Source organism: Vipera berus, assembly GCF_964194415.1.
Source record: "Vipera berus genome assembly, chromosome: 9".
NCBI lineage: Eukaryota > Metazoa > Chordata > Lepidosauria > Squamata > Viperidae > Vipera > Vipera berus.
The window spans coordinates 512,622-575,401 of NC_138212.1; the positions used below are offsets into that span (position 1 = coordinate 512,622).

Sequence of the window (62,780 nt, forward strand, 5' to 3'; positions counted from 1 at the left end):
GCTTGCTTGACCTCAGCAGCGTCAAAGGCAGCCAGCCTCTCCAGTCCAGACTTCATTTGGCCCCTGTGATAAGAGCCATTTTTAAAACTCTTTTTCTTCCAAAAATCTGCCTCCCCTCCTAGGGAAGGGATTTCTGCTAAAGGGGCAGCCCCGTAGAAAGGAAGCAGCAATGTGTTGCCCACTCCTCCCCAGCCTGCAAGACCTCCGGGGTCTTCATCGCAGTATAGACGTGCCCACCGCTTGCAGCCTCCGGTGAAAAAAGACCTTTGGGCTGGTCAGCTGCCGGCAAGACTTCCTCGCTGCAGGTGAGATTCACTTGCAAGCTGCCTTCAGGCCTCTAGGACCCCCTGAGTTGGCTGTGGTTTTCAACCTAAAAGTTATTTTCCTCCTCTTAGGGCCTGGCATGTCTTTGCAAGCCCCCTCTCATTTAGCATTTATGGGGGGGGGCGTTCTCAGTCCTGGACCCAGAGGCTGGGTTGAAAAATGCCGAAGGGGGCTTTATGATTGGCATAAGAAGAGCGTCTTACTATGACTCAAGCTATTAGCTTCCCCCAATCCCTCCCCACTGGAGACCTGAGGGGCTTCCTACAAGGACTGTGGGGGGGGGAAGGTGTTAATTTGAGCCAGGGCACCATGCCACAAAGGGATCAGGAAGCCAAAGAGCAGAGCAGGAACAGGCCCATCCCTACCTCACCTTCAGGCTTCAGAGGAGCTAGGAGGGAGCCTGGCTGCTTCCCCCCCACCTCTTGCAGAGCTGGTCATATTTCACCATTCAGGCAGGCAGGGCTGTTTTGAAGGAAATGCGCTCCAAAGAAGTGGGGGCTTTTTCCTGAGCTTCCCAGATTGTAAACATCCCCCTGACCCCTCACCCGTTCGCTCCCTTCTGGCCCTGTCCTGGGGAAGCCTTTGGGAGGACAGGGAAAGGTTGGGGGGGCTTCCGTTCCCCAGGCACTGCCCTCTGGCCTGGGCACCTGTGCATCAGGGGTGGGTGAGCAGTGCCTGGGTCCTGCTCTTGCCCCCCCTCCCTGTTTCTCTTGCACAGCAGGAATTGTCTTGGTCCCCAAAAGAAGCGAGTGGCACTCTTGGGGGTTCCCGGGTGGGGAGGCACCAGGTGTGGAGAAGGGGGGAGGTGGGCTTGTGGCAGCTCAAAGGCCTCTGCAGAAACCAGCCCCTGCCTGGCTCAACCCAGTGAGTGGCTGGGCCCCAAGACCCACAGTGGCTGGATGGAGCAGGGCCCAGGGGGCTCTTTTCCCAAGGCCAGCAGCCCCATCCTCTTCCCCCCCCGCCCTCCTCCCAGCCTGCATCCGTTCTGGGATGTTTCCAGTAGGATCCAGGCTGCCAAAGAAGAGGACAGCCAAGCCCAGAGACAGGCTTGATGAGTTAAGTCCTTGTCGAAGTGGGAAGTGTCGGGAAGTGTTTTTCACGGTGTTTTTCTTCGGGGGAGGGAGGGGGGGCATTCCTGGAAGCCTCTTGCTCTTGCTGCTGCTGCTTTGCCTACGAAGCCGAGCCCCGCCGGCATGTTCCCTGGAGGCCGCTGGGCTGGCCGAGAGGCCGGCTATTCTTCAGCCATCAGGAAAGTTTACATCTTGCAGGATAAATGAGTGGCGTTTCCCGCTCTGTTTACAGCCAGGGATCGGCCACTGGACAGGTCAGGGCAGGATTGATAGGGACTCGGCGTGACTGCAGCCGGCCCTCGGGGGACACGGGGGACACTTTGTCTCTCGGCGCAGATCCGGAGGCCTGCAGGGAGGGGAGGTCAAGAGCTCGGACAGAGCCAGAGCGCGCCATTCCAAGGTGGGCCTGCCCTCCTCCCTCCGCCTGGATTGCAACACGCACACCCTCCGAAGCAGCCAACACCTGCAACAACACTTGGCTGATGACTATTTTAGGTCTTTAATTTTAAATTTTGTAGGCCATTCATCTAAGCATCTTACAATATATTAGACTCACCGCATTTAAAAATTCAAATAAAAATCCAAATACATAACGAAATAAGCACATTAATCAATAGAAGTAAAGAACTATACCAGCAGGCAAAGGAGTTAAGTGTCTTTATGCAGCATATACATTTTGAATTAAAATATATCAAAAAGCTTTAGAAAATAGACCAGCCTTTGCCCAAGGCCAAAAAGAAATTGTGAACATTTCTTCGTCATTCAAGGGCTGGCAGAAATAAAATGGGTGACAGCACAGCTATCAAGGAGAGGAAGAAGAGACCGCAACTTCTTATTGGAAGGGCCTGCTGTTCCCTCCTCCTGGGTTTAGTCTACAGACCTGGGGTCTCCTGGTGGTCTCGCATCCCAGTAGGAGGCCCAGCTTTCCATGGGATCTTTTCTAAGGTCAGCCTAGGTCCAAACATTAAAAGGGAAAACATACCAACAGCAATGGCTGTTAACTGGGGCACCAAGCCCCCAGCACGGTGGCCCAGGATCTGTCCGCCCCCGCCCCCGGTGCCCAGTTGAGTCCATTGGGCCAGCCCGAGGAAGGTGACGGTGGGGTCTCCTGCCTCTGAACTGGTGGGAAGGGAGGAGATGAAGCTGACGTGCTCATTTGTGATGGGGGCTAGAAGGGGTGGTGTGCTGCTGCTTTCTTCTCATGGGCCCCATTTCAGAGAGGATGGAGGAGGGGAGAAATGGGGGTGGGGGAGTTGCAGAAACCAAGTGCTCACCAGCTCGGCCAGGGTGAACAAGCCAATTCCAGGTCTGCTGCTCACTCGAGTGTTTCATCCCTGTATCCGTATGCAGATTTTTCCATATGGTATGGGATCTCCTGCTATAGGCAGGGGGTTGGACTAGAAGACCTCCAAGGTCCCTTCCAACCCTACCGCTCTACGTTCCATGTCAGGGCTCGCCAGACTTGGCAACTTTAAGACTTGTGGACTTGCACCGGTCATAAAGTTGCCAAGTCTGGAGAGCCCTGTGCTACGTACTCAGAGCCCCCGAGATCTGGAGGACCCCATGGGCTCCTTTCCTCTGGGCAAGGAAGGTGGCGCTTGGCATCCTAAGTCCCTCCCGCCAGCAGCTTCCCCACCCTGGCTTGAGGTGGTTCCAGGGCTGAATCAGAGTTGTGTTTCCTGGGTCTCTGGGCATTTTCCTCCTGAGCCACGGCTCCGTCTCCCAGGCTTGAGGGAAATATTCCTGGCTGAGCAGAGCATCAGGGTTTCGAATCCACCCGCTGGTTATAAGGGGGGGGCTCCCTCCGGGTGTCCCTTCTCCTGGTCTAAGAGGGGATGGATTTGCACCCCAGCCCCTTTTCTATCCCCCCTCCCTGGCAATCGCCCCCAAATCCAGCCTGCGTGGACCGGTGGCCTTTCACCACGCCCCCCCCAGGTGGCTCGAAGGGAGGCTGCTGCCCGTCCAGCTCTCGGCCGTCGTGTCCAGCAGGCAGCTGCGCTCCTCGCCGGGGTGAGCATCAAGCTGGCTTCTTTGGAAAGGGCCGGCTAGCCCTCCGGCCAAAACCTCAAGGCCGAGAATGTCCGGTTGGGGCTGAGCAAGGGTCCTCACAGCTGAGCTTCAGCCCCCTTCTCCCTCGGGCCCCTCCTCTGTCGCTGCAGCCGGGGGGGCCTCCGGCGCACCCGGGAGAGGCAGGCGAGCCCGAAGTGCGAGAGGCGGTGCAGCTGGAGGCGGACGCAGAAGACCTCGCTGGTGGGGATCTCGGAGAAGAAGGCCCGGTCTTGGCAGATGTCCGTCTCGGCCCCCGTCAGCTCCAGGCTCTCCAGCACCGCCAGGATGAGCTGCCGCTGGGCTTGGCTCTGCAGGCCCCGGATGTCCAGCAGGGCCGCCAGGTGCTTCTTTCTGGGGGGGGGGAAGAAGGGGACGGCTAGGAAGGGAACATGGCCGCCCCGGGGACGGTGGCTCGGCTGCATGGCTTCCCAAGGGACGGGGGCTTGCAGGGGACGCAGTTCCAGGTAATCCTCAACATATGACCACAATTGAGCCCAAAATTTTTGTTCAAAAGTGAGACATTTGTTAAGTGAGTTTTGGCCCACTTTACGACTTTTCTTGCCACGGTTGTTAAGTGAATGACTGCAGTTGATAAGCTAGTAACATGGTGGTTAAGTAAATCTGTCTTCCCCACTGGCTTTGCTGGTCAGAAGGTTGCAAAAGGGGATCATGTGACCCAGGGACACTGCAACCGTCATAAATGTGAGTCACTTGCCAAGCGTCCAAACTTTGATCACATGATCATGGGGATAATCACAGCAAAGGTCGTTAACTGTGAAAAACAGTCATAAATCACCTTTTGCAGGGCTCTTGTAACTAATCGTACTAAGTCAAGAACTCCCTCCGTGTGGCTGAAAATATTCGGCAGCTGAGGCGAAGGCAGGGGAAGGAAAAGGGCAGCAATTATGGTGAGGGGCTTTCCCCCACCGATCCACATCAGGCTGAGCGCCGCTGGCTGGGGGTGGAAAAGAAGGGAAAGGGGAGCCGTGGCCCCGAATGCACAGCCAGAAAGAGGCCCCTGGCGGGTTCAGAAGGCACCCGGCCCCTTTCAAGCCATCCCTGCTTGAAGAACAACGGGGGGGCGGGGGGAATAGTAAACCCCTCTCATGACCTAGGAGAAAACCTGCACACTCCCCCTGGGAGCCCAGGCTCCAGGTGTAGACGACCCCCCAGGACCCTCAGATGCCGGACAGGAGCCAATCCTGGAGGCGTCCGGTCTCTGGGCTTCCCAGGGGGGAGGGTAGTTTGGAAAGCTTTCGTGCCTGAGGACCGAGTTGGGGACACACACACCCCAGCCCAGGGTGAGAGAGCACAGGAGCCTCCCAGCTCCACTGTTCCGCGAAAGAGTTTATTTAAAGCCCTGCAGCTTCGGATGCTCGTTAACCTCAGGAAGCTGGCACGGGGCCACACAATCAGCCAGGGTGGGGAGGCAGAGGGGGCAGAGCAGCCGCCGCCATGGGGTTAACGGCTCCTGGGGGCTCTCAGCATCGGAGGTCTGTGGCACAGGGGGAGGGGAAGTTGCAGCTCCCAGCCCCCCAGCCCTTTAAGGGAGTCTGGCTTGGCCCGGGGGACCCCCTCCTTCTCAGAGGCTCCAGCCAAGCCTGATAGCATGGCTCCCCTGCCCTATTTTTAGGAGGGCCCCTCCGCTCCTCCAAGTCACCCAGCCAGGGCAGCTTACAAGGGGTGCTGGCATCCTGTGCTCGGAGAGGCAGGCACGCTCCCACAGTGGGTGAATCCCCCCTTTCCCAAGGGATGGCAACCGGCACGTCTTGGGCACTGAGGCGGCTGGTCAGTGGCCCTGGGCCAACAGCGCCTGCCAAAAGATTCTCCTGAAGACGTGCCAACGGACCCTTCGCGCCTCATGGGAGCTTCCGGGCACCCTGGCAGGGCCCGTGTGGCTCTTGTCCTGCTGCCAGCCCCGAATGGCAGTCTGGCAGGAAATGGCCACCAAACTCTGCTTCCTGTCTGAAGCTCGGCCACTTGTTTTGCTCTGCTGGACGGCTTCGTTCTCTCTCTCTTTTCTTTCAAGAAACAACAAATCCAGATAAAACAGGAAACGTCCGTCAGCCACACTTAACGGGCGATCTGTCGCCTCGAAACAATTCCTAAGGATGCAATCAGCAGGAAGATGGAAAGAAAAACAAGGGGGAGGCACGATAAAGCCCGGCTTTGCCCTCCTCGCGTGACCCCGTGTGACGCAGCCGGGCTGGTAGCCCAGCAGAGCCGAGTGGGCAGAGCGGGGAAGGGAAGGGTATTTATAACTCCCCAGCCGCCCGTCCTGGGAAGTGGAAGTGACTGTCCTGCTTCCAAGAAGTGGGTCCTTTGGGAGAAGGCAGAGGAGGACACCAACGGGAGAGCGTCATCTACCTGCCTCAGTTTCCCCCGCAGAGGTCAAAGGGTCCTCAAGGGAAGAGGGGCTGCCAAGTGACAAGGTCCTTGGAGCCAAGAGCAGATGGCCAGGGCTGTCCTGGGCAGAGAGCTCCGAGTTGCTTGGCGCGGCTTCTGCTCTCGGCAGAAGGAAAAAGATGGGCAAAGCAGTAGAAAACTACAAGAGGCTTGGGGAGGGGGGAGAGCAGGGCGCCTGAGTGGTCTACGAAAGCCCACGGGTTAGGGAGGAGGTGCTGGGCGTGGACCTGTCCTGGATCCCTAAATTCTTGTTCCTTAGAGAGACGTGGCCACCACTCTGTTACAATGGGTAGCAGGTCTCTGGGGAGGAAGGAAGGGGGTCCTCGCAGCAGCCCCACCCCAAAATGCCCCTTTGGGAGGAAGCCTCCCCTGAGGACTGTCCTCGGGGGCACGTGTCTCCCCTAAATGCCAATGCTGAGTGGGGCAGCAGCCTCACCACCACTAGACGGATGTGTCTTGGGCGGCTTCTTTGGTCCAGAGCAGGATCCTGGCTCTCAACAGGCAGAGCCACAGGACACCGTGAGGAATGGGCCAAACTCTGGCCTGGGCCAGAGCCAGTTCACTGTGTGGCCCAAGGCTTGAGTAGAGGGGAGCCTCAGGTGTCTACTCAGGAGACCAGCTCTTTGGAAGGAGGTTGACCAAAGGAGCTGAAACGTGGTAGGTTTTCCGTGGCTGGGTTTAGACGCACAGGAGAGGAGTGGGAGAGGCCACAGCACTGCTTCCTCTGGGTCCAAGCTCGGCAAAAGAGCCACACCCCGAACCCAGAATGGGGAGAAGGTGAAAGCCAGCCTCGGCCTCTGGCAGAGGCTTGGCTTGATCTCCTCCTTGAAGGCCTCCATGGATCTTCTGGCCATTAAGCCAAAGAGGACTTTGGCCCAAGCGGTTGTGAGGAACCCATGGTTCCCAGGAGGAGGCTGGATTACAATGCCCACCATCCCCGTGCATTAGTTCCATGATTGGGGACGGTTGATGTCTTGTTCCATTTCCAAAGATGCAGCCCAGCCTAGAGAGCTGAGATCCAGCCTGCCAAGGGACCAGTGGAACCGCCCAGCTGGCCAAAGAGAAAAGCGGCTCAGAATACCAGAGGGACAGACGGCCGGAGCTGAGATCTGAGACCCGAAGGACACCAGACTGGGGGAGGATCACTTTAGGATGGGCGTAGGCCAACTCCCCAGAGGAGAAGGAGCCTCACGTGGCCGAAACAGGTTTCACGTTCAGAGGCACCTGCAGTGGCCCTGACACCTTCCCCAAATGACACCTTCCAAGAGGACCCTTGACCAGGTGAAGACAAGAGCGTCTGCACATGCTCTGGGGACACCAGGCCGGTTCCCCCTCCCACCGGACTCACTGCACATCAGGAAAGGCCCTGGCCAGGAAAGCCACTTCCATCTGGATGGCCGGCGTGTCTTCCAGCTCCAGGATCCCAGCCAGGTGGGGCACCACGGAGTCCAGCCAGGAGGAGGAGGATTCCTGCAGGAAGGTGGGGGGAGAGCAGAGCCTCAAGAGGAGTTAATTCTAGGGCGACCCTCGCTTGTCCTCCTGGAGGAGGAGGGTTGGTGCTGCATTTGCAAGCAACCCCCCTCAGGAAGTGACCGCTCTCCACTGACTCATGGAACCCACTGCTGGAGGAGGTGAACCAGAGTTCCCAAATATCTTTGCAAATCACAAAAGGGTGTGACAAGCGTGCACTCACACTTCCCTGAGCTCAGACCAGGACCTTCCTCTGGCTCTCCTGAGATCCCAGGAGACATCGTCAGCCTAGCCAGGATCCCCCCTCCTTTTTCATTTCCAGTTCCCTGGGGAGAAGGCCGTGGGGCAGGGGAACCCTGACTGCTGATGTCTACCCCTAAAGGAAGCCCCATCTCACCAGCTGAATGAAGAACTCCTGCAGCTGCTTGGCCTCGCTCCGGAGTCTGTGGGCCACTTTGGCTCTCATCTTGGACGAAGTGCAGATGATCCGCACTCGCATCAGCGGCCGGACGTACTCGATCAGCACCCGCCGGTGGACCTCCCTCACCAACATCTGTGGGGGACGGGGGGTGGGTGGGATCAGGGCTGGCAGAGGACCAGGGCTTCCGGCCTTGGGTTAGGCCACGGCCGGGTCTAAGGAAACCACCCAGGCAGGACGAGGCAGTTTGGGGGAAGCTTGGTTTCTCTTTGGCACTGGGCACACACGGGGTTCTCTGCCTGCCCTCCGTGGCGACTCAGGCACAGAAACTCAGAGGGGAACTGACTCCTGCAGGGCACCAACTGCTGGGAGAGGGCGGCACGTGCTCCCTCAGGCCGGCATTTGTGTGGAAGGCCAGAAGAAGCCAAGCCAGGGTGGACTTTCCGGATGCCCATCCTGGCCTGACTGAGCCTCTGATTGCACTGAGGAGGGTCTCCAGTGCCCCCTGGCACCTCCTTCCCCCACGCTCTCACCTGGTAGGGCTCCAGCTTCATCTGCCTCAGCTTCTGGGTGTGCTCCACGAGGAGAGCCATGATGGCGGAGAAAGCCTCGGAGTTGTTGAGCCATTTCCTCTTCATCAGCTTGTAGAAGTAGGGCTGGGGGGCAGGGAAGGGGGACGGTCTCAGATGCAGCCTTAGAGCAGGTCTGGGGCAGGGGCGGGGGCTTCCAAGCAAAGCCCACTCATGACAGCCAACCCCGGGGGAACCCACCCACTGATCCTTGCAGACCACGTTTAAGGGTTAGGGTGCTATTGTGTCAGCCCACCCAATAGGTCTGTTCTCAAAACATGATGGGAACAAACCATGGTTTATGGGAGGTGTGATCCAGCCATCTGATTGGGCTCTCTGGGGGCTTAGGCAGAAAGGGGGGCAGCAGCACAACCCTCCCCGCCTCCCCCTGCAGACCCCTCCTCCTCGCAGGCCCCGGGAGACCCTCGGGTTACCTTGAGGCTTTGGAAGAGGTGGTCAGCCAGCACTCGATTGCACAGCCGGGTCACTCGGTCGAGGGACGAACCTGCCAGCTGCTTCACGGCCTCGCTGTCCGGGTGACCAAACCTGGCCAGGTGCTCCAGGTAGTCCCTAAAAGAGCAGCCTTGTCAAGCGAGCTACCTGCAAATTGCGCAAAGCCAGCTGGGCTCACAACTGGGGGGGGGCACCTCCTTTCCTGCCCATTTCTGGAGGGGACTGACCTGGACCGATCTCAGGATGGGACGCCCGGGGGGTTGAGAGGGAGGTGGGGGGCACAGCAAAGAGGGCATCAGGGCCAGGGATGACCACTCACGTGAAGGGGGGGCAGCAGTTGACCAGCATGATGGTCCGGCCCACGTAGCTCTCTGGGCTGAGGCTGCTGACCACCTGGCCTTCGTGAAACTTCTCGACTTTCTTCTGGAAACTGAAGGGGGCAAAGAGGATGCCACTATGGTAGACCCTCTGCAGGCAAAGTGGTGAAGCCCCCACCCCCCTCCAAGGCACCTTTTTGCCTGGCTGTCAGCTCCACCTCCCTGCCCAGATGTGGCCCCTCCAGCACAGGAAACCCTCTCCCTCCATTTTTGCAGCAATTGCGGATCAGAACCTGCCAAGTCAAAGAAACGGGCCCTCTCTCTCCACCCAGCGGGGGCTGGTTCACCAAAGACTCCCCTGGGCCCTTTGGCCACTTCTGGAGTGCAAGAAGACAGCCCCCCCACACACACACACACTGTGGCAGCTGCCCTGGGGGGTCTCATTGCACACACAGCCACAGCCCTCTCTATAACCCTCTTACCCCACCTGTGCTCAGGGACCCTGCAAGACACACACACACACACACCACAATGCACTCCACAGTGGCCCTGGAGACACAGCCTCAATTCAGAGAAACTACATCCACACTTGGAAGCCAGAGCTCTCTGGAAATAGGCATGTCAGGAAGCAGACCGCTAAAAATAGTCCCTGGCCGGGCTCTGGCCGTCCACCCCAGCATCCCTGACCGCCGGGCCCTTTGGCTCCACCTCACTGGCATTTCCTTATAAATGGGCCATGGCAGCTATTTATACCCCAAGGTGAATGTATTCCTGGCGGCCAGTTTGAAATGGAAACTTTGTGCCCAGATCCCCTTCAGCCCCTCGCATGCCCACCCTGCGCCACCCTCCGTGTATTTTCTCCCACGGGAAGCACACGCAAATGCGGGGGGGAAGGGTGGGCTGTCAGGTTCCAGACATGCCTCAAGGAGCGAGAGGGATGAATCGCCGGCCCTTTGAGGGTCTGGATGGGGGCAAAAGCCAGAAGTGCTCTCTGGGGCTGCCTCTTGGTTTCCCCCCTGCCTTGGGCAGAGCAGCCATACTGAGGCCTTCTGGGGAACAAGACCACCCCCAACTTTGCTTCCCCCCCAACTTGCCCATCTCTGCCCCTTGATGCAAACAGGTGGCGACTGTGGTGAGCCCAGCCCAGCAAAACCGGAGGGCTGAGAAAGCACCTCACGCCTCTCCCACCTTGACCCATTTTGGTGCCGGAGGGAGACAGCATCAGGGGAAGCGCTTCACCCCTTTTCCTGGCTCTTGAACCCCCACCGCACCCCACGCGGGAAGAGAAGCCTCCAGGGCCAGGCTTAGGTTTTGGCGAGGAGGCACCTCCCAGCTCACGCCGGGCTGGTCTGTAGCCTGGCATCTGAAGAAAAGAAAGGCAGGAGATGCCCCAGGCGTGGTGCCCCCAAGCCAGGTTTCGCCCCTTGAAGACTGCTGGACGGTAACACCCCTCCCCTAACAGAGGGCCTGGCTGCAGATGCTGCAGCAACCGGGGGCCTCTCTTGTGCCCCGTGCCCAGCTCCTTCCTGGGCAATACCTCTGCAAGAACTCTGCCAGGCTGGCAAGGCAGCAGTGAGCCATCCTTCTTCCAAACTCCTCTGTGATCTGGGGGGCTTTGTCGGCATGCCCCTTCAGCACCTGCAAGGCAAGAGAAAGACTCAGCAGCTCCACAAAGCCTCCCTGGAGATTTTTTTTGGGGGGGGGGGCAGCCTTCTGGCCAAAAACGGGAAGCTTGGGAAAAGGGTAAGACGGGCACAAGGGGCTCGGGGGAGTTACCCCCTTTGCTGCCAGGGCTGGCATGCCTGGCCTCCGATGTTTATCTGTGCACTGAGCTGGTGCTCTCCAATGGGTTTGAGCTGTAATTCCCATCATCCCCAGCCAGCAGGGTCAGGCACGTTCCAGTGGCCCAGCACTGCAGACAAGGGACTGGAGACAGGGGTGAGGGGCAGATGGAAGCTCCCACTGCCCTGTGGGGTTTGTTGGGGAGACAATGAAGCTAGGGAGAGGGGCATTTCATCGGCCCCTCCAGGAAATCTCCAGGACAGAAGGAAGCCCAGCTGGATTGTTTCCCTCTTCCAAATTAGGGCTGCATTCACACGGAATGCTAAACCCTGATTTTTTTTTGGGGGGTGGGCAGCAAGCTCTAAGGCCTGGTCCACATACTGTGCTCAGCCATGGGCAAGAGGCATTTTCCCACAACACAAACCAAGGAGGCTAGGCCTTACGTCTGAACCCAGCCTAAACCTTGCTGCCTAGGCTAAGCTAAGCCCTTGTCCAGTCGTTCAGCCAGGCCGTTGGACGGAGCTCCTCCTAGCTCCTGCTCCCAAGGGTCAGTCCAGGGCTGGAAAGCCTCCCTCGGTGGGTCTGGTGTGGGGCCTTTTCCTGTGTGGGCCGAGCGTCCCGGAAGGAAGCTGCTACACGAAGCAGGAAAAAAAAGGGGGGGGGTAATGAGACTGCAGGGCAGGGGGGACCCCAACATACCGAGATGACTTTGCTGGACAAGCCGAACTGAAAGCTGTTCTCCTTGTCTTCCTGGGCCCACCTCTCTTCCTCCTTCTGCAGCTCCTGGCTCATGTCCCTGCCGATCGCCACCTGCGGATGCAGCGGAGAGAGTCCGCAAAGGGGGGCTCCAACGGGAGGGGGCACCCGTGGCTTGCAGCTTTGGGGATAGGAGGGACGTGGGGAGACCTCTTGAGGCCGCCTGGCCATCTGTCTCGTCCCTGAGACTGCCCGGAAGGAGACTTTAGTGGCTTCATGCCATTTTGATGGCAGAGCAGGGTTACGGTGGCTGGCCATGATTATGGATGCCGTTTGGCCTGGCTGGAGCCTTGATGGATTCTCTCCCCCCCCCCCCGCCCTTGGCCAGCTATTACCTTCACAGCGGCAATGCACTCCTCCTCCAGACTCTGCTGCGTTTCCCGGGAGAGGAGGGGGCCGAGCTCCTGGGACTTGACCAGGGGGGAGATCTCTGGCCGGCTGAGGACCTCCCTGTGGTGAGGAGAGTGAGAGTGAGAGAGAGACCCCACAAAATCCATTTCTCTCCGGGGGAGATTTAAAGTGCCAGAAGAGGCCCAGGGCATTTTCTGGGGCTAGAAACTTCCAGCTGGGCTGAATTACCGTTCAACTTGTAAGAAAACTCTGCACTGCGACTCCTGGTGCCTTTCCTTGGCCCCCCCCTTCCTGGGCGCTCCTCTCGCCCGCCCGCCCGCATGCCCCTCCAGGAACTATATGCCAGCTGCCAGCCGGCATTCCCACTTGGGCCCCAGGAGGGTCTGTGCTGGGTGGGCAATCCTGCAAAGAGCCGAGGCCCACCCTCAGCTTCTGCCTCCCCCCACTCCAAGGGGCTCTCATTGCCCACCTTTGGTAGATGTTGCTGTTCCAGTCCAAGACCAAGTAGAGCTCGGAGAGGCTCAGCTGCTTCCGGACCCCTTCGGCCAGGCAGCGGGCCAGGCCCCGGTGGTAGCCGCCCAGGTAGACGCCAAAGGCCTGATACTGCTCGGGGTAGGCCTGCAGCAGGTGGCGCTTGACGCTGCTCAGGTCCTCCACCATGCACTTGGCCAGCCGGTCCATCCGGGTGGCAATAGTGCCCGCCCGGCTCTCCACGCACTGGCACAGCTTCTGGCCCGCCAGCCGGTCCACCGCCTCAGCCCACTGCTGCCTCATCTGCCGGGGCCGGGCCCGCGGCCCCCCCGTGGAGTCTCCCTGGGCCTGGCGCCAGCCGCGGTCAGCCTCCTCCTCCTGCTCGATGACCTGCACCAGCTGCTCCAGGGGCGGGTAGGCGCTCTTGGTGGCCAGCGCCTCGGCCAGCACCGCCCAGAGCGCCTCCTGCAGCGCCTCGTAGAGCAGGGCCACGTCCTTGGCCTTCCGGCTGCCATCCTTCCCGCTGACCCCGCTGCCCCCCTGGGCACACTCGGCCTCCAGCTCCATGATGTGCCTGTCGGCCAGGCGGAGCTCCCGCTGGTGGATCAGGTTGAGGATCTCCAGGACTAAGCAAGGGACACAAGCGGGAAGGGAGACTAAGGCTGGGCAGGGGACCGCCCCCCCCCTCAGGCAGGGAAGGGCCCAGAGGGGCTCTGTGCCTGCGAGCCCCCAAGTGAAAAAATGGGCCGCGACTCTAATCAGGCCAAGAACCGACCCAGTAGAAGCAGCTCCCTCAAACCATAAATGGGCCGTGGAGTATCGGAGGGCGTGGAGAGACCCAGCCCCAGAATCGCCAAGAGCCGGACATGGCTGAATGGAGATCATCGTTGTCATCCTCACCCAAACCATAAAGACCAAGGGATGCGGCCGTTGTGAACCTCTGGGTGCCTCCCTCGTTTTCAAGCAATAAAAAGGTCCTGAGGGCCAAATCACTGGGAACAGCCGCTCCGGCATCCTAAATATTGACCATGCCCGCGGAAGCACAGCTGACCGGTGGAGCTGCAGACTGCCTGCCCATGGACAAGGCAACTTCACCCCACCCCACCCACCCCCGCTTGCATGCTTGAGGTGGCCCTCCTGAGAAGAGGGATCCATTGCCAGGGACCACCAACTCACACGACACCCTGACCTTTCCTGGGGTCAGCATCCAGAGGTGACCACAGGGAGGGAGCCAGTTGGCCTCCCGGCCTGGAACCAGGAGAAGCCTGGGTGGCCACAGGGGGTGGGGGTGGGGGAGAGGGTCCCAGGCTTCATGCACATCCTCGGCTTGCAGGACGCCGGCCTTGCGAGGGCTTCAAGGCACCCACCGTCCTCATCGTCATCACAGGAAAGAGCCTTCCTCACCCGCAGGGCCGAGGGTCCGGCTGGGCTAAAAGCAGCCTCTTCCGTTTCCCTGCCCTCCGCCGAGGGGAAATGCCCCAGACGGGATGACGCAGTCGCCTGCCACACAATGACCTTATCAGCTGAACGGCAGAGATCAGCCTGGGGGTGGGAGGGGGGGCTGGCAGGGGGCAAAGCCCTTTCCTTGAACAGTTTGATCCGTGGGGTGAACCTGGGAAATGTGGCTGCCTCACTCAAAAGGGGCAAAGCCCCTTCCAGGTCTCCAGCCCCTCTGAGAAGGGGGCTGTGGGAGGGGGTGGTTCCCACTCCATTTGCCTTTATGCCCAAGAAACAACCAGGGAAGAGGGGACCAAGCCCTCCCCACACCCGACACCCCTTCTTTCTCATCAGCCCCGCCAAATCTTCTAGCACTCGGTCCTTGGGCCCTTTGGGAGAGTGAAACTGCGAGACCCCTCGCGTGGATAGTGCTCCCTAATTGGGTCGTGCAAAGAAGCCCCCGGCTCGGAGAGCACCAAGACCCATCTACAGCCAGAGAGAAACTCCCCTCACCCAGCCTGGGCTACAATCTTCCTAATCCCCCTCCTGAAAAGGACCGACGGCTGGGCCAGGTAAAAACAATTACAGAAGAGGAAAGGGCCACGAGTAACAGCTCAACAGAGGTGGAAGGGACCTTGGAGGTCTTCTAGTCCAACCCCCTGCTCAAGTAGGAGACCCTACACCCCTCCAGACAAACAGCCGTCCAATCCCTTCTTAAAAATTCAACACAAAGAAGGCAGGTTAAGGCAGCCCCAAGAGCCCGCTTGGCACAGCCTGCTGGACCCCCAAAGGGGAGCTTCCGACTTTGTCCTCCGAAGCCTTCAGGACTGTTCAGCCCGAGGAAGTTTCCCAAAGCCCCAAGGTGGGCTTCCCACGTGCTGAGCTACCGAATGAGCCCTGGGGAGAGGGGTCCTTCAGCCAAAGAGTTCAGCCATTTCCCCCAAGTGCTTAGCTGTGATTGGTGGGTGAAATCTAATGGCACAAATAAGCAAGGTTTGAAATACCAGCACGCCTGGCTCAGGCACGAGACCACCATGTGCCTGGGATTTGCCTTTCAGAGGAACTACGAAGGGGACAATGAACCACAGGTTTGGGTGGCCCCTCATCCCCCCCCCGCCTTGCCAACTGGGGTGCCACTGGCTGCTTCCACTCCCTTGGGTGGGAGAAGGCTGCCAGGCCCCCACGTTCTGGTGGATGAGCAGCCTGGCCCCAATGGCTGGGGGGGGGGGCTTCTGGTCAGCAGCTTTGAGGTCTTACCCACCTGGGCAGCGCTGCAACTTTTAACTGCAGTCAAAGAAGAGCGGGAGGCAAGTCACAGCCTGCCCCCTGCCCGAGGGCTTCCCCTTGTCTGTTGGGGGGGGTCCTCAGCATCACAGGCAGAGAGAGCAGCTCTGCCCCCCTCAGCTCCTTTTTAGGAGGGGAGGGCCAAGGGAGGCCTTTTGGGGCGCACTGAGTACAGGCGGTGTCTCCCCCTACGCACCCTGGCCTTCCTCTCGCCTTCCGCCAGGTGCCAGTCCCTCTGCTGAGCCCAGCTGGAGGAGGGCCCTGGGCACCACAGGGAAGCGGACAGGGATCCCTCGGGGTGGGCTGGCACAGCCTGGGCTCTCGGGGAAGGAGGGCGCCACCGCTAACCGGTCCAGCCCTGGACCTTCGGGAGGGGGAGGAAGGGTCTTTCCAGCCTCTGGATGGCTTCTGCCCATGCTGCCCCCTCCCCCAGAGCCTCCTTCTGCTCTTGGCCACTTCTCCGGGAAGGTCACAGGCCGCGGCTCAGGAGACGCTCCGGCAATCAGGCACTGAATCATGGCAGGGGAACAATGGGCCCGAGGCCCACAAAACATGAGGGGAAGAGAAACTCATTAGCTGCAGCGCTCAGGAGCTGATAAGCAGCCTGGCCAAGGTCAGCGACGGCAGGGCCCCTCCTCCCCTTGTCCTGGGACAGCCAGCCGGTGCCCCGGGAAGGCAGAGAACCAGCGCTGGGGTCCCCGAGGCTCCTCCGGCCTGGGCATCCCAGTTTCCCTTGCGGGACCCCCAGGATAGGGAAAGATCCATGGCCAGCCTCTGGGCGCGCGGGGGGGGGGCACCGTGTGATCGTGGCCAGCACTGAAGTTTGGAGCTGCCACTCCTGCTGGCAAAGCTACTCTTTACGGGTGCCCTCCCTTGGAAAGAAGGGATCTTTCTGGTGTTTTTAAATTATATAGGTAGTCCTTGACTTATGACAACTGAGCCCAAAATTTATGTTGTTAAGTGAGTAACTTGTCAAGTGAGTTTAGCCCCATTTTACAACCTTTCTTGTCTCAGTTGTTAAGTGAATCTCTGCATTATGAGTTAGTAACCCCATTGTTCAATGAATCTGGCTTCCCTTTTGGCTTGGCTTGTCGGAGGATGGAACCAGCCTTGGGCACACGAAGGCCCCAGCGGGTCTGAGGCTTCCTGGACAGGCTGTTGCCCCACAGGGGAACCGGCCTGCTTGGATCATGGCTGGCCCACCTCCGCTGCCTCGGACTCAGCGGCTCGCTTGGGGAAGGACTCCTTGGCCTTCCCAGACATTTCCCTGCACAGGCAGGCAGAGCCGTGCCCTGGGAGGCGGGGGTTGCTCTTCAGGCCTGCCTAGACTTAAGCCAGCAATTGGGATGCCCTGGGTGGCCCCTGGATTAGGCATCCCCTCCGGGGGCCCCAGAGGGTCTAGCATGCCGGGGTGCCAAGAGGGAAGGTGGGCACGGGCTCCACGTTCGGTTTGGCCAGGCCAGACTCACCCGAGAGCGGCTCCTTGGGCTTGGGGACGCGCTTCTCGCCCACCGGGGCCGCCTCTGAGCCCTCCGTCTGGTTGAGCTTCTCCACCAGGGATGCCCGGCGTACCTTCCCACCCAGCCCGATCTTCAGGAAGGAGCCGCGCTTGGCGGCATCCCCACCACCGTTCTCCTCCGCCAGGCCGCCATCCGAGCTGTAGAGGCCCTCTTTGCGGCGCGCGTTGAAGCGCTGCATCAGGCTGAAGTCCTCCGAGCAGCGACGTGGCTTCTTCTTCTCGGGTGCCCGCTGGCCCAGGCTGCCCTCCATCAGGGGCAGCATCATGCGCTCCAGGAAGGACCGTCGGTCGGAGCCCTGCTCGCCCCCAGGCGACCGCTTCTCCCCGCTCTTCCGGCCCTTGCCCAGGCGGAAGGGGCTCAGCCCCACCAGCTTCTCCAGGGTGGCCCGGCGCCTGAAGCGGTCCTCGGGGCTGCCACTGAAGACGCCCCTCTCAAAGTCCCCGGGGAGGGACCTCTCTCGGCCAGGGGAGAGGCCCCCGAGGAAGGAGTCCCGCTCGTTCTCCTCCAGGTCCTCCTCGAAAGGGTTGGTCCCCGGACTCTCCGTGGCCAGGATCAGCGTCCCGCTGCGGCTGTCGCCCCTCCCACTCTCTCCGGGGCCCCTGCTGGCCGTCTTGAGTTGATAGGGGTTCTTGAGGACCGGCATGGCGGCTGCCTTCCTGGGCCCTGCGGAGGAGAAGGGATGCTCAGCCATCGCTGCTAGGAATCGCACAGATGCCCTCAGCAGGTCCCACTTGACGCAAGAGATCTGGGAAAGGACATCCCAGCCCCCCCGCCTCCCAATTCTGGAGCCAGATTCAGATACGGGGCCAGGGTGCCGGTTGCTTTGAATCAGCCATAGGCTGTGTTTACACAACCTACTGGGCCATAAAAGGAGGTTTATAATTGACAGCCATGGGCTCTGCCCAAAGCAAGGAGACACCCTGGACATGTTTGCTTCCCCATTCAAATCGGGGACTTTGCTTTGCTGTTGGGTTAAAAGAAGAGGGAGGTGCCCCCTTCACTGGAAACACCCCCTGGCAGCAAAGGTCTTCAGAAGAGGACGAAAAAATTTCCATGCAAAGAACTTTGGAAGCACTGCGAGGTGTAGGGTGAGTGGAAGGAACACCAGGGGATGGGGGAGGAAATGCAGGTAGGCAGCAGAGAGGCCCCCCGAGACCCCACAGTGGCCCCCACAGTGGGGAGAGCCAGAAAAGCTATGTAGGGATCGCCTTGACAGCCCAGAGCTGGATGGGGCTCTCCCCAACCCCACCCCCCCTTGGCCCAGGGGGTTTAGCACCCCCACTCTGGAAGCTGCTCTTGGCATGGCAGGTGGCAAAGTTGAGTGGTGGAAGCTCCACCTCCCATGGAGTCCTGACCCACAGAAGCAGCAGTGGAGGCGGCATGCAGGGAAGGGCATCAGGCACGTCGTTTGTTGCTTTGCTCCCCACTTCTGTGCAACTGCCCCTGGAGGAGGAAGAGGTGAGAATGGAAGCAGGGCCTCCCCATAGGAAAGAGGTTCCAGCAAAGGGTTAGGGGGAAACTTGGGACAGGCCAGCCTTCTTCTCTTCTGCATCCTTTCCCAAGTTAGGAACAGGCGATAATGCCCAGTTGGCAGAACCTCCGCAAGGTGATGACCGAGCCTCCCCAGCAAAGGGGCTCTGAGCCAGAGTGGGATGGTCTGCACTCACCCTCCCCAAAAGACCACCCTTGGAACCAGACTCTCCAAATCTGCTGGGCTACAACTCCCATCCTTCTCCTCCAGCACATCTGTTTTGCCCTGGGCCGAAGGGAAGGCCAGCAGGTGCTCCGGCTTGACTCTTGTCCTGCAAGGGAGGGAGGAGGAGGGAATTTCTCCCCCAGGGAAGCCCCAGCATTTACTCAGGGGGGCGCCTCCAAGGAGCCTCTCTGGATCTCCAGGCTGCCAAGAAGGAGGCTGTCTCCTTGCCTTCAGAAACGGGTCATGAGTGGCTTTGGGGTGGTCCATCGTAACTTGGGTCACTAAGTGGCCAGTCATTAAATGAGGACTAACTGTATGCATTTGTGCACGCAAGTATGGACATTTTGAGAGGGAGGGTGATTATCTGGATGATGGTCACCTCAATTAAGGCCCCTTCACACCAAACGCAACTTAGAAGATAAATCCACACATGGCACTGCCTCGTCTAGTAAATTTCCATCAGGTTCAGCTACAAGGCCGCCTTTGGGCAGATGTGGTGACCTTGGAGGCTGCAAGGGAGCCTCAGATAAAAGGCAACTGGCAAGAGTCTGGGCAGGGCAGGCGGCTCAGAAGAGACTCTCCCCAGTTTCTGGGACTGTAAAAGAGGCGGGGGGGGGGGGTTGGGAAGAGATGCATTTCCAGGCTTCCAAGATTCCGTTAATGTAACTTTATAATAGAATAGAATTAGCTCATCCGGCCAAGTTACCTGTGTGGTCTACCTCGCAAGGCTGGCAGCAGCCAAGGCTAAGAAGGGGAAGCTTTTGCACCACTTGGCCCCCTCCTTTGGGTCTGCTCCGGGGTCTGAGTTGGAGACCCCCAAGGCCAAACACGAGCGGGTGGGCCAGAGAGGGAGGGTCCCTTGACAAGCAGCTCCCCTGCCAGGCACTTCAGTTCCCCTGCAGAGCAGCTGCTGGCCAGCTGCAGCCGAGGGATGGAGGTGCCCTATTTTGAGCCCAGGTTCAGAGGCAGCGGCCTCGACCTGAAGGCTCCTCTCAAGCCACCCCCAGGAGTTCCCCATCACGTGCCCCCACTAGGCAGTTAAGCAACCTACAAGAGGGGGCACTCCCCAATAATCTCCAAGCAAACAAAACTCCAAAGCCAAGCTGGGCCCACAGAAATGCCAAACCGGTCCATAGTCAGAGCCAGCCAGTGCCGGCAGCAGGGCACCAGGTGCCCCACAGAGCATTTGCAACCCCTGCCAAGCCCAAATCAAGACGGCCACTTTGGGAGGGCCCAAAGGTAAGAACCCAAATGCCCTTGCAAAGAGTCCAGATGTGGCGATGCCAATCTTCCAAAGCGGTCTGGCTTGCCGTTTGGATCCCAGAACGAGGGAAGAGACCCCTCTCTTGAGAGCAATCCCCAAAGTCTGAGTGGTTTCAGATGAGATCGCCCTGCCCCTGGACGAAAGGGGACAGGGAAGGGATCGGCTCGGATGCGAAGGAGTGGAACTCATTGGGGTCCCCGGAAAGGATCCTTCCTTATGGCCTGTCCTGGATCTTAAAGAGAGGTAGAACTGCACACACTCAGAGGAGGCCACAAGTGACTCAGCGTCCAGGGAAAGGCCCCCCCCAAGTGGAAAGCAAATAATTTAGCCCCCCCCCCCAGCAAAAGAAAAAGCAGAGGACGAGAGAGGGAAGCACTGTGGGGGAATGGCAGAGGTGGGGGTCTCCCTTTTTTATATGCTCAGAAAGGATTGGGGAGACTACATCCATCTTCAGCGTTCTCGCCCCCTCCCCATCCAGAGGGGGACTAGACCAGCTCAAAGCAGAAAAGGCTTTGCCGGGAGCAAAGAGAAGTTCGGGAAGGGCCAGGATGAGGCTCACCCCTTTGCAAGCTTCCTTTCAGCTGGGCTCGGCCCGGCCTGGAGGGTGGGCGGTGGTCCTCTGCCCTCTAGAAGGGGAAAGTCCTTCTCCAGCCCCTCCTGGGATTGATGCCTGAACACCAAAAACCTTCCTGCCTGGAGGGAAATAGGGACCCCTCCCAAGGACAGTAGTGAGTCCCGGTGGGCTTTCCTTAAACAGCCTTCTGCTTCTAAAGGTAAAACTGCCAGCAACAGAGCTGCTGTGCCCTCCCCCTGCCGCCCCCAGGAGCGCAGACAGAATGGAGCCCATTCTGCCACAAGCCGGGCACAGCCTGAGGCTGGAGGCAAACTCAGAGGAGGAGGAGGGTGACTTCTTCAGTTGGCACGGCTGCCCATCTCATCCAAACGACTCTGGGCAGCTCACAAGAGCACAGACAGAAGCTTCCCCCTACTGAGGACCCCCCCCTCGAGAAAAAGGTGGCACCAGAATGCAGCTCCCTCCGAGGAAGTCTACATTGGGTAGAAAAGGAGGCAGGGCTTTCCCAGGGTACGAACTGTAGGATGGCCACCACCCTTCAAGCCCCCTCAATGGATGGAAGTCACAGCCCCCCACCCAAAGGAAAGTAGGGGGAGAGCCCCCCCCGTCCCCACCCTTCCAGCAGAGTGGAGTCCCTACCTTGGCGCCTTCCCTCCTCTCCGGTGGTCTGGCCGCTCTGGGCAGCCGGGCTGGGGAGGCCGAGGAGCCTTGGGAGGAAGCCCCTCCCAGCCCCACCAGGCCGGAGGTGATTCGGAGCAGGCGGCTTTATGTAATCGGGAGGATCTTGTGACTCTCCTGCTGTGGGTCTGGGCAGGGGCATGGGCAGGGAGGGCGGGGGTCACTCTCAGGCGGAAAACAAGCCAGGAAGTCTCAGGCTCAGCGGGGCTGGAGCTGGGGTAATTCCAGCTCCGCCAGCCGGGAGGGGGGAGGCCCACGGCAGATGCCCTCCATCTGCCTCCAGAATGGGCAATTGCAGCCAGGTGCTTGTCAGGGGTGGCAGGTACATCCCCCCACCACCACCTTCCTCACCCCCCTCCCACCTAGAGGCCGGTTTGGCACTCTTTTATTAAGCTCGGGATGATTGCTATGGTTTGGCCTTAGCATGTTCAGGCTGCTCAGCCAGGATTATTTACAAGCCAGGATTCAGAATATAGCATCGTACAGGTAGTGCTCAACTTATGACCACAACTGAGCCAACATTTCTATTGCTAAGCAAAACATTTGTTCAATGAATTTTGCCCCATTTTAAGACCTTCCTTGCAGCAATCGTTAAGCGAATCACTGCAGCTGTTGCGTTGTTAAGCGAATCTGGCTTTCCCACTGAATTTGCTTGCCAGAAAGTTGCAAAAGGGGATCACGTGATCCGGGATGCTGTAACCGTCATAAATGTGAGTCAGTTGCCAAGCGTCTAAATTTTGACCACAGGGATCCTGCAACGGTCGTAAATGCGAAAAATTGTCGTAAGACACTTTTTTCAGTGCCACTGTAACTTTGAACGGTCACTGAACGAACTGTTGTGTAAGTCGAGGACCACCTGCACACGAATGAAGTCAGTTCCCTTTTTTAAAACAGACCATGGTTGAACAAAGCCATGGCTTGTATAAGATAAGCAGGTCTCTGGTCTGGCACGGTGTTTTTGCCAGTCTCTGACCTTCGATGCCGGGATCCCCAAACCTGTCAACTGCTTTGGGGGGTTAAGGAGGCAGGTCCTCGCCTGACCAATTCCGGGCAGTGTCTCTGTCTTCAGCTCTCAGGCCTTCTGCTGGAGAGTCTTCCGCCCACAGAGCCCCCTCTGGACCAGCGAGCGAAAGGGCCAAGCCGGGCTCGCCACCCACTCCCAAACCTGTCTCCAGGAGGCCTGTTTGTGCAGGCCCTGCAAGAAGGCCCAAAGGTGGGGACTCCATCCACCCACCAGGGCTGACTGCCTCCTCCGCCTTTCTTTCAGCCGCCTGTCCTTGGTCCGGTCCTGCCCCCTGGCGGCCATCGCCTCTTCTTCAAAGGGCTCGACCCCAAGGCAGCGAGTTTCCCTCCAAGGAGCCTCTTTGCCGAGGGCAGCGCTCCGGTGCTGCCTTCGGGCACGGGGCCCGCTGAGCCCCACTTCTGGGCCCCACCCAGAGGGAGCGGCTGGAGCTGGGCCTCCGGCACCCACTCGTGCGGATCCACGGCTCTGGGGCGCAACGGGGCCCTTTTACGGGCGCTGCGCTTGGGCTGCCCTTGAGAAATATTTGGAAGCCACGACTGCGAGCCCAAGAGGGCCCCTGGGAAGAGGCGGGGCTCAGCCGCCTGATCAACCTGGCTTCGGCCGCTTCACTTCTGGGGCATCTTTGGCCTGTGGGGATACGAGCCCCTGGCGGGAGCCCTCTGAAGGGCATCTCTCCTCTGGCGGCAGGGGTCCTCTCTGTCCGTGGGGCAGGTGATGCCGCCTTCCTGGGCATCTTTCCTTCAGCTTCCAGGAAGAGGCAGGAAGGAGCCTGTCCTGTCTGGACTTTCCAACTGCCCCTTGCTGGCTGGGCAGGAGGGCACCGCGTGGCCCGGCATCGAGCGCTCGCTGCCCTAGCTGCCAACCGGCCCAGCCAGCGGGTTCTGGCAGCAATAGGGGGGTCCGGGAGGGGGGAGACAGCCCCCCCCAGGTGCCGCCTTCTGAGCCATTTCCTCGGGGCTTCCGTGTTTCGAGGCGGAGGAAGCGCTGCCGGGCGAGAAGGGGGCGGGGCGGGGGGACAAGCCACCGCCCCCTCCCTGCCGATGAGCTCCGGGCGGAGGAAGCCCCCCACCACGCCGCCCATCAGCCCCGGCCAGTCAGCTGGGGGAGCCCCTCTTCCTCCCGGGGCCCCGCCTAGAGGGCGGAGGGCTCAGAGCCTTTCAGGGAAGCCCCCGTGGATTGCATCGGGCCGCGGATGAACGGCACGAGCCCGCGCGGGGAGCGGCGCAGCACCGGGGACCCCCCCCCGCGGGCGGTCCTCCTCTGCAGAAGCATTCGGCTCGAATGCGGACTTGCGCCTGCGCAGAGTCGCCTCCCGCTTACCTCCGGCAGGGCAGGCAAGAGTTAAGCGCTGTGCTTGACGAACATCGATTGGCTGCTCATCCTGCCAATAGAAACCGCAGGTGAGAGCCGCTCGGCCTCCTCGGAGGAAAGGGGCGGGCCGGCCGGCCGGCCTGTCTCCATGCTGCCTCCCAGCCAATCAGCGCCGGCAGGGGCGGGGCGGGCGTCCTGCGGGCGGGGCTGCGCTCGGGGGAGGCTCTGCGGCCCCTGCAGACCCCCTCGCCGCGTGAGCCGTGGGGCTGCGGGCCGCCCACCCTCCCGGCCGACTTTGCGGGGGCCGCCTCATGGGCGCTGCGTGTGTCTGCGTCGTCAACCGGAGCTCGGTCGCCGCCGGTTCAGTAAATCCCGGCGGCTCGGCCGCAGATACCGATCCGTCCGTCCGCGCAGCCCGCCGTGGGGATCCCTGCCGGGCTGCGCTTCGCATTTCGAGGGATGCTGCACAATCACCGTCCCTGCAAAGAAGCTGCTTCCGCCGACTTTCCCCCCTGCCTGTCGGTTCTCCTTGTGAGCTGCGGCCAAAGGGCACCTTCGCCCTCTTCGCTGGCCGGTGGCAAAGGTGAAATGCCAGCCTGGACATCCGCGGCCCCCACTCAGATCGCGGCTGCCGGTTGGAGGCTGCAGAGGGTTGCGGCTGTGCGCAGCCCAGACAGGCCGGCCTGGTGAGGAACTAACTGCCCAGGACCGTGGGTCTCCCCTGCCCTCCGCATGCCACACGTTTCCCACGCGGAAGGGCCGCGGCTGGAGGCGGACCTTCCCAGGAAGTCCAGGCAAGGTGAAGACCCGGGACTTCAGCTCCCAGCGATGCTGGCTGGGGGATTCTGGGAAGTGAAGCCCCCCCCCCCGGTCTTCACCTTGCCAAGTGGACAGCCCTGCTTGAAGGGAAGCGAGCCGCACGTAATTTCAGCGCTTTATTCTCCTTCGAAGACCTTTACGCGCCTCTGGACGGGCGTGCCGGCCTAAGACCTTTTAATACATCATACATAACCTATCCCAGGCCACCCTCGGAAAAACATGACCGGGAGGCTGACCCAAAGCCTGGAACGGCCACGTTGCCCACTGACGGACGAGGGTAGGAGGCAAGCAGGCCGTTTTGCCCCGGCCCCGCCGTGAAGTCCGAGCAAATTGGCACGGCTGATCCTTCGCTTCCAGCCTGGCCGGAGAAGAGAGCAGACTGCCCCCGCCCCGCTCCCAGGATGGCCATCCACGATCTGCCCCAAAAGGCTTCCTTCCTCCTCTCCTGCTCACCCGGTCTCCTGGCCGGCTCTGCACAGGGGGAGAAGCCGGGATTAGGCTGGGCGGGAGCGGGCACGACAGGCTAGCTCGGAGCTCCAGGGCACCTGCCTCCAGCAGCCTTCGCCTGACTAACTCTGCCCGGAGGAAGCGCCTTTTCAGGGCAGCACACAGCCGCCAGCCACCCGGGAGAAGGGAATATACACGCCCCCGGCCCTCCCCCTTCCCCAGTCGTGGGTCCTGGGTGAGGAATCCCGTAGCATCCGCCTGCGGCCCAGAATCAACGAACAGCTCTGCCTCCTCCCTCTGGTTGCCGGGCTTTCGGCCTCTGCGCGCGCTCCGAGAAACATCCTTCCAGGTCGCCGCGGCATTTCAGGGGCCAGAAAGCGGCGTGACTTCGGGAATAGCAACCGGACTACGCCGGCTGGCTTTGGGAGCTGCTTTTCCCGCCGCCTGAGCCCCCGGCGGCCCTCCCGGCCCAGAATAGTCCTTCGGGCGGCTGTCCACCTCCCCCGACGCACCCCCCCCCCGCGCGCCTGCCCGGGCTTGGAGGAAGCCGCTTCCCCCCGCCGGGTCCGCGGCGCGCCTCTCGGACCGGCGTCGTCGTCGTCTTTAAGCAGCTCGGGGGCGCTTCCTGCGCCTGCCGTGTGTTGTCTATCCAGCCCGGCCTCCTCCTCGACGCCCTCCTTCCTTTCCCCGTTCTCCCCTCCTCCTCCTCCTCCTCCTCCTCCTCCTCCGCGACGCCCGCCTCTCCGGCCGCCCGGAGCAGCCGCTGCCTCGACCCCCGCTGTCGTCCCCATCGGCCGATGCTGGCGCCTTTCCCCAAGGATCCGGCTCCCCCAGGGAGCAGCCCCCGCTGAACCGCGCCCCGCCTGGCCGAGGGGGCTCAGGAGCCGCTCCGGGCGACGGGGGGGGCTTCCCGGGGCTCGGATTGCGTCCGCTTCTCTCCTCCTCCTCCTCCTCCCCCCCAGCGCGGGGACGCAGCCATATGGGGGGTGGCAGGAAGCGCCGCTACCCCTTCCTGCCTGCGGGGAGAGTGCGGCGGCCGGGCCGGGCACCGAGGCGGCAGTGACGGCGAGTGAGAGGCGGCGCCCGAGAACGGAGTGACCCCGGGCCTGCCTTCGCGGCGGCAGCCCCCCGCACCCCCCGCCCCCATGGCCCCGCGGGCCGAATAGCCGCCGCTCCAGCCGCTCCAGCCGCCTCCCTTCAGCCCCCCCCGCCTCTCGCCCCTCGTCCTCCGAGCGCGCCGGGGCGCATGAGTGGCCGCTCGGGGGAGGCAAGCGGCCGTCGTCGCCCCCGCCGTGTCCGGGCTTGGACCGCGGGAGAAGATGTCTTTGCGCATCGCCCTGGCGGCGGGCAACGAACGCAATTCCGAGCCGGTGAGTCTTCCCGCGGCGGCGGCGGCGGCCCCTCCTGTCCACCGGGGCCGGACTAAGGCCGGGCTGGGTCGGGCGGGCGCTGCGGGGAGCCCGGCGTTGGCGGCAGGGTTGGCTGCGCTTCAGCGCCGGCTCAGCTCCCCCGCGGCGGGGCGAGGGTGGGGGGTCGGCGCCGGGACCCGCCGAGTGGAACACGAGCAGTTCGGGTCTCCCGTGGGACCGAGGCTCAGGGCGGAGATCTCCCCGCTGGGCCGCCCGCCGGCGCTCCGCGGCTTCCCAGGAAGGGCCGCGAGGGGACCAGGGCCCTGGCGGGGGTGGCGGATTTAGCGGGCCGGACGGTGGGCCTCTCCGGGGGCCGGCGGAGGGGCTCCCGGTGAGCGGCCGAAGGCGAAGGGCAGCCAGCAGTTCCCGGCAGTGACTCTGCTGCTTTTGCCGCGCTGCGTGCGGCCTCGCCCGTTCCAGCTGGGGGGGAAGGCAGGAGGCGGCAGGCGAGCGGTCAAAGGGGGTCCTTTCCGAGGGCCTGGGAGGCGGGTCTCCGGCCGGAAGATCTCGACGGCCGCCTCAGAACCCTCGGCTGCCCGAAGCAGTGCCCCAAAGGCGGTCAGTGGTCTGCAGGCCGAGACCCCCCAGTTCTCTGCATACCTCCCCCCCCTGCCAGGCTTTGGTCGCCTCCACAGACCCCCCAGGAGCTCCTTGCTGTCCCGGAATACTCCCCCAGGGGAGGGGATGTCCTGGGTGCAGACCAGCTCTGCCCAGCTGTGGCCAAAGGAGAGAAACTCTCCCCATCCTTTAGTCTGAAGCATGTGTTTGTGCGGGCCCTTCCTTTGTGGGCTTCCTCTCAGAAAAGCCTGCACAAAATGCCATTTTCAGGACTTACTGGGGCCCCTTATAAGTTGGCTCCCTCTTGATGTGTTTTTAACCAAACTGCCTGAACAGGTTTTGCCGAAGCCTCTGTGTCCTTGGCCAGGCAGAATGACGGGTGTGGACGCTGGCTGAGTGTCGTGTGAACGCCCGTGCCTTGCGCTTTAGTGTTGCCTGGGTCAGCCTAGCCAGTCTCTCCCCACCCCCCAGGGGAGGTTGTGCTACTTCTGCCTGTTTGGCTGCACCTGGATTTTGCGCCCCTTGTCAAGGGCTGTCCAAGTGGGGGAGACTGTCAGCAAATGGTCTCTGGGGTTTTGAGGGGAAGGCGGGTGCAGGCCCTGGTTTTGCCTCTGACAATTCCTGGATGCAAAAAGGCCATGTGCCCCAGAGATTCTCGGGGCCACCAAACACAGACTTTCTCCGCTCTTGATTGACACCCTAGCAACACCAGCAGGCTATTCTGAAGCCGTGTGGGACTCCAGTTGCAGTGGGCGGGTGTATTTATGTCTGTGCGACAAAGGATGTCACCTCCTTTCATGTTGAAATCCCAGCTTCCTGTCGCATCTCCTTCCGCATGCTCGTGGACTGTGCTCACCCACTTGAGAGGGGGCTGCTTCCAGCCTCGGTGCCCCCTCCTCCCCCTTGTGTTGGAGCTTGCTCGCTTGCCCCCCCAGGCCCAGGTCTGCTGTCTGCCAGGCCTTCCTTGGCTCAGGCCCCACCTTCTCTGCCGCTGCCACCGCTTTCAGCCACATCGCCAATCGCCAAGGCTTCCTGAAGAGTGCCGCACCGCTGTGTTGCCATGGCAGCGAGGTCCTCGCCATGGCAGCCAGCTAGGCATCGCCCCTAGCACCTGCGTCCGTGGCCAGTAGCTGTCAAGTGAGCAGGGTGCCTCTGAGCATGTGCCGAGCGCTCCTTTGGCCTGCAAGTGAACAATGCAGCCTGCCCCTACCTGCCTGGGCCTGGGAGTTCCCGGGTGTGGCTCCCAGCAGCTCACTCAGATCAAGGAGTACAGAATGTGCGAATGACTGAGCGAGACAGACGGTGCCATCTTGCTTGAGAGCTCTTTGCCAAACCAGTTCAGGGGAGGCCTCCAAACAGGGCCGGGCAACTGCAGCTCCTGGTAACCCAAGCCAGTGAACCCAGTAAAGAACAGCTGGAAGGCCCCAGGCCCCACGGAGTCCCCCTCCTTGAGGGGAGGAGGGAGAGGAGCTGGCCCTTCCCTTGCCCGTCCTGCAGCCAGAGGAGCCAAGGGAGAGCCCCGCGCTCCCTGCCACGAAGGCCCCCTCCCCCAGGCTTCCAAGGGCCACCTGCAGCTTGTACGAAGCTGGCGTGGAGGGGAAGCTGCTGCCCCCCTTGAGGAGAGTGGTGGCTGCAGGGCCCTGAGACTTCGGCCGTGCCAGGTTGGCAGAGACTGACGGGCACCACCTCCTGCTTTGCATCCTTCAGACCCCGAGCTCCCTGCCTCCCCCATGGCTTTGGCCTGCTTCTTCCGTGACCAACGGCTTCTTGTGCGGCTGGGCCTTGAGGAGGCTGGGCTGGAGAGCATCGCCCCTCCATGAGTTGGACCCAGGTGGTCCCAGGCTGCTCTGTGCCTTCTGGGGGACATGGTTGTTGTAAGCAGTCCTGGCTCAAGGGGGATGCTACACCCTTGGCGTGTGGGCCTGGAGACAGAGGGCGTGGATCCACCCCTGTGCAGGCCTTCCCTGCCGGGCGGCTGTCTGGGTGTGCCCCAGCCTCCCACCCAGAGTTGGGGAGCTCCTCCGCCATTCCGGTTTCCCCTGAAAGAGCAGCAGCTGCCGGCTCTGTGGCTCTCGGAGATGAGGTGTCAGGGCAGGGCCGCTTCCTGGATCTCCTGGGCCCTCCTCCTCCTCCTCCTCCTCTGTTGTTGTGATGATCTTCCTGGATTAAAAGTTAATAACGTTTGGGGCATCCGGGGAGTGAGCGACAGAAGCCGCTGCTGAGCAAAGGTGCTGCCCTGTGTCCCACCTGGGCCCAGCTGCCTCAGAGAGCCTCCCGCGGTCCTGGGGCCTGCGCTGCCTCCCTGCCCGTGAGTAAAGCCGGAGGGCAGCCCGAGGCTTGCAGATCTGCTCTCCGGCTTGGCTTTTGAGCGATGTGGAGCCCATGAGAGTCACAGAGGTCCAGCTGGAGATGAGGAGGTCCAGACTTGCACGCAGAGTCCCGCTTGGATCTTGGGGGAGAGGCCAGGTGCGCTCTGGGGCTCAGTCCGGGGCTGGTGTGGGTGCTGTGGGGGGCCCTCCTTCACCAGACCAGGGAGAGGATGTTGGCCTGGGCCGCAGGCTCCTGCCAGGGTTGGCGCCTTGAGAATGGAGGTGGGGGGGAAGCTGGGAAGGAAGGCTGATCTGCTAACCACTTTCCCTGGACCCCGTCAGAGAGGAAGCCGTGGGGCAAAGGACCCAGAGACCAGCTTCTGTTAAGGAGAAAAACAAACCAAATGTTCGTTCAGCAGTTTAAAGGTAGTAATCTCAACTGGAACGTTAGCAAGCAAAAACGGTATAAAAATACAGGGAATGAATCGTCCCAGTTTATTTGTTATGGATTTGTTAGATTCCTATCCTGCCTTTCGTCCAAGAGCTCCAGGTTTTTTACAACAACCCTGTGAGGTAGAGTGGAAAAGCAGGTGAGAGAATCACCCAGAGGATTTCCATGGCTGAGGGTGGCCGTGGGACCGAGTGGCACTGCACCTCCCTGGCCCAAGGCCACACTGGCAGCGCTCTCACCTTCGGCCTCCTGGCTGGCTTCCTTTCCCCCACCTGTATTGGGGGGCAACACAAGACCCTGGCGAAGGCTTTCTCTTCGGATTGACTGGGGGTCAAAGCCTCGGGCTGGGGGTGCCAGGGCAGCTGTGACCCCTGGGCTGAAGGCTCTGGGCTCCACTGGCCTTGTTCCAAGCGACCCCCTTCTGGCCTGCTTAGTGACTGAAAGACTGAACTGGCACTGAAATTCCTTGAGTCATGGTTGGTTTTACTGCAGCCTAGAACCGGCTGTGTACCGAGCACCCTTTTTTTCATGATGTGCCCAGGTTTTGCACTTGCCTTGGGGGCGGGAAAGGGGGTGTCCCAAGGACAGCAGAGTTTTGCACGCCTCAGGCATTCCAAAAGGTCCCCCCCTGGAGTGAGAGGATCTACACACCAGGCGCACCGCCACCCTGCCATTTCTTTGAAGCGTGCAGCGCTGTTTTCCAGTGCATTATTGATGAGTGCTGAAGAGGGGGGCCGCCATAGCCCCCTCCCTCCTCCCCTTGCGTTGCGCACTCACGAGAGGACAGGCAGCGTTCCTGGGCATCCCACAATGCACCGAGGCATTCCTGCACCGTGGAAACACAGGGAGCTTTCCAGAGAGGCCAGCCCAGGCAGGAGGCCTGTGTCCAACTCCCCCTCCCCGCCCTCCCCCTGCAGCCCAGAGAAGGAGAGTTTCTGACCCACCCCCCCGCCCTTTCACCACCTTGGCAACATTCCTTGCCCCGTCAGTTGCACTGGGGGGGGTTGCTCTCTGTTCTCCCCCCCCCCCAAGAATACCCCTTTAGACATGGGGCCAGAAAGGGATGAGCAGCAGTGACTTCTTTCTCAGTCAGAAGGAAGGAAGGAAGGAAGGAAGGAAGGAAGGAAGGAAGGAAGGAAGGAAGGAAGGAAGGAAGGAAGGAAGGAAAATAGAGCACAAAGGGACCTTGGAGGTTTTCTAATCCAACCCCTTGCTCAAGCAGGAGACCTCATACCACTGAGGTGTTCAATCTTGGAACTTTAAGGCTTGTGGACTTCAACTCCCAGAATTCCCCAGGGAGTCCACAAGTCTTAAAATTTCCAAGGTTGAACCCCTTATCCTACCACTCCAAACAAAGGACTATCCAATCTTTTCTTGAAAACCTCTGGTGGCCAGCTGTTCCACTGGTTGATTGTTCTCCTTATTCCATATCCTGTGCTTTTGGAGCGGAACGGACCTGTTTTCTTCTCCTTGCCCCATTCTGGTTTCGGAAGGGGAGCGTGCCCGGCTCCTCCCCTCAGTCGGCCTTCATGGGCCGAGTTTCACATCACTGCATCTGCATGGTCACGTGACCAAAATTTGGATGCTTGGCAACTGGTCCATATTTATGGCGGTCGTGGTGTCCCAGGGTCACGTGATCCCCTTTTGCGACCTTCTTACAAGCAAAGTCAATGGGGGGAAGCCAGATTCACTTAACAGCCAGGTTACTAACTCATCAGCTGCAATGATTCACTTAACAACCGTGGCAGGAAAGGTCGTAAAATGGAGTAAAACTCATTTAACAAATGTCTCACTTAGCAACATAAACTCTGGGCTCCGTCGTGGTCATAAATCAAGGACTGCCTGTGTCCAGATTGCAGTACCGAGCCAGGCGGGGGGGCCCTGCGCCTCTGCCTTCGGCCTCTTTCATCTCCTCTGGAAACCCGGCCGGTTTTTGCGTCCACAAAGAAATGGAGAGATCAGATATTTCCACCCTTAACACCTTCGGCCCACATCCTTGGCTACGGCCACCTTGTGCACTGCAGGTGGTCCTTGAGTTACAAGAGCTTGTTCAGCGTCCATTCAAAGTTACAACGGCACTGAAAAAAAGTCAGTTTTTTCAGACTTACAACGGTTGCAGCCTTCCCCTGGTCACGTGATCAAAATTCAGGCGGTTGGCAACTGACTCACGTTTATGACCATTGCGGTGTCCCGGGGTCATGTGATCCCTTTTGCGACCTTCTGATAAGCAAAGGCAATGGGGAAGCCAGATTCACTTAACGACTGCAGTCATTCACTTAACAACTGTGGCAAGAAAGGTCGTGAAATGGGGCAAATTCACCTAACAAACATTTCGCTTAGCAACAGACATGTTGGGCTCAATTGTGGTCGTAAGTTGAGGACTGCCTTTATTCCCAGGGAGCGGGCGCTCAGCGGTTGGAGGGCTCTGGGAAGTCTGGAAAAACTGACAGACGGGTCTGTGTGTGTGCTACATGCGTGTCCTTGCTGTGTTCATATGGCTGAGTTCAGAGCCTTATTGGTTATGAACAGAAGCCCCTGGCTGGGGATTGTGGGACTTGTAATCCTAACTCATCTGGAGGGCAGCTGGCTGGAGAGGTCTGGGTGACAAAAAGGGCTGCTTATGGCTGCCTGCCAAGAGGCAGGGCCAGAGAGGGTGTGGCTCTTCAGCAGATGAGATTTACTTTCGGGTGGGAATCTCGGACCTTACCCTCCCCCAAACAAGTAGCCGTGTTCTGGGCGCTTCCCCCGCCCTCCCCAGGGCCAGAAGCCACAAAAGAAGGTTTGTTCTAACTGGAAACAAGTAACAAGGTCATCGTCACACCCGGCTCCCTCCGGGTGTCTCTGCCCGGCCTTCTCCTCTGCTGCAGGGAGGGTGTCCTGCTCCAAGCACTTCCACCAAGGGAAGCGAGGCGGCTTCCAAGGCTGGTTACTGGGCTCCTAAGAGGTCATCTGGTGGGGCAGGTTGAGTCATGGGCAGGCTGTTGCGAATCCTGCAGAAAGGAAAGGAGACCAAGAGCTCTTTTGATCAGGTTCCCCCCTGAAATGCTCCCCCAGAATCCTGCAGCGCCACCCTCGTCTTAGTGGTCTGTAAAGCCCAACTGGGAGGGTGTGCACACAACCTCCCCACACGCTGTGCCATGGAGAAGACCCCGTTCAGCCTTTGGCCTTTCTGTTCTCAGCCATGGGGAATGCCCCCCGCCCCCAGGACGTCTGCCCAGCCAGAATTCTGGCACTGGGCATGATGTGGCCACGGGCACAGTCTGGCACTGCTGGAAAGCTGCAACCGAGCTCTTTCAGCTGGAGCGGCTGTGGCATCATCTGGGCTGCGTCCCTGCTAAACGCTGTGCCCTGCCATGGTGAGCAGGGAGGTGGAAGGCAACGTCCGCCTTGGAAATGTTCCAAAGTTGAAGGCCAAGGCAAGTGGGCTGCCTGGCCCTGCCCATCCTGGCCCTGTGCGGTTGTGCTCCCGGTGCCCACCCTCAGCTGACACATGCAGAAAGCTGTGCCCAGAACAGGGAGGGCAATTGGCTGATTACACAGCACGGGGTGCTGCATAGCAAAGGCTTTGGGGGTTGCCAAACTCAGAGGCTGGTTTCACACTACCCCCAAACTGGATCAGTTGAAGAATCAACTGTGGTTAGTCTTCCCCTTGGATAGTTTTCTTAGAGGGTTGTGTGAATCTACTCCATTTTAGAAACATAGAATCCTAGGGTTGGGACCTCGGAGGTCTTCTAGTCCAACCCCCTGTTCAAGGCAGGAGCTTTCCACCATCCAGGTCAAATAGTTGTCCATTTTTGAAAACCTCTGGTGATGCAGCACCCACAACACCAGGAGGCAAGCTATTTATTGATTAATTGGTTAATTAATAAATTAATTTGGTTAGTTCATGGTTCAGTATGTTGTACAAATCCAGGAAGTGGGTTAGTTCAGTGTGTTGTGTGAACGAACCCCCCCCCCATTCAGGAGATGGCCCAAATCCCCTGGAGCCCCAGCTGCTTCTCTGTCTCTTCCCAGCATAATTTCCTTGCTCACTTTTCATTCTGGCTGCATTCACACATTAAGGTAGCTGGTACCGGACTGGAGACTCAGCACAATTCCTTCACCCGCAAGCCAAAGCAAGGAGGGCAAGAGCCAAGGGCTGAGTGTGCGCACTGCCTTGAGCAATTTGGTCTTGCGTGATGCGATACCGTTTACGCACGAAAACCCGGGTTAGGAAACATGGCTTGAGGCAACGTGGTAGCCGAGTCTCTCTTTTTTTTTATTGAAAAGTTTTACAATACATTTTATTTTTAACAAAACAAAACCCCTCCCAACCCCCTCCCCTCTCCCCAACCCTCCCCAACACCTCCCTCCCTTCCCCCTCCCCCCTCCCCGACTTCCCAGAGCTCAATACAGGGTATAAAAATACAAACAATCATAATCTACCTTATGCAAACAACAATAAACTATTAAATCTATCGCACTTGTAACTCTTATAAAATAACTACAAGCAATGTAAATATCACATCAATACTTATTCAAATGCTAGGTGAAACTTTTTAGTCCCATATTTATTCTGGATATAATCAATCCATTTTTTCCACTCCACAATATATCTCTGTTGCGACTGGTCTTTCAAATATGCCGAGATCTTTGCCATTTCCGCCAGGTTGGAAACTTTTAAAGTCCATTCTTCTATAGTCGGCAGTTCTTCCTTCTTCCAATATTGCCCTACTAAAAGTCTTGCTGCCGTAATTAAATTCAACATCAACTTAATGTCCACAGCAGTAGTATCAGTAATAATGCCCAGTAAAAACAATTGCGGACAACACTTTATCCTTTTCTTAAATATCTTTTGCATATTCCACCAGATTTTAAGCCAAAAAGCTTTAACCTTTTTACAGGTCCACCATATATGAAAATACGTTGCATCTTCACCACCACACCTCCAACATTTAGGCTGGCAGTTCGGATACATACTTGCTAATTTTTTAGGATCTAAGTGCCACCTATAAAACATTTTATAAAAGTTCTCTCTTAAGTTTTGAGGCAACGTGGTAGCCGAGTCTCTCTGAGCAGAGGGTCCAGGGAGCCACTCCTGGGACCAAGAAAGATCTCCTGGGGAAGGAGGTGCCCAGGGCAGTGGCCACAAGCACAGAAGGATAGTTGGGGGGGTGAGCTCTGGGTGGTAAGCGTGGAGCACAGGTTGGCGAAGCCTTACCCAGAGAAATGGGGCTGCCAGCAGGCAGGGCTTGTGTCCCCCTTAATGTGAGCACCCCAGTAACCTTTCCTTTGCCCCCTAGCACCAGCGCTGCCCGGTGGTGACTCTTGAGCCTGCCCCCCTGCCGGTGACACCACCACTGTCCCCCCAGCCCTCCACCCTGGCCAGCAGCCGGTCCGAAAAGGGCTCGTCGTGGTCCAGCCGCTCGCTGGGCGCCCGGTGCCGCAACTCCATCGCCTCCTGCCCCGATGAGCAGCCCCACATCGGCAACTACCGGCTGCTCAAGACCATCGGCAAGGGCAACTTCGCTAAGGTCAAGCTGGCCCGGCACATCCTGACCGGCCGGGAGGTGAGTCGGGCAGAGGCTGGGTGCCCTTTGGGGCGTGGAGGACCTGGGGGGGCAGACATAGATTACTGGGGAAGTGGGAGAGTGCCCCCCCCATATTACAGCTGAAACTGGCCAGGGAAGACGCAGAGCTGGCAAGCAAAGGGGAAGGTCGCTGGGCCGGAGCACAGGCAGAGAACTAGGGAAAGGCTGCCCACAGGTTCAGAGAAGCGTCCGGCCAGCTGCCATGGCCATGTCTCACGTGGGGTGCAGTGGGTTTCCCTCTTGAATTGGCTGAGGTGGGGGCATAGGAGGTCCGTGCCGCCCTCTCCGCTCCATGGAGCCACTGAGGCTTCAGCCCAGCTGAATCCAGGCCACGCCTGGCCATTGTGAAGCCCTGCCTTGGGAGCCCCACTGATTTTCTGCATTGTATTTTCCCAAGGTGGCTATCAAAATAATTGACAAGACGCAGCTCAATCCAACAAGTCTCCAGAAGGTGAGCAAATGTTGGGGGGGTGGAGGGGGGAGGCTTCAGAGCCCAGCTGCCCACTGTATCCCCTTCCAGGGGACCTGGGGGGCACAGAGGGAGGGGTGTCATGGCCTCATCTGCTCAGAAAGGGCAGCCCCACAAAGAGATGCATCCCCCTCCCCTCTGCAGGGCTAACCAGCCCCTTCCCTGCCTGGCAGGTAGGGTGCCACACTGGGTGGGGGGGGGACTTGAGCAATGCAGGTTGAGGTTCCCTCCCTTCCCTCTTGGCTCCCCTGCCTTTCCTGCCAGCAGTGGGGGGGAGGGGAGACACTGCTCTCCATTGCCCCCCTCCCTAATTACGGCTCAGAGTCTAAGCTGGTCGCTGTGGAAACCCGGCTTCTGCCAGCATCCCAGGGGGAGGGGGAGGGGTGGACCTGCTAATTAGTGGCTGGATTCTCCAGGACAAATGAGCTTCAGGGAAGAGGGGCGAACTCAGTCGCCATTGGTTCAGCTGCTGACCCTTTGGATGCCCCACCTTTCTTTTGTGGTGAGGGGCAAGACTCCCTCTCGGTGGCCAAGGATGGTCAGTGATAGCCCTGAAGGGAATGTGGGGTCTATGCTGTGACTGACAGGGTGGGGGTGGGGCAGAAAGTGTCCTTCAGATGCACAGAAACACCACCCCCCCCCCTGGAATTTTCCAAAAGTATCTTCACTAGGAAATTGAGAGAAGGAAAGGGCAAGCAGACAGCCAGACATGCTCTGCAGCATTGTTATTCATTATAATTTAATTATGCAAAAACTGCTTTGGGAAATCCTCTTGGAAGGGATTATTATTAATCATGGTTAATCAATTAAAGGCCATTCAACCCCCAGCACAGCCTGGCAAGACAACCAGGGCCAATTCAAACCTGACAACCCGGTAATCCATTATCTGCAGATCAACCCTAGGGGCCCTTCCCAGAGCCCCGGTGCTGTAGACACTCAGAGCAAAGAGCTTGGGCAAGTGAGCCAAACTGCACAGAAAGAGAGAGAGAGAGAGAGAGAGAGAGAGAGAGAGAGAGAAATGTAAACAGAGAGGAAAGACCGCCTAGGACCGGTGAAGCCTGACCCTGCACTTCTGAGTGCTCGTGGCAAGTCCCCAGACTTTTTTTAATGTATTATTATCATTTTATTGCTAACGCACATGAAAAAGAAAGAAAGAAAAAAGATCTAAAGAAGCCTCTAAAACGCATCGCAGTGCCTGCATCCAGCACGATGGCTTTAGAAAATATCTCTCTTCTTAAACAACAAATTAAATCTTGGCTACCTGGAGCGATATTGATCCGTTCTTCCTCTGCAGCTATAAAGGGACATTTCGCGAGTCCGTCCCTCGGGGCCCCTCCGGCCCTACATTATTAGCCCCTTTCTGCATTCCAAGCCTGATGAGGCTCCCCGGATTTTGTCAAATTCAAAACTCTTGGTACCTAACCAGACCTCACCTCCCTGCCTTCCAGCCTCAGGTCTCCTTCCAGCGCCGTTTCGCACACGCAGGCAGGCCAGGACTTACAACCGTCCATTGAGTGACTGTTGGAAATTACAGCAATAGCAGCAAAAAGTGAAAATAATACCGTAAAGATTTATGCACAGTGGAGGATAAATGAAGGAAAAGACCCATTTTCCTTTTGCCAGAAAAACTGGACCAGCCTTCCCTTTTTATAGAAACATCCATGTTTGGTGGAATTTAAAAGTGGTCTGCATTTTGGAGGGAGGGGATTGTTGGAGAGAAAAACGTTATGCTGTAGTTTTTGGGGAGGGGTAGCTAACTCCTGTTTGGGACGTTTTTGCAGCTCTTCAGAGAAGTCAGGATCATGAAAGGACTAAATCACCCTAATATTGGTAAGAAACAGAAGTCTAGGACACCCCGTGGACAGTTTAAACCCCCCCCAAGGAAGTCGTGTTCTTCAGCAGCTGAAGGGGGCAGGCGAGGCTGGGGCTAAAATGGGGGTTCATCTTTCAATTCAGCAGGCAGCTTGTGGGAGAGAGGAAGGGGGCTCGGAGGGCATCAGGTTGCAAAAGATTGCTAGATGTGGGGGTCAGAAAAAGGAAACCCCCCAAGAAATGAGCAAAATCTGGGACAGAGGCAACGTTTTAGGGAGCAGGGAGTGCTGTGGGATGCCCCCCACAAGGCTTCGCGCTCCCCCGGGAAATAACGTTGCAGAATCGCCTGGTGGGGTCACGGTGCCCGTTTGTCCTCTTGCCACACAGAATTTTAACTCCCCCAGTTTCGCCCAGTGCGCGTCCCTCACTAGCGCTTGCCCCAACGGGGGACCATGGGGGTAGCAACAGCATTTAAGCATCCAAATAAAACAAAATATTCCACCCTTAAAAAGAGACCTGCGAGGTTCGTGGTAGTGACTGGGGGGAGGGAACCGCAGCGTCGGTCAAGAACCCCACCCCCCCAGAGAAGAAGCTCCTTGGTGGGGAGGCTGACTTTAATTCTGGCTCTTTGCGCAGTGAAACTCTTTGAGGTGATTGAGACGGAGAAGACCCTCTACCTGGTCATGGAATATGCCAGTGCCGGTAAGCCTCGCCCGCCCTTCCCGGGTGGAAAGTGCCAACCTCCTTCGCCCATTTTCATCTCATGGTGCCTTCAGAGCCTTCAGAGTTCTGTCTCCTTGCAAACCAGCTGCAGGGAGGCCAAGTATGGGGGCGCCCCAGCAGCAGCCCCCCAGCACTGTGGTGAAGGGCTCACAAGCCGGCATTGCCTGCTACCTAAAGGATGGGGGCTCTCCCTTGGCTGCAGTTTGACTCTCTTGGAGCTGCTAAAATTACCCTCACTTGGTCCCCAGGCCAGGTCTGATGAAGCGGTCAGTGAAGAGAACCTTTGCAGCTCAGGGTTGAAATGAGGGGTCTTTGGTGGTCTCTGAGCTGAGCTGTTTTCTTGCAGATGTTTCATGACCTAACTGGGGTACATCATTAGTGTCAGTAAGGAGTGGGGTTTGCAGAGTAGAGGCAAAGGAAAAGGGTGGGGGGAGGAAGAGGAGAACATGGTAAGGTCCTTGGTGCTCTGTGCACTGATAATCTTCCCTAGTTTGCTCATGAAATGTCTGCAAGAAAACCACCAAACCCAGGGACCACCAAGGACCCCGCAGGCATTGCAACCTGGGGGAGGGGCTCTTTCCCCTTAGACTGTAGAGAGGTTGGGGGTCAGCACGTGCCCTCAGGAAAGTCTCTCAGCTGGACTGGCTTCTAAGGGCATTTGGGCCTAAAGCCGCTCATCCGACAAGCCTCTCCTTCAGGTCCGCCTGGCCCTGCCTGACCCCCTTTTGTGCTGACAAGCTGAAAAATTTCCCCGCTCTCTTGGGCCAGCTGGCACCTGGCCCCCCTCCCCCTCCATTACGTGGGAAAGCTCTTCCCAGCAGATCTCCAGGAACAGCTGCCAGCGCATCCTGCCCTTCCCTGGCACCAGTGGCCCCGGGTCCAAATGTCCACGGCACCCACCCTCGGCCTCCCCCTTCCCTGTTTCTAGCCCTGGCATCCAGGCTGGCCTAACCTGCCCGTCTTTCCTCTCTTCGTGCAGGAGAGGTTTTCGATTACCTGGTTTCCCACGGCCGCATGAAGGAGAAAGAAGCCCGGGCCAAGTTCAGACAGGTGGGGCCTCGTGGGGCTACCGAGAATGCCCGCTCCTTGGGCTCCGGACAGGGGTGCAACTGCTTTGCCTGGAAGGGGGCTGTGCAGGTGCTGGAGGGGGGAACGAGGGGGGAGGTTTGCACCCTAGCCAGGACCCCTCCTTCTCACTCCTAGATCGTCTCGGCTGTGCACTACTGTCACCAGAAGAATATTGTACACAGAGACCTGAAGGTGGGGAGTTTCTGCACTGCTGCCATCTCTCCCTCCCCCGCCCAATTCCTGTCCGGGGGGAGGAATGGTTCAGCCACCCTGGAGCAGCCCCCAAAGCTGGATTTTGGGAGGTGGCCCTGGAGAAACCTTTCCCCTGACCCTCAGTGCTTCCGCCTGTAAAATGGGAAGACTTGCTGCCTGCTCTCAGAGTTGGTGCGAGTTGATTCACTAGAAGAGGTAGAAGAACCACGGAAGCTGCAAGTTGGGCAGCTTCTCCGTCCGGCACTTTGCTGGCCATTGGACTTTGGATGCAGTTTATTGGGCCTGGGGGCTGCAGCAAAATTTTACCCCCCTCCTTCCTGTCCCTCAGGCAGAAAACCTGCTGCTGGATGCGGATGCCAATATTAAAATAGCCGACTTTGGCTTCAGCAACGAATTCACACTCGGCTCCAAGCTGGACACCTTCTGCGGGAGCCCCCCCTACGCCGCCCCGGAGCTCTTCCAGGGCAAGAAGTACGACGGACCGGAGGTGGACATCTGGAGCCTGGGGGTCATTCTGTACACCCTGGTCAGCGGCTCCCTTCCGTTCGATGGGCAGAACCTCAAGGTGAGGCTGTGGAGCAGAAACTTTGGGGTGCAGAGGGCAGGGCAGGTCGGGGCGTCCCAGTTGCAAGGAGGGGAGACCGAGGTCAGCCTCTGCTGTGGTCCTCTTTGCAAAGGGGGGGCTGGCTGAGATGTTCGGGGGGGGCTGTGCCAGATGGGCTCTTGGCTCTGGATCAACTCGGGGTGGGCCGAACTTCTGCCTGGGGGAAGGAAAAGGGCAGAGGGGCATTCAGCACCACCACCTGGGCTTACGGCCTTCCCTTTCTGTGCTCGGGGCCCTTTGCTGTTGTTTTTTTAAAATTATTTTATTAATTGATATGACGGATCTCCTGCCTCGCTCTGCAAAGCGACTTTTCTTCTCACTCTGCTCGGTTGCCCGATGCCTGAAGTTGCAAAGTCTGCTTCCCACCGGAGGAGCAAGTGGGTGGCATATCCCGGGCATGTAGCCACTGGCCTTGGCATAAGCCCCTTGGCACCCTTGGCCAGGCAGCACTGCCCCCCCCAGCAGACTGGCCGCCCGGAGGGACTGAGGCGGAGAGCCAGGCTGCACTCTGAACGACAGGCCTCTCTGCCCCCTCCCCCCAGGAGCTGCGGGAGCGTGTGCTGCGTGGCAAGTACCGTGTCCCCTTCTACATGTCCACGGATTGCGAAAACATCCTGAGACGCTTCCTGGTGCTGAATCCTGCCAAGCGCTGCACCCTGGAGGTGAGAGGGCCCGACCTGGGCCCAGCTCTGCTGCAAGCCCCGTGTGGCAGTTTGCCAGCCCTGGGCGGCTCCTTCCTCCCTCGTGGTCCCTCTGGGGCTGAAGGAGCACAGCTGGCACTGCCCGTCCCCCATGCCAGTTTCCCGGACACCCACCAGAAGCCAGGCCTTTAATTAGCAACCGTCTCCACAGGATCTGGCCCTCCCCACTGCTGAGCCTTCCTCTCCTGACTCCACCACCCCCCCATGACTGTAATTAGCCTAATTGACTCAAGTATAATTGCATGGTGTGTCAGGGAGGCACTGAGCAGCCCACACCCTTTCCGCCTGGCACAGCTCAGTGCGTGTTACAGCAGGGGTGGGGGTCGAGCCTCTGCAGGCGCCCTGTAGATTATTGGGGGACTGTTTGTGCCTCCCCTGAAATGGAGACCCATGTTGGAAAAAGATGGGAGGAGTCCCTTGGCCCAGGGTGAAGAATTTAAGGTGCCTCTGAGCATGGGCTGAGGACTGCATGGACTGGCCTTTGCTCACCCGGGGTGTCCAGATACCTCAGGTGGGACTTATGAGGCTGCCAGGTGGGCACCCAGGGGGCTGCATTGGCAGAATTGGGAGGGGCCCCAGCAGCTCGATCCCCCATTAACACTTCTCCCCCCCCCAGCAAATAATGAAGGACAAGTGGATCAATATCGGCTACGAGGGGGAGGAGCTGAAGCCCTACCGAGAACCCGAGGAGGATTTTGCGGATGCCAAGCGCATAGGTAGGGTCCCCCCCGCCCCCGTGCTTGGGGTGGAGTGGCCCTGGACACCCCCCCTTGCGACTGCGGCTTATCCTGCTGCCTGGACAGGTGCCCCAGACTGAAGGGCCTGGCACCAAGGCAGCTGGCCAGCATTGCCCATCCCCATTTGCTGTGGGGTCTTCTAGCCCCTCCTGGCCTTGGGCCGGGTTAACCCGCTGCCTCCATTCCTCCCTATCCAGAGGTCATGGTGGGCATGGGCTACACCCGGGAAGAGGTCAAGGAAGCATTGGCCAACCAAAAGTACAACGAGGTCACAGCCACCTACCTGCTGCTGGGCAGGAAGAACGAGGTATGGATGCTGCCAAAGCCCCCCTTCCCCCCCCAGGCTGCCTCTTTGAGCGGGAGGGGGGCTCCCTGGTGCAAAGCCACAGTGGGGCGGCACACGTGCTTCAAACATGCTCAGTTGGCCAGGACTCACCTTCAGCTACTGGGGCAGGATCTGCCCGAGGGGCCATGGGATCCACCCTGGGTGTGGGCAGAGGGTCCCTGGCTTCTGAGAAGCCGGACCCCAGCTGCCTACGGAAGGAACCATCTCTGACCCACCCACCCCGCCCCCCGAGCTGCAGGCCCACACGTGTCTGGGGGAGCGTGTGCTGGCTCCGCTTTGAGGGACCTGGCCTTCCGCTCTGTCCAGCAGGTGGAAGGGGGGGAGTCCCGCACCGGCAGCAGCCTCTCGCTGGCCCGAGCGCGGCCGCCCAGCGAGGTCTCCAACGGCACCAGCAAGTCCTCCTCGCACGCCAAGGGCCAACGGGCCTCCTCCACGTACCACCGGCAGCGACGGCACAGCGATTTCTGTAAGTGGCCAGTGCCCCTGCCGTCTCTGGGGCACCGAGGGCCCCTCTTGGAGACCTGGCGTGACCCCCCCCCAGCCCCCGCCGGGCGCCTCGGGCAGTTCTTAAGACTTTTCATGGCATCCTGGCGTGCAGACCCCAGCCCTTCTCTTAGCTTTGACTGAGCCAGGATGCCCCCCACATCATAACATGGGTAATGGGAACACGGCAGTTGTGTGAAGCTGAGGCTGGAGGGAGCTTGGCATCCTCTTGCAGGCAGGGGGTTGGCTTGATGGCCTCAAGGAGCCCTCTAAACTCCAGCAGCTGTGGAGCTCTCTCCTTCCAGAGGTTTGAGGTGCATCCAAGATGGCCAGCAGGTTGAGAAGGGGAACGTAACACAGGTAGTCCTCGACTTACAACTGAGCCCAAAATTTATGTTGCCAAACAAGACAGTTACTGTGAGTTTTGCTCCCTTTTATGACCTTGTTGTTAAGTGAATCACTGCAGTTGATAAGTTAATCTCCTGGTTGTTAAATGAATTTGGCTCCTCCATTGTCTTTGCGTGTCAGGAGGTCACCAAAGGGGACCACGTGACCCTGAGATGCTGCAGCCGTCATAAATATGAGCCAGTTCCCAAGAATCTGAATTTTGATCAAGTGACCATGAATGGATGCTTCAATGGTCACAAGTGTGAAAAACGGTCACAAGTCACTTTTTACAGTGTGTTGTAACTATAAATGGTCATTAAACAAACAGCTGTAAGTTGAGAACTACCTTAAAGACCTGCTTGAAAAACACAGGTGTTTATTCTATTTTCATATGAGAGGAAATTGGAAAGAAATTAAACCCACCATAGTTTCCGTCCTGAGCCCCTTTGTCCCCCTCCTCAGGGCCACTGGCTCTGGGCTGGCCGTCCCCCTTGAGAGTGCCCCCTTTCCCTCCCCCCAGGCGGCCCCTCGCCCGTCCCCCCGCACCCCAAGCGCAGTCCCACCAGCGCCGGGGACGGGGAGCTGAAGGAGGAGCGGATGCCCTCGCGCAAGGCCAGCGGCAGCGTGGTGGGCAGCGGCCGGGGGGGCCTCCCGCCCTCCAGCCCCATGGTCAGCAGCGCAAACAACCCCAACAAATCGGAGATCCCCGACCGGCGCAAGGACAGCGCGGTCAACACGGTAAGGGGGGGCCTGGCGGTCTCAGCCTCCTCCCTCAGCACGGACCCTGTTTCGGGGGGGCAGGGTCATTCCCCCGGGGCCTCGAGAGGAGGGCATTCCTTCCCTGCCAGGACCAAGGGGCTTTCCTTGGACGACGCGGGTTGCAGGATGGGACCAGAGAGGGCGCCAGCTGGTTTCGGAGCACTGCCCGGGGCCTCCTGTGCCCGGCATTCATGGAGCCAGGCAAAAACTGGCTCCCAGCCGAGTCTCCCCAAATCCAGAACCTACTTTTCTGGTCGCACTTCTTGTGTCCAAGCAGAAGCAGATCCTGCCCAAAGAGGCCCTTGGATTAGGTGACCTCTGGGCCCTCTTCTGTGTCCCGGTTTACAGAATAACAGAGTTGGAAGGGACCTTGGAGGTCATCTAGTCCAACGCCCTTCTCTGGCAGGAAACCCTGCACCATTTCAGACAAGTGTCTGTCCAGACTCTTCTTAAAAATGTCCAGTGTTGGAGCACCCAGAACCGCTGGAGGGAAGCCGTTTCACTGATTTAATTGTCAGGAAATTCCTCCTTAGTTCCAGGTTGCTTCTCTCCTTGATGACTTCCCATCCGTTGATTCTGGTCCCGCCTTCCGGTGCTTTGGAGAATAGGTGGACCCCCTCCTCTTCTTTGGGGCAGCTCAGATATTGGAACACTACTATCATCTCACCCCTACTCCTTCTTTTTATTAAACTAAATAAATATAATTCCTGCAACTGTTCTTCATATGTTTTAGCCTCCAGTCCCCTGATCCTCTTTGTTGCTTTTCTCTGCACCCTTTCTAGAGTCTCAACGTCTTTTTTACATCGTGGTGACCAAACGGAGACGGTTTGTGTGCCATCTAGGTTGGTATAGGCTCACGCATGATCTAAGGTGCTGCAAAGTCTAGTTTAATGAAAAGAAGGACAAGGGGGGACAGGATAGCAGTCTTCCACTATTTGAGGGGCTGCCCCAAAGAAGAGGGGATCAACCCATTCTCCAAAGCCCCAGAAGGCAGGACAAGAAGCAACGGGTGGAAACTAATCAAGGAGAGAAGCAACCTGGAACTAAGGAGGAATTAATCAGCAGAACAGAAGTTGCCTCCAGTAGTTGTGGATGCTCCATCACTGGAGGTTTTTAAGAAGAAATTGGATTGCCGTTTATCCAGAATGGGGGTCTCCTACTTAGGCAGTGGGCTGGACTAGAAGACCTCCAAGGTCCCTTCAAACTCTGTCATTCTGTTCATTCTGTTAATGTCTAAGTTGCTGAAGACCTGGATGCTGAGACTCTGATGCCGCTGACCCCATTCCATCCCCCTATTTTCGCGGGCCCAGGAGCCCCTCTGGCAGCACCCAGGCTCTGAACTGGCCATCTTCCTTCCTGTTTCAGAATAACATCCCATCCAGTATGATGACCCGGCGGAACACCTACGTCTGCACGGAGAGACCTGGGGGCGACCGCCACTCCCTGCTCCAGAACGGGAAGGAGAACAGGTGGACTTGGGTGGGGCGGGTCATGGACTTGGCTCTGGGGCATGGTCTGGCGCAGGGTGTCTCCACCGTGGCCATTTGCAGTTGAGTGGACTTCAACTCCCAGAATTCCCCGGCCAGCCATCTTGGCTGGGGAATTCTGGGAGTTGAAGTCCACCCGTCTTCAGGTGACTGAGAAACACTGCATCTGAAGATGTATTCTCATTTCCGGAGGGAAAAACAGAAGCTGTTGCATCTCAACAGGAGCAAGAAAGCCATGTCCATCTTGGTAGTAGCCCCCTCCCAGAAGCCCCATTTCCTTATCCCCAGAGAAGAATGCAAGGGGGGCACAGGATGCCTGTGAGTGCCTGCCCCACGGCTCCTGAGTCGCCCTGGGCATCCCACCGAGGTAGCAGGGCCTTGGGTCATCTGGTGTCCAGAATCCAGGGTCAGGGTCAGCATACCAAGGAGGACGGGTGTCACCTCTGGCCTGAAGGGGCTGCAGGAGGCCAGCTGTGGCTCAGGGCTCAAAGGTCAGAGCTTTGGGATTTCTCAAATCTTTTGCCCCAAAGTTCTTCTGGGCCCCCCACTTGCCCTTGTTGGTGGCGAAGAATCTTGCCACAGCCTGAGAGGCCGCTCTCCTTCCTCCCCCCCCCGCAGCTCAGGTGCCAGTCGGGTGCCCCCGGCCTCCCCCTCCAGCCACAGCATTGCCACCTCCTCCTCCTCCGACCGCAGCCGGCTCTCTCGCGGCACCAACATCCGCAGCACCTTCCATGGGGGGCAAGTGCGGGACCGGCGTGGCACTGGCGTGCAGAACGGGCCGCCCCCCTCGCCGACCCTCTCCCACGAAGCCCCCACCCTGCCTCAGAGCCGCAGCCGGGCCACCTCCAACCTCTTCAGCAAACTGACCTCGAAGCTCACGCGGAGGTAAGCAGCCTGGGCGGGGGGGGGAGCTGGGCGGGGGCTGCAGCATTGGCTCCTCCCCCTCGGCCGACCACAATTGAGCCCACAATGGCCGTTGCTATGCAAGACAGTTATTAAGTGAGCTTTGCCCCATTATACAACTTTTCTTGCCGCCGTTGTTAAGTGAATCACCGCAGTTGTTAAGTTAGGAACACGGTCGTTAAGTGAATCTGCCTTTCCCATTGACTTTGCTCATCAGAAGGTGGCGAAAGAGGGTCACCGGATCCCCATGGGACCCTGCGACCGTCGTAAACACGAGTCATTTGCTAAGCGACTGAGTTTGATCACATGACCACAGGGATGATGGAACAGTCATAAGTGTGGAAAATAGTCATAAGCCACTTTTTTCTGCCCTGTTGAATGTCACTAAAGAAGCAGTTGTAAGTCAAGGACTCTGTACCTCGAAAGAGGGAGAGAAGGAAAGCGGGGAGGGAGGAGGATGTTTAGCACATCCGTTCTACTCCAGAGCGAGCCGGGCCTTCAAGACCCTCCACGGCCCCTTCCCCAGTACTGCCCCACTGGGCCAAGCCTCCGCCTGCGGGTCTCGGAGGCTGCCGGGCACTTGGTGTTTGCAAAAAAGCACCTGCAGGATTCTCAGACTGTGAAGAGCAAAATTATCTGATCTGACAAAACCAAGATTGAACTGTTTGGCCTCAATTCTAACATTATGTCTGGAAGAAACCAGGCACCGTGCATCATCTGCCCAATATCATCCCAAAAATGAAGCACGGTAGTGGCAGCGTTATGCTGTGGGGGTGTTTTTCAGCAGCAGGAACCGGAAGACTGATCATTGTTGAGGGAAAGCTGAATGGAGCAAAATACAGGGATATCCTCAATGAAAACCTGTCCACGGTGCTCAGGACCTCAGACTGGGCCAAAAATTTGCTTTCCAACATGACAACGATCCTAAGCAGACAGCCAAGACAACACAGGAGTGGCTGCACCCAGCCCGGCAGGAGTTTGGTGCCCGCCTGCCTTGAGGGTCTCCCGTCTGAAGGAAGCTGCCTCTGCCCCACGGAGGCCCCCTGGGGCAGCCGCTCCTCAGCCCCCCTGCCCCAACCTGGGGCACCCCTTGAAGCCTTCCCCAGGTCCTTCCCAGCCTGCTTGGCCCCGTGGCTGCCACCCCGGGAAAACCAAGGGGTCTCTTCCCCCCCCCGAAGTCCTTCCATAGCTGCAGCCGCTGTGCTGGCGAAATAGGAAGGAAACTGCCTGTTTTTAAAGGGTGGGCAGTTATAAACCTGGCAGAGGCCCTGGGGGTGGGGGGGCATTGTAGATTTCCTAAATGGCGGTGATGATCTCTGACAGGAAGCTGGCTTGCCTTGGCACAGCTGGGGAAGGGAGGAGAGGGCACCTTCCGCAGCCCCGTGAGGTGGGGTCTTCTTTCCAGAGAGCCTGGCAGAGCCTTTGGACACCCCCCGCCCGGGAGGGCGAGCAAAGGGACATGACTTCTGGGTGGGGCACGCATGGCTTTTCAAGCCCCCCCTCGAGCCCTGGGCGCAGCTGCTTCCTTCCCAGCGCCGCTTAGCTGAAGGTGGCTGCGTCCCCCGGAGACCCTCCTGGGAGAGAGAGGGAGGCTCAGTCCAAGGCAGGAAAGTTAGAACGGAAGCCCCTTCCCCCAGGCAGGGGGGCAGGGGGGCCTGGAAGTGAAGGGCCAGAGTCCGAGGCAGCCCCACCCTGAAGGATTCCACGGGCCCCGCAAGTCCCTTGGCAGGGCTGTGGGGCAGAAAGGGGAATGGGCGGGGCCTTGTAGGAGCTGGGGGTCTTCGTGGACCGAGGGAGGAGCCGGAGCCCCGAGGGGGGTGGGGGTGTCAAAGGTGGCAGAAGGAAGAGCGGGCCAGCTGCCTGGCTCACGGAGGACACGCAGGTACAACTGAGCAGGGCAGGATTCGCACTCTGCTTCTGGGAGGGTCAGCCGGAGGAGCCTCTGGGGGTACCTCTGATGCAGTCCGAGGCAGAAGGGAGGCCAACCCCGAAAACCAGCTGGAAGGAGCTTCTCCCCTGCACATCCTGGGCTCTGCTTCCCCCCCCCCAGCATTTGCAGCTGCAGAGGCAGGACCAACCCCCCCCCCACTAACCTCTCTTGCTCGCCCCCCACGCCCCTTTCACTCTGGCTTCTCTCTGTTTTCAGGGTCACTCTTGACCCCTCTAAGCGGCAGAACTCTAACAGGTGCATCTCGGGTGCTTCACTGCCTCAAGGATCTAAAATCAGTAAGTGGCTGCCCCCCGCCCCCTCCTTCCGCTCTGCTGCTGCGGCTGCCTTTCTCGCTGCCTTCTCCCCCCCCCTTTGCTTGGCTAGAGCCCTTAGCGACACCCCCCCCCAACGGGGATGCCTTTCAACTGCGCCTGGCTGCTCCAGAGCGCCTCCCTCCCCTGCTGGCCTTCCCCAATTCCAGAGGTGCGAAAGGGGATTCCAAGGACTCTCCTCCTCCTCCTGATGCAGGGGGGAGCCAGGCCCAAGGTGCCCCCTGCCGGCCTGGGGCTCTAAGCAAGGCCGCCCAAGAGCCGGGCCAGCCCAGGGCCCGCCTGTGAGTGCCCCAAAGCCCCTGGCGCAGGTGGAGGCAGAGCGGCAAGCCAGCTCCTGCAGAAGGGGGGAGCCGGGACCCCCACAAAAGCTCAGCCTGCTCCCTGTCCTCAGCCAGGTGGTCCCCTGCCCATAGAAACCTTGCAGGCGAGGGAGGGGCCCTCCCCCCCTTTCTCTGGGCAGCAGACTCTGGGGCAGTGTGTGGCCTTGGGGAGCCCCTCTTTGTCGTCCCAAATGGCAGGAGCCACTCCCAGGCTGCCCGTGCCCCCCTCGCCTAATGGGGGATCTGGACCCGGAGGCTGACGGTGGAGGGGGGCCTTCCCCAGATGAAGCCTGGTGGTGCACCCCACCCGCCTGCTCCCCACATCCTCTTTGCCTTCATTGCTGCTCCTCTCTTTCGTCCTCCAGGGTCGCAGACGAACCTGAGAGAATCAGGGGACCTGCGCTCACAAGGTGAGTCCCTGGGGGCCGGCCCCTGTCTGTGGGAAGGCTAGGTCAAAAGCTCGAAAGGCTAAAGGGGGCTGAGGGAGAGCCGGGGGGGGCACTTCGGTTCCTTGGCTGCAGCAGGAATCCTTTGCAAGAGGAGCCAGTTGTATTGATTTTTTGCCTTTTGCTCAGTTGCAGAATTCAGCTGGGGGGTGGGGCGTGAGAGGACTGTGCGTGTAAAGTGTGTGTCTGCAGCCCAGCTCAGTTGGGGGGGGGGGCGGAGGGGGCTGGCTTTACCTCTGCAAACTAATCTGTGGTCTTCAGGGCTTCCTAACCTGTTATCTGGGTTCTTCCAATATCTACAGTCCGCTGAAGTTTATTTTTATATATTTATATTGTGGCTTTATTACTTTTATGAGTAACTCAAAGCGGTAGACATACCTAATCCTCTTTCCTCCTCCTCCTCTGTTCCCCACAACAACAACCTTGTGAGGTGGGATGGGTCAGGCGGGGGTAGAATCATCATAATCAACTACTGGCTCCTCGAAGCCTGAAGCCCAGGTCAGAAACCCCGGCAAGGCTAAACAGCCCCCCTTGGCATCTTGGCTGGGCCGGGGTTATCGTGCAGGTGGCCGATCTCTGGCCACAGCCAGGCCAGGGTCCCCCTCCTCGGGCCTTTGCGGGCATCTGCCGCCTCTGCCCGCTTAGCAGGCTCCTGCTCCTCCTTGCCCGCAGTTGCAATTTACCTTGGCATCAAAAGGAAGCAGAACCCCGGCTGCTCCGATTTACCTGGAATGTGAAGCTGACCAGCACCCGCTCCGCCGAGGCCATCCTGGCCGCCCTCTGCCAGGCCACGGACTCTGCCAACTGCTGCCGCCGCCAGACGGAGCCCTTCGTCCTCTCCTGCACCCACGGGAAGAGCGCCAGCGAGCACTTCTGCTGCCTTGAGGTGGAGGTCTGCCGGCTGCAGCGGCTGGGGGGGCTGCACGGGGTGCTCTTCCGGCGCCAGGCCGGCACCTCCCTGGCCTTCCGCAGCCTGGTGGCCAAGATCACAGACCAGCTGCAACTCTAGGGCGTCCCGGCCTGCTCCGTGCATTGACTGACCCCCGGGCTGGGGAGCCGTGCAGGGGAGGACGTGGCCCCGGGGCCCTCCTCGCTTTCCTCCGGGGCCCAGATGGTCCTCGGGCCAACCTCTGCTGCCAGTGGGACCCGCAGCTGCTGCCCTGGAAGGCGCCTGCCAGCCTGTCAGTGGTGCTAGGAGGGGGACGGGGAGGGCAAGAGGGAGGGGAGAGAAAGGGGAGCTGGCAGGGAAGGGCGCTGGCCCTTCCTCCAGCACCTAATCGGGTGGGGGAAAGGCTGGCCGGCCTTCCCTTTCCCGAGTCACATGGGGGAGCTGCAGGCCAGACTCTGGTGTGTCCCCTGCTTCATCCGTTGTACAAAAAGGACCCCTGCCCATCGTGGTGTGCCCACCAGCCATGACCTTTTCACGCGCCACTTCATTGCCATCCAAACTCCAAGAGCCCAAACACTTTCATTTCCCAAAATTGGAGGGGGGGCGGTTTTGAGCTTGCCCATAGAGGGTCCTGCCTCCCTTTCCTGGGCACCCACAAAAGCTGGCCCCTGGCCCCAGCTCTACTCTGGCTAGAGAGCTGGCTCCCCCCCAGGAATTCAACCCCCCCCAAGACAAAGGGGGCCAAATGCGGTCAGTGATGGGGGGAGGCAGCAAGAATAGAGCGGAGTAGTTCAGCTGAGCTGGGGGGCGGCTGAACTGAGAGAGGCCACCCGACTGGCAAAGGCGCTCTGGGTCTTTGCAGCGCCATGTCCAGCCTTGCCTTCCATGGCAGCGACATTGGCACTCGACCGGGCAGGCAGCTGTGCGCTCAGGCCGTTTGGGCACTGGAGACCCTCCTGCCCAAAGGCCTGCAGGCCAGAAGGCCCCGAGCAGCAGGCAGCAGGCGGGACCCTCACATCTCCCACGCAGGCGGGACCGGACTACGAACCAAATCTGAAGCTTGGAAGAAAATGGAGCTGGCGCCGAGACCCCACTTGGAGGGGGCTGGTCCTCCTGAGTGGGTTGAGGGGCCAGGATTCGGTCACCCCAACGGCTGCTGGCCATCTCATGGGGGTGGGCACGAGTTGGTGATGCCAGCTGCCCAAGCCGCTCTGCTCGGGTGCGGACGGAGGGCTGTGCTGGGTGGCGTGTGGGCACCTTTCCACCCTGTGCGTTTGGGCCCCAGCAGTGTGAAGGGGCTGCGGAGGGGGACTGGCACAGGAGGTGGCAAAGCTGCCGGGCCTGGGCTCGGGGTGGAGCCGCTTGGCCAGGGGGAGCTGGTGGGGCTTGGCGGACGGGCCTGGAGAAGGAGACTTGGCCGCTCCGGTGGGGAAAGCTGCAGTTCCCTCCTCTCCCCCATTTTCCCTCGTTTACTGGGTGCCCCTGCTGTGACTTCCCCCCTCCCCTCAAATCTGGCCTCTTGGGTGTTCCGCAATCTGTACAGACCCCCTGTATATAATAGCCCCTTAGCCCCGTATCACTGGGTAGAGATATTAAGCGCCACCTTTTCACCTCTGGACAATGTAAGTTATTCCGGCCCCCATGACGGTCCATGCCCAAACCTCAATAAACGTAGAAACTCTCCTGGCTCCGTTTGGTCCCTGCGGAGCTGAAGGTGGGGGCTGGCTGCTGAGAAGGTCCCAGGTGAGAGTCCTGCCAAGGACACCCTTGGCAGCTCCTGAGTGTGGGAGGCACAGCTGCCAAAGCTTCTCAGTGGGCATCGGGGACCCTTCCAAGGGCAGCCCTGCTCAGTCAGAGCAGACCCCCAAACTGCTCATAAAGGTAGACTGTTGCTGTGGCTGGGTGCTCAATCATCCTGGCAGAGCTACTCCAGGAGCATGGGCTCGGATCCCTTCTGGGAAAGGCCTCTTCCCCACCTAGGAGCCAGCGTTCTCCTCTGCTCACCCAGAGGCTGTGCCCGGCCTTGATTTGGAGGTGAGGAAGGGGGGACCTGAGTTCAAAGGGTGCCACTCCTGGGAAACGCAAGAGACGGGTGACCCTGTAATACCTCAACAGCTGCTTTCCCCTGGGGAGACTCGGGTTCAAGGGCTGAAGGGCAAGATGGGAGACCCCGCTGCTCTGCACTGCCCCCTCCCTCGGCCATTTCACCCTCTCCCCGCCCCAACCACACGAGAAGAAAGGCACGGGGGTCCTCTTGGGGGGAGACAAGGCTCTGGGGCCGATCTTTATTAACTCCGTCCGCTGTGGCTCCGATGAGGAGAGCTTCCCAGCTGGCAAAGGGCAGCGGCCTCTGCCCCCCCCTCGCAGGAGAGAGCGGAGCGCCAGGAGCTGCCGCCACGAGTGGCAGGGTTGGGGTCACCACGGAGTCCAGGCCCCAGGCCTCCCGGGGTCAGCAGGGGGCCCCTCACTTCTGGGCAGGGATCATGTCGTCGATGGCCTGGCCTTTCTCCAGCTTCTTCTCCATCTCCACCATGAGCTTCACGCCGTCCACCACCAGCTGCACCTGCTCCACCTCGGAGGACCCCAGCCGGTCCGCGTTGGAGATGTCGAACACGGCGCCCACGGCCTCGGTGTCCACGCCACCTGGGGGGGGGAGCACAGCGGCCACTCAGTTGGCTGACCCCCAGCAGAGGGCGCGCCCTTGGGCTCCCCCAAGCATGCTGCTGGACGGGCCCAGCCAGGCGCCTGCTCAGGGACAGGATTCACACCAGCTGCCCAGCATGTGGGGGTCCTTGACAGGGAAAAAATGCCCCCAGAGGGGCTGCCTTTGGAGCTGACCTGAAGACACAGAAGGGAGGGGGGGCTGCAGGGGCTCTTGGGAAGAAACAAATTCACCAATGCTGCCTCTTCCCCCCTCCCGCAGGGTGAAACAGGGTGGGGGGGGTTCAATGTGCTGCACAGCACCCAACCCCTTTGGTAGCATCTTTCTTGCTTATTTGAAAGTCTGGATGGTGAGGGGGAGGAGTGGTGACCCGGACCTTTGCGCAATTCGAACTGGCATCCCTGCTCTGAGCCCCCTCCCCCACTTTTGCCCCCCCCGACCTGTGCCACGTTTCTGCAGACGAAGGCGCTTCAGGATCTCCTCAAACTTGGGGTGCTTGCTGAGATGGGGCAGCTTGACGTGGACGCCGCCACGCAGGCCGGTGCCCAGGTTGGAGGGGCAGGTCAGGATGTAGCCCAGGTGTTCGTTCCAGCTGAAGGGGTGGCCGGCCTGCTTGAAGATCTCCTCGATCTTACCGGGAGGGGGGAGCAGAGGTTGGCAGGGGTTAGTGGCAAAGCAATCGCTGCCCACATCGCTTTTTGTGCCTCCCCCCACAAAGGGCCATTTCTCCCTCTGAGGGTCTTTATGCCTTTGGCACGGGAGAGAAGCCCAGTCACAGCACCCCCATCCCCACCACTTTGGGGTCACCACAGAGCCACCAGGACGCTGCTCAGCTGCCCACCCTCGTGGCCTGTCCAGGATCCTGGGTGCCCTCTCCTGCCCTACTCCCAGCCCTTGGAGCGAGCCAGGAGCCCCCCAGCCCAGCTGACCAACCACACCTTCTGCAGCCCCACGCAGAAGCGACGGAAGACTTCCTTCATGTTGCCACCCTTCTGCATGGAGATGACTCGGAGGTGGTCCTCCTCGTTCACCCACACCAGGAAGGTCTTGTTGTCATTGTGCCTGGGGGGGGGGGAGAGCGGAGACCTCAGCATCCCCCGCCTGCTGGCCTTCGGGCTCAGTCACCGGGGGGGGGGGCACAAAGGGGCATTGAGGCTGCCTCCTCAGCTACCCAACTTGCCGAGGCAGCCTGGAACAGCTCTGGTTCAGGGCAGGGGCAGATTGGGGGGGGGGCAAATTCAGGAACTGGGTGTGCAAAGTGGGGGCAGCTGCAGCATCTTTGGGCCACGGGGGGGAGGGGGCTGCCCCCTCCCGAGATCTGTAGTGCCCTTCTCACCAGCCCCACGTGGGGAGGGCGCCAAGTGGGCAGCCCGGGGCTCGCCAGGCCCGCTCACCAGATGCCCCGGGCGTCGGGCCAGTCACGGGCCATGCCGGAAGCCAGCAGCAGGGGGGAGATGGGCTTGTCGAAGAGGAAGTGGTCATCAATCAGCTGCTGCTGTTCCGCATCAGTCATGTTCTTCAGGGGGTAGTACTTGCCCTTGAACTCTCCGGTCAAGCTGTTCAGGGCTGGGGAGGGGGACACAGCAGGACCACCCTTAGCAAAGGGTGCTGCGTCCCTCCGCTCCCAACAAGACTCGGGGGAGGGGGGCTTCTCAAGAGCCCCACGTCTAAGGATGCTGAAATCCGTACTTCAATCCATCCTCAAACCGGATGATCAGAGGGTTACCCCTGGCACCTCCTCAGTTTCCACCCCAAACCTTGGGACCTGATCAGGAGCTGAAAGGAGTACCCCAAACCTGCCCCTAAAGGAGCAGTGGGGCTGGGCAAGCTCTGGGTAGGGCTAGCGCCACCTGGTGGACCAGCAAGGGGGGCCTCTGGCCGTTGCATTCAGCCAGCCAAGGGAGGCTGATCAGGGTTCACTTGGTCTGCTGGGGTGTGGTTGTGTGAACCCAGCCAAACAGGGCAACTCCGCTCCTCCAAAGTTCTGGACAAGCGGTTCCCCTGCTATTCTTCCCCTCTTACCTTTGATGGACAGGTTCTCCACAGCCCGGCGCTCAGCCCGGCTGCAGTGGGGAGGCAGGGTGTAGCCCTTGATGCTACGGCCGGTCCGCACGCGGCTGCTGAGCACGTAGTTGGGGTCCAGATCATCACCGCCCTGCAGGGAAGGAGAGCCGGGAGTCTTCTCTGTGCCCAGGCTGACCACCCCCCCCCAGCCCCTTGAGGCTTTGGACCCCGTGCCCTCCCTGCCCTTCCGCACACACCTGGCGGGCACCTGCCTGGAGCTATGCAGGGACACCCAGGGAGCCACACACATACACATCCTTTGATCTTTGCACACTTAAACGTCAAGCACCTCCCTGAAGTTCCTAAAATCCCCTCCCCCAGCAAAGCAAGCTCCCCCACTGCCCCCACCTTCAGGTTTTCATGGTTCAGGTCGGTCTTGTGCTTGTCGGTGGGTTTGTAGCCTCCGTGGCGGTCATGGATGACAATGTCGAAAAGATCTTTGAAGGTGTCGTAACACTCCTCATCTCCAGCTACACAGCCCACGGTCATGATGTAGGGGTGACCTGCAAGGACAGGAGGCTTCAGCGGGGGGAGGGGACCCAAGTCCCTCTCTGAAGGATGAGGGGTGGGCAGACCTGGAGGTCCCCTCTTGCCCCTGCCTGGCACCAGTTCTCTTTCAGCTGCTTCACGCACATTTGGGACCAGGTTGTGCCAGGGGGAGGGGGCAGGGATGGGGGGATTGCCCACTAACCCCCAGCAGAATGTCTGGCGAGGGTCAATGGGAAGCCCATCCAGGATTTCACCCCCAGAGGCTACCCAGCTCGAGGCAGGCAGGCGTTGTGTCCCCTTGGATCTTGGTGACATTTATCAGGCTAAACGTCCCTCCTAAAAGGTTTAACCCAGTTTAGCAGTGCTTTTTCCAGGCAGGCGACCAGTGGCCCCCAAAGCCTTTTCCTTCACCTCCCCATTTGCTCTACTCCAAAATGTTGTCAAGTTTTAAGGAGGAAATTAAAACAAAAACTCCCCAGCCAACATGCTTAAACTGGTGGATGTCAGTTCCCAGAATTCCCCGGCCAGCAGAACGATTCAAATTGAACGTCTGGATGTAACCAATTTTTCTAAAGTCTGTGTGAATAATAAGACTGAAAGAAACCATTCGGAATGGTTTTGATTTATTCACATGCGACCACTTTAATTCTCTTCTTCCCCCCACCCCAAATGCCAAGAAGTCTGCTCTAGGTGAGAAGGGCAGCCTACAAGTTGGTAGATGATAGATAGATAGATAGATAGATAGATAGATAGATAGATAGATAGATAGATAGATAGATAGATAGATGATAGAGGAAGGAAGGAAGGAAGGAAGGAAGGAAGGAAGAGAAAGAAAGAAAGAAAGAAAGAAAGAAAGAAAGAAAGAAAGAAAGAAAGAAAGAAAGAAAGAAAGAAAGAAAGAAAGAAAGAAAGAAAGAAAGAAAGAAAGAAAGAGAAAAAACCGGGCTCTGCTCTTGGCCTATGTCCAGAGGCAGCCAGCTGCCACCTTGCACAGTGTGATGCCAGCCTCCACCAGAAGGGGGAGTGAGCTACAGGAGAGGAGGGGGCACCGGCGGGCACAGCTTGCGCTTTGCATGGAGGGCAAGGTCAGTGGTGACCCTCTCCAGGGCTGCTTCGAATCCAGAGGTGACATCCGACCACTCTAGCTGGGCTGAGAGAAACCGGGCAAGGGGCAGCAGCAGGTTTAGCCGGAGCAGGGAGAGGGCAGGGCCCACCTGGGTTGTCCACGCCAGTCTGGATGACGTCGTCCAGGGTGAAGCCGCTGGCTGTCTCCTTGTCCCGCAGCTTCTTGTATATGTCCGGGGTGAGCGCCTTGGCCATGTGGTTGTTGTGCACGGAGAGGTCGGGGAACTCTTCCTCCGAAGGGTAGTTCAACTTGCACTTGTTGTGGGTGTTTCCGAAAGGCATGGTGGCGGCTGACGGCGAGTCCTGCCAGAGGCCAACGAAGAAAGGGTGAAAAGTCTGGAGCCACAGCAGATCCAGAGCGAGGCTGGAATTTCTGGGCAGCAAGACTTGAAACTGGCTTGTAAAAATGTGCCCAGATTATGGACATCCCTCCCCCTCGAGAGAGCAGAGGGGGCTGCTGGGCCCAGAAGGATGGGAAGAGGTCTTAGGATCATTGCCTTAAAAGGTTCCCTCTAGCATATGGGAAACGTGGGTCTTGCAGGGGAAATTTCACGGGGGAAGCTCTGCCCGGCAGGTGAAGATTTTAGTGCGAAAGGGGACATTTTGAAAAGAAAAGGGATCAGGACGTCACACTGTGCCAAACGCCACATTTTTACTGCAGGACAGACCTGGGTTTGGGCTACTTCCTTGCATTTGGGGTGTCAGATATTGAGTAACAGAAACATTGGGGGGGGGCAGTCAGACCCTACTCAAAGTACCAGAGTTGGCCATCTGCTCAATGTGGGGCAGGAGATGGGACCCCCTCAATCACTGGGGTCACAGCCTTTCAGAGATCCAGAGTTCTCCTTCTTAGCATTCTTCAAACCAAACCTTTTTAGGACAAGGTCTGGCTCTGCCACCATCCAAGAAGCCACCCCAGTGACTTCGCTTGCCTGAGGACCATCAGCACTGGAGGGTAGCCAGGGCCGAGCCCCTCCAGCATGGCCAAGCTGGGCAGGAAGCAACTCCGGGGGACTCAGCTCTGCAGGAGGAAGCCCTTCGCAGGCTGGGCTTTGGAGACCCTCAAGGCCTCTTGCAAGAAAAGCCAGCCACCGTCTTCCTCACCTGCACCCCCAAAAGGCTTCCCAGGTGGGCGAGGGTCTTAATCCCCAATGGCATGCAAAATGAAATAGGGTCCCCTTCTTGAGGGTCACCATCAAGGTCAACCACTGGAGATGTCAGCTGACCCAGAAGGCAGCAGCTGCGCAGACCATCTTGGGTGTGGGTGCCCAGAGCGTGGGACAGGGGGCAGGGCACAGGCCCCTCCCCTCCAGTTCCACCCACAGAAAGCCAGGATAATTTTAGCCTCTCAGAGGCCAGTTTATTTATAGTGGCTGCTTTTTGTCCACAAAAGGGCCCTGATCAGTGCCTCCCGTGGCTTCTGTGTGTGTGTGGGGGGGGGTCCCTGGTCACAAGTGCAGTGGCATTCCAGAGGCGGCTTTTGCCACTGGTCGCCACTCTGCAGCCCTGAGAGAAGCCAGACACCCGGCCCCTGGGCTGGGGGGAGTCTGGGAAGGGAAGGCAGTTGCTGAGGGGAAGGGGTTGAGTGGACCCTCTGCAAATGGGGTTCTGTCGGGCACCCCCTTTGCCTGACCTTGACCCCCACACTGCAAGGAGAGCGCAGGGTCACGGCCAAGTCTGTGGTCACCCTCCCCATTCAGGACCAACCCAAATACATGCTTAGAAGAGCTGTTCCCTGCAAGAGAATCCCAGCTTTGATTTCATGGAAAGATAGTGCACCAAGGACAGCATTTTCAAAAAAAACATTTAAATTTTCCCCTAAATTGCTAGCAAAAGTACCCCACCTGTTTTGGTCAATTCTCCCCCCCCCCCCGCAAATCCAGACCAGAGAAGAGGGGCTTGGCTACCTGACCAGGAGAAGCGAAGCCTGCAGAGTCCCAGGGGCTGCCTTGTCTCACTGCGGCACAACAGGTGACCCAAGAGTCCGGGCTGGGGGCTTCGGCATATAAATCCTGGCCCTCATCCCCATTGGCTGAGCCCTGGCCAGCAGCCCAGCTGTGATTGGATGCAGCAGACTCAGCTCAACTTGAAATTGGGTGGGAGTCTTTGCTCTGGGTGCTGGAAAAGGCATCGACCTCCTTTCTGGATGGGGCAGCTCCTGCACGGCCCCAGAGCCCCCCTTCCCCCCTGCTAGGACCCAGCCAGGAATGGTTGAGGTTTGTAGGAGTGCCTCTGAGCGTGTGAAGAGTGCTCTTCCCTACCTGAGCTGGTGCCACAGAGTTCCTGGGCATGCCTCCAAGCAGAAAGAGACGAACCTTTGCAAATCAACTTGCTCACCTTTTAGAGGCCCTCAACACACCCTTGAAAGGAGACAAAGAGTGTGCAGAGAGCAAGGGGGGTGTTTCTAGGGGGGGCCAAGCCATGCTAGAGGCACCCTACAGAAAGACGGAGGGCAGAGAAAGGGGGCCCATCGTCTGTGGGAGAGGAAGGAGGAGCAGTCAGGAGTTCAGACCTTCCAAGGTTTCTGCAAGTTTTGCCAAGGACCTCAGTGTGTGAGGGGGAACCTGGGGGGGGATGCAGAGGAAAGAGAATGTCAGCTCAACCCCCCCCCATTTCTTTGCCCAAGGATTTTGCTCTGTAAGCGGTTTGATGAGATGAGCGCACGAAAGGTGCCCGAGTGATCTCTGCAGTCCAACAGCTCCTCTTCCAGGAAGAACTCCAAGCAATGCCCCCCCAAGAACTGGCGTTCAGAGGCCAACTGCCTCTGTGAGGCAACAGAATCCCCCATGTTTTGGGGTGAGTGGGGCCCCTGCCAGGCCTGGCCCTCTTCCAGGGGCCCCTTGGGGGTCCTTCTAGTCCCATGGCAGGAGGGACCCCAGCGGGTGCCGAAAGGGCTCGGCTTCTGCCTCCTTTGGCAAGCGGGCTCCAATGGAGGAGGAGGAAGCTGGCTCCTCTGACTGAAAGCCCCCCCACCCTCCTCCCTCTGCCCCCACCCCACAGACAGAGCAGAAAAGTGGAAAAGAAAATTTCACTTCCTGATTTGCAGGGAAAGAAAGCTCTGCTTCCCAGCCACAGCCCGACCCTCAGTTGCTCCAGGCACCTCTTGCTCCATGTGCCCCCCCGCTCCCATGGCCCCCAGTGCCCATCCCAGCAGCTGCCCAAACCGGGGGGGGGGCCCTCCTCATCTCAGTGCCGTAACTGGAACCCTGGCGCTGCTGGGAGAGAAGGTGCCCCCCCAGCCAGGCATTCAGGTTAGGTGAGAAGTCCAATGGGGTTTGTAGTCCAACGTATGGAAACCCACAGTCAGCGCCAGCTGCGGGCAGAGACCCGGAGTGGTTCCACAGCATTCTGTACAAACGTGGAGGGGCCTTTTCCTCCTTGCACCTTCTGGAAATACGGAGGAGCCAGATTTAACCTCCCAGGGGACCTTCTCTGGGGCCACAGAAACTCGCTCCCCCCAAGAGGGTCAGGACTTCTGCAGGCGGCTCCTGCAAGACCGCCAGAGCGGGATCAGGTTCCTCGGTCCCAGCCCCCTTTCTCTGGGGAGAAGCCTCTGTGCTGCTGCAGCTGCCTCTTTGGAAGGATTGACGGGAATTTAATCTCGCCCTCTCTGCCCCCACCCCTCCCCCCTCCCCACCTGCCTCTCGTTGGGCAGCCCGGCCAGGTGCAAAGAGCCGCCCCCCCCCTTCATCCAGACTGGGGGGGGGGTTGAGGGAGGCAGGACCAGCAGGACAAGCCAAGCTGCATCGTGCCCACCAAAGCTGCTGCCAAGATGCTTGGCAGAAAACCACCCCCCATGCCCCCCAATTGAACCCACGTGGCATCTTCTTTCCACCTCCGGGACTAAAACAAAAAGTTCAATCAATCAATTCCAACTTCATGAGATCTATTTTTTTCTGCAGGAACTGGAGTTGGAATTGGTTGAACTTTTTTTTTTAGTCCCACAAACCTCTTTTGTTTGTGGGACGGCACACAGGGGTGGCAGACCATGACGGAGTTCCTTGTCGAAGCAGGCAAGAAGGTTAGAGAAGAAATGGTTTGGGAAGGGAGGGCATCTGGGCAGTGGCGGGTGGGGCAAGCTCTACAGCTCCATGGGGGCAGAGAAATGCAAAGAGGGCTTGGAAAGGGGAGTCAAAGGGAAGAGGGTGGGTGGGCAGGTGAAGGGGGATCTGTCCCACACTGCCCCACTTGTTTTGCGGCCGCTTTCGGCCAAGCCGCGTCGTGCCCACCAAAGCCTTGGTGGAGCAGTGGGCTAATGCCCCCTTAAAGTAACACCAGCTGCCTGCAATTAGTGCAGGTTCGAGTCCCACCAGGCTCAAGGTTGACTCAGCCTTCCATCCTTCCGAGGTAGGTAAAATGAGGACCCAGATTGTTGGGGGCAATAAGCTGACTTTGTAATAATGCCGCTTGGGGGGGGGCGAAAGCCCTAATAAGCAGGCATATACATAGAATGAAGGCTATTTATTTATTTATTTATTTATTTATTTGATTTTATATACCGCCCTATTCCCGAAGGACTCAGGGCGGTTTACAGGGCGAATTAAAACAATACAAATAAGTACAATTAAAATAGAATTAAATTAAGACTTGCTAAGCACATTGATTTGTGCTTCTTAGATTGTAAGCCACCCTGAGTCTTCGGAGAAGGGTGGGATATAAATGGGATTAAAAAAGAAAAAAAGATGCTTGGAAGAAACCCCCCCCCCCCGTGCCCCCCGATTGAACCCACGTGGCATCTTCTTTCCACCTCCGAAGCGGAACTCCGTTGCGGTCCACCACCGCTGTTTAGGGACTAAAACAAAAAGTTCAATCAATCAATTCCAACTTCTTGCGGAAAAAAAGGTCTCACAAAGTTGGAATTAATTGAACTTTTTTTTTTTGTCCCACAAACTTCTTTGGTTTGTGGGACTGCACACGGTAGCAGTGGACCGTGATGGAGTTCCGCATCAGAGCTGGAAAGAAGGTACCGTGTAGGTCCAATCAGGAGCATCTGCCAAGCCTCATGGCAGCCGCATTGGTGGGCGCAACACGTGATGCGGCCGCAGAAACAACAGGGCGGTGTGAGAGGCTGTGGCAGGGTACCAGTAAGCAGGGTGCGTGGGTTCGATCCCCCTTCCCCCGCTGGCTTCACCTCGTGGCAGCAGCACTGGCAGCTCCCCTCCCCACACCTCGTGTCTGTGGTATGGTACGGTAGCAACCAGAGAACCAGTTGTTAAATTATTTGAATCCCACCACTGGTCCTGCCCCAGGCAAGTTGCCTCCTTTGCCGTGCTCAGCCTGGCCGAGAGATGCCTGTGTTTAGAATCTCCGAAAGAGGTAGACACTCAGCTCATGCTCAGAGACAGCCTTGTGTTGGTGCCTTCATGCGTTCAGGCTTTGGACTGGCTCAGTCTGGATTCCGGCCGCTGGAACGTCTTCCTGGCAGAGGAGACGCCTCGTCTGCACAACCAAATCGGACTGCTGAGAAGATGGAACTCTAGCCCTTCAGTGGGGAGGGGGAGACACATTAGAAGAACACTTGTCAGCCTGTTGAGCAATTGACATGCAGGTGAAGAGGGACACCCCCCCACACAAGGGAATTCTGGGAGTTGAAGTCCACCTTGCTTGAAGTGGCCAAGCTTGAGAAACACTGCCCCAGGGTTTCAAAGATGCCCCAGATCCCAAAGACCCCCTCCTGGCGCAATCGGATTTCAGTGGGGCTCCTCATCCCATAGCTTGCAGGGCCACATTCCACCCACTCTTCACCCAGGGGCCCGGCTGGCACTTCCTCACCGATCTGACGTCAGCAGCCCAACAGATCAGCTCACTCACGGGAATTCTATCACGGGGTGGGGGTGGCGAAGGGGGGCGAGGAGAGCATATTTTTAGAGGCCTCCTCTCCAACAGCAGCGACTGTCTCCGGTTGCACACCAAAGAGAGGAAGGAAAAAGAAGGGCTGTGCACACACCCCCTCTGCCCCAAACCTGTTGGAGAGCCCCCACGTCTGCAGCCAACGCCCACGGCTCTCTGTTGCCCCCGAGTGAAGGAGGGGGCAGGTGGGGCTGATTTGGGGGCTGGGATTCAAGGCTGGGCATTGAAAGCCCCTTGCAAGTGAGTGGCATGGCCTTGATACCCCCAGAAAGGCCAAAGGTCACACCAGGCCAGCCGCTCCCCTGAGGGTTACCTCTTGGCTGGGCACGGCAGACTCCGGACACCCTTTGGAGCGTGGCAGTGCCCGGGATGGCACTGATCCTATGAATTGGGGGAGAAGATCAGCTCTTCCAGACCAGACCAGAATCCACAGTGGGCCCATGCTCTCTTCTGGGGGGGCAAGGGGATTCTGGGAAAGTGGCAAACTGGACACCGAGGCAGCTGCTTCTGCTTGGTTCTTACACACACACACTCACACACGTATACACACGGTGCAGAGGGGGACTTGGCTGCGGTCAATGGCCACAAACCGCCCTGCCCTCCTCCTCCTCGGTAGTCCGGATGCCAGCAGCCCTGTGGCCTCCAGTGACAACGCCATTCTTTCCACTGAGTTAGGCCTGTTTGCTTGTTTCCATCTCCGGCGGGCCGCTTGCTCCCTTCTCTGGGTGGGCACCGCGGGAGGAGGGCCGGTTTAGGGGCCCAAAGGCAGACGGCTCTGGCCACAAGGGGCAAGTTTTGTTCCCAGGCAGAGGCTTCGGGGAGCGGGTGTCTGGCTGGGCGTGGGTAGGAGGCATGGTTGGGAGAGAAGCCCTCCCATTATGGGAGAGGATGCTTGTAAAAGCTGCCCCTGCCCTTTCTTTCTTTCCCTTCAAGGGGGCAGGCTCTGTGGGGCAGGAGAGCCCTAGGCCAAGAGCCCCTGTGAAAATCCTGGCCTTCTGTGCACCAGAGGGAGAAGTCTGCAATCTGGCTCTCCTCTCGGCTCCCCTTTTGCCAAAGCTCTAAGGAGCCTGGAATGGCAGGCATAAGGGGGGGGGGGGCTGCAGAGGAGAATGGCCTGGCAGGCAGAGGTTCTCCAGCAAGCAAAGGGCACGGAGCAGGACAGCCACTCCTGCCAGCTCTCCTGCAGGTCGGTCT

The 62,780-nt window shown here is 59.0% G+C and overlaps 3 protein-coding genes across 6 annotated transcripts; 1 reads left to right on the forward strand and 2 right to left on the reverse strand.

Annotated features, from left to right (window-relative positions):
* Window positions 1-2,961: 2,961 nt before the first annotated feature.
* On the reverse strand, window positions 2,962-20,928 carry EXOC3L2 (exocyst complex component 3 like 2). Of its 2 annotated transcripts, none has more exons than XM_081334427.1 (12): window positions 20,851-20,928; window positions 16,627-17,340; window positions 12,435-13,062; window positions 11,950-12,064; window positions 11,558-11,668; window positions 10,614-10,714; window positions 9,079-9,189; window positions 8,741-8,876; window positions 8,271-8,393; window positions 7,717-7,872; window positions 7,198-7,319; window positions 2,962-3,794 (listed from the first exon to the last, which is right to left on the reverse strand). In XM_081334427.1, the coding sequence occupies exons 2-12, from the start codon at window positions 17,318-17,320 to the stop codon at window positions 3,500-3,502; spliced, it is 2,592 nt and encodes an 863-aa protein (XP_081190553.1). In that variant the 5' UTR covers window positions 17,321-17,340; window positions 20,851-20,928; the 3' UTR covers window positions 2,962-3,499. The 2 variants fall into 2 exon arrangements, with proteins under 2 accessions (XP_081190553.1, XP_081190552.1); XM_081334426.1 differs by lacking the exon at window positions 20,851-20,928 and adding an exon at window positions 18,345-18,371.
* A 4,311-nt stretch (window positions 20,929-25,239) lies between these two features.
* MARK4 (microtubule affinity regulating kinase 4) lies at window positions 25,240-49,718 on the forward strand. Of its 3 annotated transcripts, XM_081334673.1 has the most exons (18): window positions 25,240-25,860; window positions 34,500-34,766; window positions 35,185-35,238; window positions 37,038-37,086; window positions 37,705-37,770; window positions 38,771-38,841; window positions 38,995-39,051; window positions 39,401-39,637; window positions 40,219-40,338; window positions 40,994-41,093; window positions 41,312-41,421; window positions 41,767-41,926; window positions 42,851-43,068; window positions 44,455-44,558; window positions 45,195-45,461; window positions 47,626-47,705; window positions 48,427-48,471; window positions 49,180-49,465. In XM_081334673.1, exons 1-18 carry the CDS (start codon window positions 25,810-25,812, stop codon window positions 49,242-49,244), a joined length of 2,121 nt encoding a protein of 706 aa, XP_081190799.1. In that variant the 5' UTR covers window positions 25,240-25,809; the 3' UTR covers window positions 49,245-49,465. The 3 variants fall into 3 exon arrangements, with proteins under 3 accessions (XP_081190799.1, XP_081190798.1, XP_081190797.1); XM_081334672.1 differs by lacking the exon at window positions 47,626-47,705 and having other exon boundaries at window positions 41,770-41,926; window positions 49,180-49,718; XM_081334671.1 differs by lacking the exon at window positions 47,626-47,705 and having other exon boundaries at window positions 49,180-49,717.
* Window positions 49,719-51,650: 1,932 nt separating this feature from the next.
* CKM (creatine kinase, M-type) lies at window positions 51,651-57,791 on the reverse strand. Its single transcript, XM_081335379.1, has 8 exons — window positions 57,644-57,791; window positions 55,826-56,039; window positions 54,471-54,625; window positions 54,081-54,213; window positions 53,453-53,624; window positions 52,997-53,120; window positions 52,499-52,688; window positions 51,651-52,039 (listed from the first exon to the last, which is right to left on the reverse strand). The coding sequence occupies exons 2-8, from the start codon at window positions 56,016-56,018 to the stop codon at window positions 51,861-51,863; spliced, it is 1,146 nt and encodes a 381-aa protein (XP_081191505.1). The 5' UTR covers window positions 56,019-56,039; window positions 57,644-57,791; the 3' UTR covers window positions 51,651-51,860.
* Between the last annotated feature and the right edge of the window lie 4,989 nt (window positions 57,792-62,780).

What these genes read in the sequence shown, in the direction of transcription:
- EXOC3L2 (XM_081334427.1), bottom strand. Translation starts at nt 17,320, where the DNA reads ATGCCGGTCCTCAAGAACCCCTATCAACTCAAGACGGCCAGCAGGGGC. An exon ending in AGTGCATTGCCGCTGTGAAG is followed by an intron (nt 11,669 to 11,949) that starts GTAATAGCTGGC and finishes CTGCATCCGCAG; the next exon opens with GTGGCGATCGGCAGGGACAT. An exon ending in AACTGCTGCCCCCCCTTCAC is followed by an intron (nt 8,877 to 9,078) that starts GTGAGTGGTCAT and finishes CTGCTCTTTTAG; the next exon opens with GGACTACCTGGAGCACCTGG.
- MARK4 (XM_081334671.1), top strand. Translation starts at nt 25,810, where the DNA reads ATGTCTTTGCGCATCGCCCTGGCGGCGGGCAACGAACGCAATTCCGAG. An exon ending in CCAAGCGCTGCACCCTGGAG is followed by an intron (nt 40,339 to 40,993) that starts GTGAGAGGGCCC and finishes TCCCCCCCCCAG; the next exon opens with CAAATAATGAAGGACAAGTG. An exon ending in ACCTCGAAGCTCACGCGGAG is followed by an intron (nt 45,462 to 48,426) that starts GTAAGCAGCCTG and finishes TTCGTCCTCCAG; the next exon opens with GGTCGCAGACGAACCTGAGA.
- CKM (XM_081335379.1), bottom strand. Translation starts at nt 56,018, where the DNA reads ATGCCTTTCGGAAACACCCACAACAAGTGCAAGTTGAACTACCCTTCG. An exon ending in CCCGACGCCCGGGGCATCTG is followed by an intron (nt 53,121 to 53,452) that starts GTGAGCGGGCCT and finishes CCCCCCCCCCAG; the next exon opens with GCACAATGACAACAAGACCT. An exon ending in TCTGCGTGGGGCTGCAGAAG is followed by an intron (nt 52,689 to 52,996) that starts GTGTGGTTGGTC and finishes CCTCCCGGTAAG; the next exon opens with ATCGAGGAGATCTTCAAGCA.